At 41.5% G+C, this 51,915-nt stretch overlaps 2 protein-coding genes across 2 annotated transcripts; both read right to left on the bottom strand.

Moving 5' to 3' along the window:
• Positions 1 to 24,031: 24,031 nt before the first annotated feature.
• Positions 24,032 to 25,494, bottom strand: LOC124207655. Its single transcript, XM_046605224.1, has 2 exons — positions 24,873 to 25,494; positions 24,032 to 24,816 (listed from the first exon to the last, which is right to left on the bottom strand). Exons 1-2 carry the CDS (start codon positions 25,492 to 25,494, stop codon positions 24,032 to 24,034), a joined length of 1,407 nt encoding a protein of 468 aa, XP_046461180.1.
• A 99-nt stretch (positions 25,495 to 25,593) lies between these two features.
• Positions 25,594 to 28,362, bottom strand: LOC124207653. The gene is made up of 2 exons (XM_046605223.1): positions 26,061 to 28,362; positions 25,594 to 25,943 (listed from the first exon to the last, which is right to left on the bottom strand). Exons 1-2 carry the CDS (start codon positions 28,360 to 28,362, stop codon positions 25,594 to 25,596), a joined length of 2,652 nt encoding a protein of 883 aa, XP_046461179.1.
• Positions 28,363 to 51,915: the final 23,553 nt, after the last annotated feature.

Here is a 51,915-nt window from a genome sequence, read left to right as displayed (position 1 = left end):
TTTCTTCAATAATATAAAGCTGAACTCAACCATTTCTATTTTATATTCTTGGGTATATTTTGAAAGAAAAGAAAACAACAAAAAGTTATTATCGTCAAAACAAGCAAAATAAATTTGGTTTTCAAAAATATCTCTTAAAAAAAAAATACAAATGAAACTTGTGGTTGTGGGGGATTTTTTAAAAAGGTGACTACCTTTTTCGGAGGAGGAAGGTGGAAAATGAAACCCAGTTTGGGGTAAAAGAAAGTGGTAACAATTTTGCCATAGATTTCTTCGGGATTTCATTATTTGGCTTGCATAATTAAACATCCAAATGTACAATGAATTCCTCAAGTAAAGGAGATTGGGGCTAAAAGGCCTGGGGGCAGGTCACTCTTTTCTTATTATTTAGCTCTGTATTTAATTTAAAAAATTTAGCTTTGAACCATGTGTGCATCATTATGATGCGCAATAATATTGATAATTTTAACGAGCCGGCTACAACTCAAAGAGATCGTTTTGGGGGTTTTCGATTTTGCGGAAATCATCGCTGGGGGTCCTAAAAATACAAAAATATAGGGGGTTTTTGTGAAATGTTTCGCTAAGTCGATTGGTAAAAATCGTAATTACCTAGCTTTTTTAGTTTAGAAGACATTTGAAAAAAACTGAGAGGGGGTAGCCGAAATTTTGACTTTTTTTCGGTTTTTGTGCAGCAGTTTTCTCGTCAACTGCGGCACGTAAAAATAATCTAATTTGTTAAAAATGATGAGATAGCCCGTCTCTTCAAATCATTTTAATATTTTTTAAATACTCGGCTTAGAAGCCGAGATATTAATGATTGAAATTTTGGACAAAATTTCCCAAAATTTCTTCGTTTTTTGGCCATGCCGGACTCCATACTATAAGCCACCTAGTGCGAAGGAAGCCGATTTGGAAACTGGAATGAGCGCTCTAGTGAGTGTGTCAGCTACTACGCTCAGCTACTTTTGAGAGCATAGATGGCTCTGTTTCCAGTTTCCACTTCACAATTCTGACAGACCCCGCCCTAAACCCTCTGAAAATCGGCTTACGTTTACCCTGAAACCGGGATGGGGAAGCCAACCCAGCCATGAACCGATCTATAGCTCTGGTCCAGAGCTATACTGGACTGTGCTACCAGAGAATAGATAAATACTTCCTTCGCAAACATGAGCAATCCGTTTAAATAACTGATTTAAAAAGCATTTTTTTATAAGAAAGCAAAAAGAAACGAAAGAAAGGAATAAGTGGTTGTGAATTTAGTGATGAAATAAAAAAAACTGCGGCGTTGCGCAGGTTAACATCAGCGAATATTTGCACCATTGAAATTCATTATCGGAGTGGAAGTAATCGACTTCTAAATATACAGATTCCTACGAGTTCAACTGGGAAGTTGCATGGGGGGTGGGGTGTAGTGGACTAGAGCGTCAACGCATTGGAAAAAGGCAATGAGGCTTTGGTTTCGAACCCCAGCTGAACCCGTCATAAAACTGTAAGTAGCGCCCTTGAGGCAGCATGCATAACACAGGATTCTTGATTGCTTTCAAGGATATGACGTTAAATATACTGTGGTGTGTTCAATCACATCTAAATTGGAAACTGAAGGCGCTTTGAGCAGATAATGGAAAGGCGCCATTATCTAATACGTCAATTAATCTAATACGTCATAATCTAATCGCCATTATATAAATACGTACATTACATTACATTCCAAAAAATTGTAGGAAATATAATTTGCTCAACGTTGTAATTTGATTTGTAGAGTTGCTTGCTGTTTCAGCCAAATGATACCTTAAGTCAATTTTTGAGGCATCGGTTAAGCCATCTAAGCGGAGAATCTGATCAAATTTTTCGTGAAGCAAAGGAAATATCAGAAGACAAACAGCTGTATCCCGTAAAAAATAATTTGTGTTCGGTGTGAATCGTAAAAATGCATTTCAAATACTCCCTATTTAGAAAGCTTTGTTTGTTCATGGAGACGATTGTCGTCTGGAGTTATATAATTTTTCTCATCGATATACCAAGGTTTTGTTACCTTATAGTGTTTTGAAACCTTTCCGCACTTATATGTCTTGTATAACTAGTTTTTTTTGGGTTTAAAGGCAAATCCGCATGATTTCGGATAATATATTTTTTAGTGTCTTCAGTTTGTTACATGTGAACACAATGCAAATTGAAATAAAATCTATTATTTCTGTTTGATGAAATTTGTATTTCAAACTGTCATGCCATCTAGATTAAGGTATCATCAATGTTTGTGATGAAACAGAAACATCATTTTCATTTGAGACATTAAAAAGAAAGAAAAAAGTGAAAATGACTTTCGGAATGCAATGCTGATTACATTTAACTTGGTAATTTAGTCAGACATCACGCCTTTTTACCTTAAACGGCAAGCTCTATTACAAAGAATGAGATGTATGGATGGGAGTATAGACGATTCTTTCAATGGCATTCAAGTTGTGTGGTATCTAACATTGGTAAAGGAAGTTACTGTAGTTGCAAAGACTAGCCAATCTTGTTACATTTGAATATGCTTACACTTAATGGGATGTTCAAGTCATATAAAGTATTTGATTTGGCTTTTCAAACTTTTAAATGTTTTTTTTTTCTAAATCTCTAGGTTTTTTGTTAATATTACATAATTTTTGTATGATCCAAATTTTGGTCATATAAGTTGGGCTATGATTGGTTGCTGGATTTAGGAGTCCTCCTGTGAGTTTTCGTTTTTTTGTGAAATTTTCTTATGGATGAATTCATCACGCAAGATACTAAACGTAAAACGAACAAACCTGGCGTTTCCCTTCTCTCTGCATAACATAAAAAAGAGACAACCGATGAAAGCCACCAACGACATTTCTATACAAACACAACTTTAAATAAATAAAAAACGTTCAACTAAAAAAATACCTTAAACTTTATGTACTTTCTGTACTTCTGAAACTTCGTGCGACTGAACCCTTGTGTGATAAGGGTTATTATGAATAGGATTTTCTTATTTTGGCGTTCACTTGTTAAATGTATTGTTTTTTTAAACCAATAAGTAACGTGTTATTATGATCATTTTACTAGGTGTAGCGTTGCTATAGCATATGCACCCAATAGATATATCATGTATCCCGTAGCAATGTAATATGATATACCACCCGCTGCTATATAACACGCTGTCCCTTGTAGTCAATAGTATATTCACTGTAGTCATTCACAGTAGTGCAGTCATTCATAACATGTACCGTGCACTGTGTAGGCATTGAGAGCCTACGAGAGAATACACACGTACGAGAATATTACACTAGGGTGAAAGGAAGATAGTGAAGGGTGATAGAGGGTCCAAAGGTGATAAGAGAGAAATTAAAGTTGATATATATTGGACCTAATGGAGATAAGGGGGATGTGGTTTAGTATAAAAACATATTTTGACATTTCAATGTTTTGGAATGAAATGGTGGACGCCAGCAGAAGGTGGTGCATAAGTCCCTCCAGGCTATTAGCCGTAGCAATCAATGTCAATTGCAACTGACGAAAAGCTCTGGGTTCACTATATATGAAGACCTGTATAAATGCAATGGGTCTAATGTGAAGGCCGATATATAAGACCTTCTGCTGGCTTCCACCAGGAGCGCAGCGGACCGTACGAAAAAATGGCTGCAAGCCAGGGAGGGAAACCAGCTAAATAATCTTTTCACTAAATTAGTCATATCTCAACCAATAAAATCCGGAAAGGGAATTCCTTTTGGATTTCGGTGGTTGAGATTGCAATAAACTTAAAAAAAAATTAGTTTTTTCCCTAGCTCCCCCGCTTTTCCAAAAATTGATGTCAAAGCCCCCCCCCCCACTTTCTGACAAAATTCAAAAACCCAAACTTTAGAGCTGAATAACTCCTAAACGTGTGGGAATTTCGTCATTCTGCAAACACAGGTAAATCTGTCGTGCGAAGACGAACATGACTATATTTTTTTAAATATTTTTAATGCCTATTCTGGATTTAGATCTGGAAAGCTGCTCCGGGATTTCGGTCTACTTGAGTCGTGGATCGCTTGTTAACAATGATCTTGGTTAGAATTATCAATTTGTTCAATACTTTTGTTTCATATGATCGAAGGGAGATACAGGTTCAACTGGCGATATCGGAGTAAATGGTGAACAGGATCCAAAAGTTATAAGAGAGAAATCGGAGTTGATGTTGGACCTAAGAGAGCAAAGAGAGATAATAAGGGTTATGTTGGTGTCCAAGGTGAAATTAGAATTTGATACCTTGGACCTAAGGGTAATTAGGGAGAATATTGAAGTAAAAAATATTTTTATTTAGATTTCATGGTTCAAAATTTTAAGTCCTACGATAGAAGTACTTTTTATTGATTTTTTGCTAAATAATTTAACGAATTTTTCTTCATTATTTCATTTTATCCGTTTAAAATTTGGTATTACCTAAATATTTTACCTTGTACGAATGTATAGGAGAAACTGGTCTATCTGGAACAACCTTGATTTTCAGGCATAAAGGAAAACATTGGACAAAAGGGAGACAGGGGTCCATTGAATGAAAAAAAGGAAGATGTCGGCCCATCTCAACAGACATCAGACCTTCTAGGGAAAGAGGTCCAAAGGGATTTGTCGAACCATCGACTAATTTGATCATTTGGTTTAAACGGAGCAAAAAGGAAACAAGCTGGCACGACTGGTCTCGCTGGATCAAAAGGTGCTACAGGACAAACTGTCGCTGTAAGCCCTGCAGTCCTGACCAAAGGGGGCCGAGGTCTCAACTAAAACTATAAGAATCAGTATAATATAACAGAGTCATTTTATCTATGGATTGACATTTGGGAGGCAAAAAATGAATTATCGATATAGTATTAGGTGAACTTTTTATGTATAGGAGAAACTAGTCTATCTGGAACAACCAGATTTTCAGGCATAAAGGAAAACATTGGACAAAAAAGAGGGAGACACCATCAGAGAAAAGAGAGACAGGGGTCCATTGAATGAAAAAAAGGAAGATGTCGGCCCATCTCACCAGACATCAGACCTTCTGGAGAAACAGGTCCAAAGGGATTTGTCGAACCATCGACTAATTTGATCATTTGGTTTAAATGGAGCAAAAAGGAGCAAAAAGGAAACAAGCTGGCACGACTGGTCTCGCTGGATCAAAGGGTGCTACAGGACAAACTGTCGCTGTAAGCCCTGCAGTCCTGACCAAAGGGGGCCGAGGTCTCAACTAAAACTATAAGAATCAGTATAGTATAACAGCGTAATTTTATCTATGGATTGATATTTGGGAGGCAAAAAATGAATTATCGATAGTATAAGGTGAACTTTTTAACAATTTCAACTTAAAATAGCAAAGAAAATTTTTATCTGAAATTTATTCTGAGATAACCATTCTATTTCTTACAGTCACGCTTCGAAATTTCTTGAACAGGATTCAAAATGTAACATGTTTCAATGTATATTGGCGCAAACTATACCAGCGTAGCTCACCTGCTTGTTTTTCTTTCTCTAATTTTCCTTTCGAAGTATAAATGCTACAATAAAAATTTGATTGGAGTAAATTGACTAAATACATTCCTGAAACAGTGGTTCAAATTACTGTTTACTAGTTTTTGTTAGTGTCGAAAATCTGGTCAATGTGTCAAGGCCCAGAGGAAAAAACAGTCGAGCGATATGGAGATTGAGAGTTATCTCCATGTCATCCACGTCGTTCACTGGGAGGAAAAATAAGTTAAGTGCAAATAGTTTGGGTTTTGCGCAAATTTGTTGGTAACCATTAATTATATTTATGTTTACTCTACAGTGATAAAACACCATAGCTGCGGATGATCCTCAGCAAGACATTGGCTTATTTGACAGACATGCCACAGGCAACGTTACTGGAAGTGTAGCAAAAACGATTTGTTTGCGATCGGTAGTTTTTAAACGTTATTTAAGTTAAAATGGTTTATTGTGACAGGAAATGAGAGATAACAGCAAACAAAAATTTTGCTGAAATTTATTTTCTGCGACCGTCACCGGTTAATAAGATTTGTTTACCATCACGGTATGTATATATGAATTCTAAACTTGATTTGTGTAATTTCAGCTATTATCCATTTCTGTAGATGGGAGTTTCTTCGAGCAAGACCTTACTTCCATCATAACGCCTATTGATTCACCAAAAAAGAATTTTCCCTTTGTCAACGTAGGATCGGTACTGGCAGCTGAATCATGCAAAGAAAAGAGTAACAGACAACCACTTCATAAAATCCTAGACAAACCTAGTTTTCAGAGCAATGTCCCTTTAAAACACCCCTACTGTATTGGACAATAACTAAAGACGAGTTGAAATCTCTAGTTAAACAGACCAGTAGGAACGACTTATTTGGTTGAATCAATCAAAAACGTTAAGAGTATGGAGTCACATATTAAGTTTGTTGACGGATACCTAATATATAGGCTATTTGTAAATTGAAAATATAAAATGGAATCATTCTTGTCAAAGGAATTGTATGTATGAATAAATTGTATAGACATACACACAAGTAACAAATTACCTTTTAAATAGTTTAACAGGTTACACATTCAATGGCTTCTAGCCAGTCCCCATGAAATAGTTGGGTTGCATTGCTGCACCAAGGAAACATTCATTCTGGACATTGTGATTGTAAAACAGGGTGAGGTTCATGTTGTCGACAAAGTTTAATTGTAACGTAACATTAATTTTATTTTCATACACCATAGATTGAGTGGTACATGCTCACATGTTGGAGTAGTGTTGTGGGGACTAGTTAATCTGTCTGAGGAAACTGTGTCAAGTACTATCGTATCGTATCGTATAGTATCAGCAAGTCCAGCGATGGCATAATAAGAATGCTACCAACCATCCAGTATGTATCATTTGTAATACTCTTTTTATGTGCATGCTTTACATTTATTTTATTTGTGTGATCTACATATTATAAGTTGTTATTTCTAAAGTATCTTCCAACAGAAATTTCGAGTCTTAAAACTGCTAAGAGAGGAACAATTTTTGACCGAAAATACGATGAATAATCTGATGATACAGTGAATACTTTGTTGAAGAACCTTGACAAAGGACAAGACAACATTGCATTTCATAGATTAATATCACCATTCAATGATAACTGTGTTCGTTTTCTAGTTCATACTCTACTTTCAGCAAGATTATGTGCACTTTATGAAAAAGTTTTGCACATCTACCAATTTCTGAAATCCATGCGCTATTAGAAAATCTTCTTTCAGATTCTTCGGTAACCCCTGACCAACAACAGGTGATAGAAAAGTTGACTCGAAAACAAGTTAATTGTAAGCAATGGTACAAGGTCAGATAAGGTAATTTTACAGCTAGTAAAGTATTTGAAGTAACTAGAACCCCTTTAGACAACCCATTGAAGTCTTTGTTGCAACAAGTGGTTTACCCGAGTGATTCTACGTTCCGATCACAAGCTACTGAGTATGGTTTCTATATTGTAGAAAATGTAAAAGGAATGTTCGGCGTGTCGGGCCGTTTACTTACAGTTTTCAAAGTTGAATAAATTAGACACAGTAAACCGTGTCCTCTTCTCTCACGTATATTCTACACACTGAATATTGTACAGTAAATTGGGGGGAAATAAACAATAGGGGGTAGGGTAACAACGACTGAATTTGGGGCCACCTATCGGGGGCCCCCAAGGCAATAGTCGCGTAGGTGCGCCGGTGTTGTTGTGCGGCGTCCTGATCTCGTCGTCGTCTGTTGGAATGGAATATTCCTAACACACTCCCCACCAGAGCCCGTAGCATCCGGCTCGACATCTTCGACGACGTCGTCCGGTTCTTCGGTAGCTGGCGTAGCGTCTCCGACAGCGAGATCGATTTCTTGTTCTGGCGGAGTCGGGTTTGGATCCTCTTCCGGCTCCTGGATCGGTTCCGGATTTCCAATTTCGACGTCTTCGGCGAGGTCTTCTCGCAGCTCTATAGGGTGAAGACATTGAATGGCTCTATTAATTAAATTACCATTTGGAACCTTGAGCATGACAGAGCGGATGAGTCCGTCGCGGCTTGGAATCAGTTCCTTCACTACTCCGGTAGACCACATGAGTCGTTTGGAGTTTTCGTCGTGGATAACGACGACTTCTCCTAGGCGGATCTTCCTTCCGGATTTTCCCTTGGAGTGGAAGTTGTCTAGTTGGAGTAGATAATCGTCGACAAATCTAGCACAGATGTCAGCGACATAATCCCTCCTGTTCTTGTCCATATCTTGTAGTACGATGCTGGTCGATGTTGGAGCTAGCAAGTTAACGGCTGGCTCCGGATCGGCACGAGTAGAACGTCTGTTGTTTAGAAATTGGTTTGGAGTTATCGGAAGTGGATCGTCAGCTCCTTCCCCAATATAGCTGAGTGGGCGGGCGTTGATTACGCTCTCGATTTCTGCTAAACTCGCTTCAAGTTCCATGTAGTCAAGGCAGGCTCGACCGTTGGAGCGTCGCAGCAGATCCTTGACGCTCCTCACCATCCGTTCCCAGAATCCTCCCCACCATGGCGCTAGGCTGGCGGAAAATATCCAAAGGGTTTTTCTGGACGCGAGGAAATCTTGAATGGTTGGATCGGCATGGATAGTTCTCAGGAATCGTTCAACACATCGGAAAGTTTGCGCGTTGTCCGAATACATCACTGAGACGGGTCCTCGTCTAGCTGCGAATTTTCTGAAGGCTAGTAAGAAGGAACGTGCCGTCATATCGGGTAGTAATTCCAAGTGAACCGCTCGAGTGACTGCACACGTAAAAAGACAAACATAACTTTTAAGATGGTTCGTTTTCTTAGCTTTAGTTGTTGTTATTAAAATGTCTTGGATTTCGACATCTTCTTCGATTGAATCCTCTTCGCCTACGATTAGAGCTTCGTTTGGAGCGTCTCCTTCAGCGGGTGGCTCCTCGATTCGCTCTTCAGTTGGATCGTCTGCTGGCGTCGGATCCTGGACGCCTGGTGGAGCTTTCCTTTTCTTCCTTCGCTGTGCTGGTTTGTACAGCAGTGGTCCAGCGAAATCGACTCCTGTAACGTGAAAAGATTGTGCATGTTTGAGTCGGTTTAAAGGAAGAGGGGCTGCTAATTCCTGGAATGGTGGTGATGTCAGCTTTTTACATTCCACACAAGTAAACAAAGTCTTTTTCACTTGCTGTCGTCCCTTGACTATCCAGAATTTTTCTTTTAACTCGGATAGTGTTACTTTTGCTCCTGCATGTAGTAGTGACTCGTGTTTGTCTGTAATTAAGAAAGTGATTACTATATGTGATGCAGGAAGCAAAATTGGGGGATCGATATTTCTGTCTCTTAGGGCAAGTGATACTCTTCCATGGATTCGAACGAGACGGTCTCTGGCGTCCCAGATTGGAAAAAGTGCAGCGATTTTCTCCTTGGGCTGGATTGTGTTGTCTAACTGTAGCGATTCAAACGCCTTAGGATACCGCTCTCGTTGGAGCTGTCTGTAGATCGTTAGTTCCGCTTCATCCAGCTCCTCTCTGGATAATCTTGTAATCCGGATAACTTTTCCACTTCCTTTTCCATCTGGTCCAATTGCCTTTATCGACTCCATTCGTTCTGGACCGGGAGGTCTGAGCTTCTTTTGACTCCTGCTGAGGAATCGTGAGACCCAGGCTGTACGTCTTAACAGTCGATTCCAGGTGGAAATTTTGTCGAGATTCCAGTCGACGGAGGCTGTTGGAATTGCGATGGCTGCTGTTGTGCTGACCGTCGTACTCCTTGCTTCCGATTCCATTTCGGACTGGATTGTTTGTGGAATTTGGTCGTTAGGAGAATCTGGCCATTCCGTTTCTTCTCCTTTGAGCCAAATCGGGCCGTTCCACCAAAGAGTTGAGGTTACCAGCGTTGGCGCTGGCGCTACCCGCGAGGCAAGATCGGCCGGATTTTGGAGACCTGGACAGTGTCTCCACCACTCGGGCTGTGAAAATTTTCGTATCGTCTCCACTTGGTTTCGGACGAATGGTTTCCATTTGTTCGGCTCTCCTCTAATCCATCCTAGTGCAACTAAGGAGTCCGACCAGTAGATAGTTCTCCAATACTGGACTTGCATCGCGTTTTTTACAACTTCACCTAAACGTACAGCTAAAAGTGAGCTCAGCAATTCTAAACGCGGTAAAGTTACTTTCTTTTTAGGTAGAGGTGCAACTCTCGTCTTGCTGGCCAGTAGGATGATGAGTGGATCTTCTTGTCCTTTTTGGAGTCGGGCGTAGGCTACGGCTCCATACGCTGCTTCAGAAGCGTCTCCGAAGACGTGTATTTCGTGAGAAGTGACTTTTTCGGATAGTCCGATCCATCGTGGAATTTGTAGTTCGGTGAAATCGGCAAGACCAGTCATCACTATCTTCCAAGATTTTTGGATATCGGCTGGAGCTGCTTGGTCCCAACCTATCTCCTTTTCCCAGAGCTTCTGGTAAATAATCTTTAATAAAAGTACAGTGGGAGATAAAAATCCAATTGGATCGAAAATCCTTGCCGAGATACTAAGTATCTTCCTTTTGGTGATCTCCGCTCCCACTTCTTCCACTGCTTGGATGATGGATGCTGGGTCGAATTTGAACGAATCGGATCCGGTGTCCCACCGGATTCCTAACACCTTCTGTTGGCCGTCCAAGGCTGGGGAGAGTAGGCCTACGACTTGATTCGATAGTCCTTTCTCCTTCAGGTGTTGTTTTAGGTCTTCGTTGTTGGTTGCCCAGCTTCTCATGTTGAGTTGGGCGTCACTAAAGATCTCGTCCGTTTCGTCGACTCTTTTCTTGGCGATTGATAAATTGTTTGCTCCGCCGAGGTAATCGTCAACGTACAAACTTTCTTCCAGCTGTTGAATAGTTTCTGGAAAACGAGACTTTAGTGATTTGAAATGTTTGTTAATTGTAACACGTAGGAGAAAGGGGCTAGAACTAAGGCCAAAGGGCACTCTCTTCCACTTGTAGGCAATTAGAGGCGATCCAGCCACTGCTGGATCCCTGGGCCATAAAAACCTGATTGCTTCAGCGTCTTCCGGCTGCAGGGCGATGTTTAGAAAAGCCTTTTCTATGTCGGCAATCCAGGCAATCTCGTACTTTCTGAAGCGTAATAGCACTGATAGGAGATCGGGATTGAGATTTGGTCCGGTCTCCAACACGTCGTTCAGACTTGGTCCAAATTTCGTTTTTGCTGCTCCATCAAAGACGGGTCTGATTTTCGTCGTTGATTTGTCGCCTCTGAAGATCGGATGATGTGGGAGATAGGTGTGAAGCTCTTCGTAGTCCATGTTCGCTTCCTCGACGAATTTGCTGTCGATGAGCTTTTGGATTTCTGCGTGGTAATTCACCAAGTCTCCTGGATTTTTTCTCAATCTTGTTATTGTGCTTTCCACTCTTCCGGTGGCCAACGGGAGATTTTTCTGAAGTCTCCACTTGTCAGTTGTCCAAGGGATCGGTGTACAGTATCTTCCATCTGGCCATCTCGTTATTTTTTCGTCAAAGAAATCGAAGCGATCCTCCGACTCCACTGCATCAGCGCCTTCAAGGTTCGCGAAGTTTTCTATTTTCCAAAAAAGGGAAAGGTCGAAATTAGTAGCAACTTGTTCTTCCTTCTCAAACCATTTACTATCTGCTTCTCCGCTGGATCCGATTGGGGCATCCGAGAATGACGCTCCTATTGGCGGATTTTGGGGACTGGCCGTTCCAGTCTCCTTTTCCATTGGAATTTTGTTTGCTTGAGTTGAAAGGATTTTTCTTTTTTGGCTACTAGTTGCGAATGTTGACGTAATCTGTGGAATCGGATAACTTGACGTTAAAATTAAATTTTGAATCACTTGAGTTCCTGTGTTCGATTTTGTTTCTTGTGATGGTCCAGCAATCATTCTTCCGAGTTTCGTTTGAAACGCGCGTAATCCGCACGGACTCTGTATGGCGGCTTCATTCGACATGATTTGGAACATCTGGTCCATTCCGACTAAAATTCCAATTGGCTGCTCTTCGGTGTGTGCCATCTCGAATCTGTCGTCGGCCAATTTTTCGTTTTGGATCCAGAGGCTGCTTGCGAATTCGTTTCCTACGTACGGGCCGGTATCTGCAATATGATCTGATTCTAAAGCCATTAATGTAACTTTTGGGGCGCCTTGCCAGGTGCCCCTTACTTGCATTTCAACGTTTTTCGTCATTTCGGGCTTGCTGGGTTCCTTTTTCTTAAACACTCTTGTGCTGATGTTTTCCACCGCTACTGTCTTCATGTTAAGCTGCGATGAGAGTGATTTCAACACCCAGGAACGATGACTCCCGTCGTCTGCAAATAAAATCGCTCTTGTTTCGTTACCGTTCTGGCCGCTGATGATAACTGTTGCCGTTTTCAGCATCAATTGTCCAAAGGTGCTTGCACAGGCTGTAGTTGTTGTAGTTGGACTGCTGGCCACGATGCTTGCTGCTGTTGTTGGGTTGGAGACTCGGACGTCTCCTTTGTCGCAGAGAGAGGTGTGATGTCTTCCTCCGCACTTGTTGCAGTTCCGGGTGGATGTGCAATCCTTCAGCTCGTGCTTTGATCCAAAGCAATTGACGCACCTTTTAAGATCAAAAATTATCTTCTTCCTTTCTGCCAGTCCCTTTGGGCATTTTGTCGGCCAGTGAATTTCGCTGCAGAAGATGCAGGGCCTTTCACATACAATCCAACTTGGGTTAAATTTAACGTTTTTAGTTTTTAAGGAGGATTTAACCTGAGGAGCTGGGCTTGCCTTGGCTCCTACTGCCAGTTGTGATGCCGTTGCTGGCGGTGGATTTGCCGGTTTTGGCTGTTTAGGAGCTGGAGATGGTTTCTCCTTTTCCACTCCTTTGATCCGGTTGTACCTCTCGGCTGCATCGATTTGTTCTCCAATGAAGTTGATGACCATTTCGATGTCTGTGGTTTTGTTCGTTGCCGATTTCGCCCACTCTAGCTGGAGCCTTGAAGGAATTAATTTGATTAATCTTGATCCGAGGAGTCCGCCAAAGGATGTTGTGGGGACTCCTAACGTTTCCAACGCGCTGATGTGCGATTGGAGATTCAGCTGGAAGCTCCTCAGAGCTGGAACGTCGTTCCCGTCCTTTACGGGCTGCAAGGCATCCAGTTTCGCAAAGTGCGCGTCGATTAGGACGTCCGTCTTCCCGTACATCCTTTTCAATTCGTCGATGGCGACTTGATAATTCGCATCTGTTAATTCAAGATTGTTAACTAAGAGATACGCTTCACCTTTCAAATACTCCTTGAGGTAGTCGAATTTTTGCACGTTCGATAGAGATGAAGAGTGGACAGCTGCGTTAAATGATTCCCAGAATTGGGTCCATTCCAGTACGTCCCCTCTGAAATGCTTAATTTGTCGCTGCGGCAATCTTGTCGACTGTACGGCTGGAGCTGGAGCTGGCGCTGCCGTCACGTTGATTACTGGTGCAGGAGGTGCCGGAATGGCCGCCATGATTTGGGCAATGATTTGCGCCATCTGTGCTTGACTAGTTGCTTGATTGGCTGCTTGATTGCCTGCTAGATTGGACGCTTGATTTGTTGCCTGGAAGAGCGTTAACAGTCGTCTGTCTCTTTCATCATCCAACCATTCTTGTTTCTTCTGCTTGATGATTGCTCTCGCTCCAAGTACTTCATCTTGAGTTTGGAGCGTGATGGTCTGCTCCTCATCAAGCTCCTCCTGCGTCGCCTTGCTCGCTCTTAATTTCTCCAAAATATCTCTTGATGCGATCACGTAAGTCTCGTAGAGACCTTTCAATTTTCCTTCTAGGACCTCTAGACTGTTTGCCTCTTGTTGGTTCATCACTTTGTTGGCGTATCCGTTGATCAGGCCTATTGATCTTGTCATGTGGCCTTTAGTTCCTGACCTTGAAGCCTTCAGTTGCTGAACCATTCTTCCTGGTTGTGTAGCTCTTCAAGAGCTGTTGACTGGGATAAATGGATGAAATAGAGAATTAGTTTGATTTTTTGTACACTTATTGACTGATTTGCCCGCCTCCTTTTCCTATTTTCCTTGGGGGTTCGTGGAACGGACGTGTTCCGTTTTGTTTCCACTTGTTTGAAATCCCTTGGATATATCTGAAAAAAAGAAGAATCGGTTTGAATTTGGAGCTAGGGTAATACCCAGGCTCCTCCAAAAATTCCGGGCTGGTCAACTCAATTAAGCGAACTGGTTTGTTTTGTTGTTGGTGGCGCCACTCACGGCTTTCCACTACACTGAGCGAGAGAGGAAATAGAGTTTTTTTTTTTGTTGGTGGCGCCCCTTGCGGCGTGCCACTACACTGAGCGAGAAAGGAAATAGAATATTTTTTTTTGTTGGTGGCGCCCCTTGCGGCGTGCCACTACACTGAGCGTGAGCGGGTAGAGAGTTTTTTTTTTTTTTTGGTGGCGCCCCTTGCGGCGTGCCACTACAGTGAGCGTGATAGAGAGAAGAAGGTGTTTTTTTTTTTCGTTTGGATGCACCGATTTCTCGGGATCCTTATGTAAGAGGGTTTTTTTTTTTTTTTTTAGAGAAGGACAGATAAGCAGAGAATATTCATTCAATAATTGTATTTAGCGGTTGGAGCCGCCATGTTCAAGAATACAATTAGATTTACTTAATTGGTTGGGTTCCTCTGCTCCCTTCCTCTGGTATTTCTTCTTGTGTAGAGGTGGCCCGGACGGGTGTTGAAACGGCCTCGCTCTCTCCTTGCTGTTTCGCTCCTCTCGTACGCTCTTCTCAGAGCCGGATTGGCCTCCAATTCTCTTTCAAAATGGCGCCTGTCTTCGTCCGTTGACTCTTCTGACGAGCTGTCGTCCGTTGACGAGCTTTCGTGGCACAGCTGGATCTCGTCTTCCTCCGACTCACTTCCTTGTTGCTGGTGTGGGGCTGCAGCAGCGGCTGCTTCCTCCTCCGACTCGCTTTCCGACTGCTGGTTTGGGGCTGCAGCAGCGGCTGCTTCCTCCTCCGACTCGCTTTCCGACTGCTGGTTTGGGGCTGCAGCAGCGGCTGCTTCCTCCTGTCTCACTGGAAGGAAGACTACTCGGCGAAGTAGACCCCTTCCAACGTGCTGCTCGCGATATCGTACTTGGCGTTGTTGAATGTCGGGCGGAGGTGCCTGGATCGGCTCCTGATCAGCTTCCGGTTCTTCAATCACGACCGGCAGTAAATCTTGAGCCGGTGGTGGAACCGGTTGTGGGGCCGGTTCCTCTTCTGGCCGGTAGCGTATGTCGCCCCAAAATCTCGGGCGGAGAGCGTCGGCAAGTTCTTCCACGTTGAGGTGCCTCCTAGCAATTTCCAAAAACGGTGCTAGCTGAGGCACTAGGGCACCTGGTGGTAGCTGCTCGAGCGGGATCGGCTCCCTTGGTGGTGGACGTGGTGGCGGTTCCACCCACGCTGGTAGCAGCCCCGCTTTGCGCAACTGCGCCCTCTTGATCCTCTGCGAACGTTTTCCTATTTTGCTGGATGTTTTGGAGACCTTTCGGCTCCTCTATAAATGTTGAGAGAGAAAGAAAAAATGTTATTTCTGACTCGGGACAATAAGCAACTGAGAATCGGTTACGGGAGGACAGCACGTGAATAAATCAGAGAAGAGACGAGTGCCCAATAGATTAGCCCAGGCCGATCTGTGGGCCAGAGGTTGGGTCGGCGTGTTCAATGGCCGCCCCCTCAGGCTAGCCCGACAACGAAAGGCACAAAAAAGTCGAGAAAAAATGGAATTTTTGGGCATAGGTTCCCCCCCTTTGGCCGTCTTTTTGTTTTTACAATTTAGAAGTTTGATTTGGGCAAATTTTTACCCACACAACAACCACAAAAAAAAAAAGAGAACAAAAATAACGTTTGGGGGGTCTAGAATTGTGTAGCCCCAACCGGCTTCACAATTTTGAGTTTGAGTGAGTTGAATTGAGAGGGAGGACACGTTAGTTCACTTAAACGGTTTCGAAGGACCATGTAGAAAATGTAAAAGGAATGTTCGGCGTGTCGGGCCGTTTACTTACAGTTTTCAAAGTTGAATAAATTAGACACAGTAAACCGTGTCCTCTTCTCTCACGTATATTCTACACACTGAATATTGTACAGTAAATTGGGGGGAAATAAACAATAGGGGGTAGGGTAACAACGACTGAATTTGGGGCCACCTATCGGGGGCCCCCAAGGCAATAGTCGCGTAGGTGCGCCGGTGTTGTTGTGCGGCGTCCTGATCTCGTCGTCGTCTGTTGGAATGGAATATTCCTAACATATATTATGCATGATGATATATTATGATGATTGCATGTTTCTATCACACACGGATAACTTGTTGCAACGCCAGATGGTATTTTCGTGTGTTCTTGTCACGGGAAAGCTGTGATTGAAGTCCACTGTCCTTTTTCTCACAAACATGATACTTTGGGAGAAGCTGCCACAAACGACAAAAATTTCTGTCTCATTTTAGATAAGGACGGAATACTTCACCTTAATCGATCTCATCCTTACTTCTACCAGGTTTCATAATGTTTTGTTTATCTCAATATATTATCTTGTTAAATTCTTTCTGTTTTTTATTGTCTCGACAGGTTCAACTACAAATGTTTGTCTGCGTCTACACTTCTAAGGGTTTTGGTTGCTTCTGTATTGATTTTCATGAGACATTCGTTAATGAACACATTATACCCAAATCAAAATTGTACGTAGTGCAGGTTGTGTTCCCAGAAATACTATCAAAGTATTGGAGTGAAACCCGTTACAAAATTGCTCCAATGGATGAAAATGAAATTGTTAATATTCAAGTACAGGAATCAACAATGGATAACAATGGAAAAGAAATTAGCTCTATTCAAGTTACATGTTCACAGATGAGCCACTGTAACGGTCTAGTCAAAATACCAGATGATAATAATGTTGTCTCGTACATTGCGCTAATGAAAACAGTCGTGCTCACGTGTATCATAAGTTTTGTTTAGATGCCATAGGTAAGAAGCGCATCAATTCAAAGTGGGAATGCGATTCATACAAGCAGATGAAAAAAGGCAGCCAAATTGCTAAATAACACATTGCCTAATACCAGAATATCTCTGTGAGAAATAAATTTGTAAATAACTTTCAGTGATACAAGTAAGCCAAAAGTTATCGATGCGATACGGAAAATGTGTAATAAACACGACTTCGAAAAATTGCGTTAGTTGCCACATATCAATCCAGAGGAATAACACTATGTAAAAGGTTAGTAAAAATGCAACACACTTTACAATTTTATCAACAAAAGAATGCGAATTATCTACAGTATTCAAAAAACTAATATTGATTGGCCCCTTCAGAATTTTGAAACGCGTACGAGTAACTCCGATGACTCTTTCAACATGTATGCGAACAAAGGCAATGCGCCTCGTTTTATCCGTTTCTATTTCATTTAGCTGTTTTTTTTCTTTCATGAAAGCAGACTTTAAACCTTGCTCTTCTAGATGCTACAAATTCTTCAAGTGGAAAGCCTCTATCAGCCAGAATTAAATAACCATGTTTTAAATTCTATAGAATCCCACTTTCAATTACTACTTGTTTGTCACTAACCCTACCGCAAAATCCATTTGATACAAAGTTAACAGTACCTTTAACAAACTGGTCCCCCTTTTCAAGATGGCAGCTCCAAATATTGGCCAATGCCACCTTTAGTGCCAATTCAGTCTTTGGCGAACTGCTTTTTCATCGTCTTGGTTACCCGTTCCTCAAGTGGGCGGGCTATTCCGCCTCATCTTTTCCGAAATTTGCGCCAAAGCCATGTATAAATCCATCGGGAGAGAGATGGAGTAAAAATGGCTTTTCCAAACTAGAAGGGTAGCCAAAAGCATAGCTCAAGAGATCCATCATCATGATCGGGGAGAAAGAGAGTCAAGAGGGGAAAGGTTTATTTCTCTCACTCTCTCCCTTGACCCTTTAATGATTCACGTCACCTCCAATCATCTGTCAAAACAGATTCTTAGGCAAACATGGCAGTGCAAATAATTTATTTCTTTTTACAGGAAAATCAGAAATTACCTGAAGGAGAAGACGGGCATCGACTACGAAATTCATATAATTTCTGAAGCGGCAGCCAACGGCTCTATTTTGAGTTTAGAAAGCGACATGATCTTACACGACCGTTCTGATGAAACCAACGATCTTCACCTACCTATGGCCAATGTATCTGATTTGTTTAAATATCACTATACATGCCTTATTCTAAGGTTGGGTACATGGTGAACTACCCTAGCGATCTCAGTGAAGAGTTGGGCAATTTTGTAATTTTTTTTTTCATTCGTCCTTCCCTCTCCCAACATTTGAAAATAACCTTCCAAAAAATTTGCTGTCTGTCACACTCCCCCAGTAACGGCCTTGACCAATTTGGTGTGGCATGTGTGATGCCAGAAATGGCTATTGTCATTCGTGTGTCAGGAGGTTTGCATGCATGTAGACTAATTAGAGTGAGAAATTAACCACCAAGAAAAGGCATATTGTACTGTAGTGAACACAACATTTGGTTGGCTTTGCTGGCGAGCGTGACAACTTGATTGCTAATTCGTCCACTATTTTTTTCTTGGAAGAGAAATCGGCTATGCAACAATAGAATTGGTTGTGTGAAAAGCGATATGTGCTTGAATTTCTCATGTACAGAAGAGCTCAAACGATAATGGCGGTGACATTTTTCCGCCTCCTCGAGCTTTCCGATACTCGTCTATGTTCATCACCAGCATTCCTCAAATTTGTGCGTTTTTTTAAGGCTCACACTTTGAAAGATCTCGAGATATCGGGCATAAAACCAAGTGAAGTCATTTATATGGCTTACGGTATCGAAATTATTGCAGCAACACCGGAAAATGAAGGTGGTGTCAAATCCAATTTTACAATGTGTAACGGTGATGAATTGCTCACCGAATTGCTCTCAGGTGTTATGGAGATAAATATTTTGTCAGTCGGGCGTTGTTTGTTATACGAAAAAGACCCAGCCTGATCACCAGGAGTATATGTTGTATCAGTTTCGATTTCGAAACAATCCCAAATTGCAGTGGTGTTCATAAATTCACCAGTCCGAAAACACATAGGCATAGTTTTTAAACGTAATTCTTTTGAAGGCCATAGTATTATCTTAGAAAAAAAACCTATCATGCACAATTCCAATTTATTTATGGAAATTGTCAGTCGTTTAAGCGAGAAATGTTAAATCTAATTGCTATGTCCCTTATTCCAAAGTTGTGCGGAAGTTTCAACAATGTAATGAAGAATTTACGACGCAAATCACATGCAAAATTATTGTTTTCTTTAATTTGTAACAAATCTTCAAAAATGGACTCAAAAGCGTGTTTACTGAATCTGGTATATTATACCTTCAAATCGTCATTCTCCATACAATAAGAATAAAGGTTCAAAGACAATTCTTCGTGCCTGCTATTTATTTCTTTCAGCTTACTCTTAAGTTCTTCGATTGTTGAGTTAGCTACTTGTAGTTTTCGTTCCAGATCAATATTACGCTGAAGCAAGTCGTCGTTTCGTTCACTTACATTGTCCACACGAATGAATGTGATAGATGTGTTGTCAAACAACATGGACACCCAGAGATAAGGAGATGAGTTACTCTGTGTAAAGTCCAGCAGTCGACATTGTACCCCCTCCCCCTCCTCAGATGACGAATTCTACTGCGCTGCTCCTTTCGTTGACCTCCGGAAGCTTTGCCTTACTTGGCGGTTGGGCCGGTCCTGAAGGGGGAGAACTACTGGAAAATACTGGAAATTTTCGGTTGCCAACACGTCATTCTAATAGCAAAAAAATACCACTAGAAGGAATCTTTTAGTAATTTTTTGAAAAATACTACCCTTTGATTATCTTCTTCAAAAGGCATGCCAACAATCGAACAGGTTGACAACGCCAAAATTAACAATTTCAAATTTACCAAAGAGGTGCTTTTCATGTTAGAAAAGTTTAGTGTTATTGACACTACAGTAGATTTATGATGCGTTGCCATTTTCACAATTGACAGAAATTTTTTGAAATTTCTTACTCACGGACGTCTGATGGCCCCAAGGCCCAAGATTATGACGTCTGTCTGTCGGAAATTAAATAAAGTTTATATTCATCTATTTTTTAAGATATAGTAGATTTTCTAAACAAAGTGGATTTTTTTACCGTTCCCGCCGACCCCGGGATCGCGTCACGCTTGAACGCCCCGGCCGCCAGTCGACAGACGTGCCTTTCGTGTGTGTCATACTTTCCCAAATCATATTTTAGCCTCAAATCTTTTGCTAAATCATTGTCATTTTTTTGTCGCCCAGCTCCCAGACTATTACTGGTAATTCCAATATCGTGGAATATTCCCGGTGACTTGATGCACAGAACATCCCCGGAATTAACCACTCTTGTGAATCTCAAATCTCTCGGACTTACCCCTTAACCCATATTCTATCATGACCACTAGATGCCATGATATGTTTTAATTTTTATTTTTTATACCAGCCGAAAGAGGGTTGAGGTTGAGGCAGGGAAACTCGCCAAGTAAAGCAAAGTTCCCATTTATTTCCAATTCGCCAAGCTGAGAGGGTATCTGAGAGCTAACTGAAAGCAAACCTCCAACTATAAAAAAAGCTAGCTATCTCTTGCGAGAATTTTTAGTGTAAATAATTTTTTTTTTGGCATTTATCAAAATTTGGACACTTTAACATGTTCAGATGCCACTTACATAACAAATTCAGGTGCTTCCGCAATAATTGTGTAATTAAAGGAAAAGATGTCCAGACAAAGGAGGGAAAATAAAAGAAGGTTCGCCCTGTTTTTTTTCTCTCTCTGTTCAAAAGAAACCTTTCGCTGTTATGCGGAAGAGGATTTCTTGTGTTCGTTGGCAACTAGGTTTTCCAGGTGCACCCTCGGAGTCTGCGTATTCAGCAACTCAACAGCATGCCCATATATATAGCACACTGACGTCCTAACTAATATAAAACTAAACTTCCCCAACTTTTGCAGGGCGAACGTACGTTTACTGGCCGTAACTTACGTAGGCTATGCAAGATTTACATCATTGCGTAAGAACGTTCGATCTTCTTCTTATATTTTTAAATTAAATAATAACCCTAGGTAGAAACTATTCGATGGTTCTGTCTTTTCAACGCTTTTCAAGATAAAGGCCCTATTGGCAATGAGATTTTCGAGGGGAAAATCATATCCGACTTGAATAAAAGACGACGAACCGACGGAAGAAAACCTTGGATATTGGGAATCCTCCTAGTCCTGGTGGACGGAACGATGATGCATCCCCATGCTGAGTCGCACCTGACATATCTAATAGGCTGCCGTTCGTGTCACCACGACAGGAACACCCGGACAAAATTGGAAAACTTCGGCAGAGCAGGAACTGACGACACATACGTCTTAACTCTCTTTAACGAGTGTATGCACTGTTTTAGATGTCCGACGGCCTTTTCTAAAGTGACGCAACAGCTTTAGCGATGACGACATGTGAACGTTGGCATCGGTAAGCCTCTTATGAATAAACAACATCCAATTCCGGATATGGTTCTCATTGACGTCAATGGATTACAAGTGGGGTGGGTGGATAGATAGACGTTCTTAAAATTCGAATAAATATGGTAATGTAATTTTCGGTTTACATCTTTCTTCCCAATTTGAGAACAAAAAAACCAAGGAAGAAATTGGCGATTCTCGTATATTAAGTACGGGTATCGAATATAAGTTCATGAGAAACACGATTGAATAAAATCGGCTCTGCTGTGCTCTGCTGGCGGAGATTGTGCCGACATGGCAGTTTTTGGAATCTGTTATCGATTGATATAGTCCGTCCTTAAACAATTTACTACATGCTACAGCAGGAGGCGGTCATTTTGTTCCATTATCCAAGTGGTGGGGAGTTCATTCGAAAGGTTTTCCATGTTTCACCAGACAAGCTTCTTACTGTGGAAACTGATTGTTCGGCAGGGAAGTGTGTCAAAGTTCTCTTACCGAATCTTAGATGAAATAAATTAGAGATGACACAGAATTGAGATTGTTCACCTGACTTTTATTGAGACTGACTCGATTGATGGATAGATTAAGACAGAGAGGGCCCGACCCCCTCTGGAACATTACATTGACACCAGGGGGGAAGGGCACAAAGAATAAATGCAGTCAGGCGGGTGACAAGGGGCCACCTATCGGGGGCCCCGAAGATCGAATTCTCGTAGGTGAGCTGGAATCCGGGTCGTCCGGCCGTTGGGGATGCCTTTCGTTCCCAACATACTCCCCACCAGAGCCCATGCCTTGGGACTCGACCTCGCCGACGTCAGTTGCGGCCGGATTGGCCACATGATTATCTTCTTCGACGTCAGCTGGATCGATCGGGAGCAATGGGAGTGGAGCCAGATCGGGTGGGTTTGGAATTTGCGGAGCAGTTGCTTCAGCTGGCTCCGGATTCAACGCACCGTCTGCGATCTCCACATCTTCCGGTTGATCTTCTCTCAGTTCTACGGGATATAAACATTGAATGGCTCGGGTTAATAATTTACCGTTTGGGAATTTAACTATTGCGGATCGGACTAGGCCGTCGCAGCTGGGGAGTAATTCTTTAACTACTCCCGTCTCCCACATGAGCCGTTTGGAAAGTTTGTCGTGGATTACGACGACTTCTCCGACGCGGATTTTTCTGCCTGACGATCCTTTTGCGTGAAAATTATCCAGCTGCATCAGGTAATCGGAGACGAACCGCGAGCACAAGTCACTAACGTAATCACGCCTGTTCTGATCCATTTTCTTGAGTAGTTCACTTGTTGAATCGGGAGCCAATAGATTGACTGCTGGCTCCGGCGTAGCACAAGTTGAACGACGATTATTGAGAAACTGATTCGGAGTGATCGGGAGCGGATCGTCCGCTCCTTCTCCAATGTAGTTCAACGGTCTCGCGTTAATCACACTTTCTGTTTCGATTAAACTCACTTCCAGTTCGTCATACGCGAGACATGCACGCCCGTTGGATCGTCTCAAGAGATCTTTCGTGATCCTCACCATTCTCTCCCAAAATCCGCCCCACCATGGAGCGAGGCTAACGGAGAAGATCCAGCTGGTTCTTCTCATGGCGAGGAGGTCGTGAACGGATGGGTCGGATCGAATGTTTTTAAGAAATCGAGACACACAGCGGAATGTTTGGGCGTTGTCACTGTACATCACTGACACTGGGCCTCTTCTGGTGGAGAATCGACGGAAAGCTAATAGAAAGGAGCGAGCCGTCATGTCTTCGGTCAGCTCCAGATGAATCGCTCTCGTCACGGCACAAGTAAAGATGCACACGTAACTTTTCGGTTGCTTTTTGTTGACTGGTTGCGTTGGATCCGGTTGGTCGCCATCGTCTTCTTCTTCGGGAGCTTCTTCGGTGGGAAGCTCCGCTGCATCCGGGTTCTCTTCTTCTGGTGGAGGTTCCGGAATGACTTGTTCGACGGATGGCGCCGACTTGGATTTCCTTTTCGGAGTCGCGTTCTTGTAGTACAGCGGGCCAGCGAAATCGGTTCCGGTTATTTCAAATGCCTTGGCATCGCGGAGTCGGTTGGCTGGTAGCGGCGCTGCTATTTGTCGGAAAGGAGGTGAAGTCAGCTTCTGGCATTTCACACAGGCGTACCAAACGTTTCTCACTTGTTGGCGTCCTTTCACGATCCAGTATTTCTCTTTTAGTTCTGGCAGTGTTGTTTTTACTCCTGTGTGTGAATTGAATACATGTTTGTTAGTTATCAACATAGTTACGACCGGGTGATTTGCTGGGAGAAGGATCGGTGGTTGAATGTCTCGATCCCTGAGGGCGAGCGCTACTCTTCCAGTGACTCGGATGAGTCGATCTCGATTGTCCCAGACCGGTCGGAGCGATGCGATTTTCTCCTTTGGGTGAATCTCCAGTCCGCGCTGGAGTGTCCAAAAGGCCTTGGGATAGCGTTCGACTTGGAGCTGTCTGCAGATGGCTAGCTCCGCTTCGTTCAGCTCTTCGGTGACTATCTTGTCGATTGTAATTTCTTCTCCGGCGACTATGATGATTTCTTTTAGTTCGAGTCCTGGGCCGCGCGTTCTTTTCTTCATACGGTTGAGCGCTCTGTTGATTCAGGCTGTTCTGAAAAGTAGTTTTGTCCATGTAGAGATTTTTTCGAGGTGCCATTCAATTGGTTGAGCGGTTTCGATCGCTGCAAAGGAGACGGTTGCCGTTTTCCTCGTCTCCTCTTCCTCGATTTTCTCTTGAGTTTCGGTGGAATGGTTTTCTGGAGAATTCGGCCATTCGCTTTCTTCTTCTGTTAGCCAGGCTGGTCCGTGCCACCAAAGTTTCGAATCCACCAGCGCATGCGCTGGCGCTCCCCGCGAAGCGAGATCGGCTGGATTCTCCAATCCGGGGCAATGTCTCCACCACTCCGCGTTTGAAAATTTTCTGATTGTTTCTACTTGATTTCGTACGAACGGTCTCCAACGGTAAGGATCTCCTCTAATCCATCCAAGTGTGACGAGGGAATCTGTCCAGTAAATCGTTTTCCACGACTCGGTGTGAAGGGAGGTTCGAATTTTCTCTCCTAAACGGATTGCTAATAAAGAGCTTAGTAGTTCGAGTCTGGGTAACGTTACTTTCTTTTTTGGAAGAGGCGCCACTCTCGTTTTGCTGGCTAGGAGGATGGTGTAAGGAGTTCCGTTCTCCAGTTGGAGCCGTGCGTAGGCTACTGCTCCGTAGGCTGCCTCTGATGCATCGCCGAACACGTGAATTTCTGCGGAGACGATGGAAGGTTTTGAATAGCCGATCCATCGTGGGATCTCCAAATTATGTAGATCCTTCAGTCCTTTCATGATGCTGCTCCAGGTGTTCTTCACTTCGGGTGTGGCGTCATCGTCCCAACCTATGTCTCCTTCCCAAATTTTTTATAGATTATTTTTAAAAGTAAAACTGTGGGAGCTAGAAAACCAATTGGGTCGAATATCCTTGCTGAGATGCTCAGAATTTTTCTTTTGGTGATTTTTTCTCCAATCTCCACGGCTGCTTCCATTATAGATGTAGGGTCAAATTTAAATGAATCGGAGCTCGTGTCCCATCTAAGACCCAGTGCCTTGTGCTGGCCGTCAATTGTGGGCGAAAGGATTCCGACTATCTGGTTCGACATTTCTTTTTCGGTGAGAAAGTCACGGAGCTCTTTGTTGTTTGTTGCCCAGCTCCTCATGTTGAGTTGGGCCTCTGAAAATAACGTGACGGTTTCTTCCACTGTGGTTATTGCTGTTGGTACGATGTCTGCTCCTCCAAGGTAATCATCCACGTAAAGTTGCTCTTCTATTTGTTCGACTGTCTTCTGGAATCTGGGTTTGACTGAGAGCAAATGTTTATTAATGGTGACTCTTAAAAGAAATGGACTTGAACTTAGCCCAAATGGAACTCGCTTCCATTTGTACGCGATGAAATCGGAGTCGGGATTTTTCGGCTCCTTCGGCCATAAAAATCTGACTGCTTCTGCGTCTTCGGGCTGCAGCGCGATGTTAAGAAAGGCTTTTTCAATATCCGCAATCCAGGCAATCCGGTTCATCCGGAAGCGCATTAGGACCGAGAGGAGATCAGGATTTAGATTCGGTCCGGTCTCCAAAACATCGTTGAGGCTCGGCCCATATTTGGATCTTGCGGCGCCGTCGAAAACTGGTCAAATTTTTGTTGTGGCCTTGTCCGTCCGGTAGACTGGATGATGCGGTAGATAAGTGTGGAGGCCATCGTAATTGAAATCAGCCTCTTCTACGAATCCGTTTGTTATCAGTTGATTGATTTCTTTGGTGTAGTTGGCCAAGTCGACTGGAGATTTGCGTAGTTTGGACAGCATGCTTCTCAATCTTGTAGCTGCCATCTGGTGGTTGATTTCCAGTCTCCATCTGTCTGTCGTCCACGGGATTGGCGTGCAATACCTGCCGTCTTCGAATCGTGTGATTTCGTTGCAGAAGGAGCGGAATTGATCGTCCTTCTCCACAGCAACACAGTCGTTCAGATTGGCAAAATTCTCTAGACGCCAAAATAATGAGAGATCAAAATTCAATTTCTCCATTTCAAACCTTTTGTTTTCTTTTGTTGTGTCGTAAAAGCAGATCTGTTCAGAATTTTCTGGTAGTGAAAGGAGACTGGAATTTCCTGTCTCCCTGCTTTCCGACTTGTTTGATTGGATGGATTTCGATGGCTGTGAAGTGATCTGTGGTAGAGAGCGATTTGAATTGATTAGAAGTTGACTGACAATTGTTTGATTTTGTTTCGATGATTTTTCTTGCGATGGACCGCCGATGACTTTCCCAAGTTTGGACGTGTAGGCTCTGAGTCCGCACGGGCTGATAGTTGCTGGTTCGTTGAACATGATGTTAAACATTTGGTCCATTCCAACAAGAATTCCAACGTCCTCGTCTCCACCTTCACGTTCGAATCGGTCGTCTGCCAAATTTTCATTTTCCAGCCACAGCTTTCTTGCAAATTCTGTGGTTTGGTACGGGCCGGTGCTTCCAACTTTGTCGGTTGCTTCTAGAGCTTCAATACGCACCGTTGGGGCTCCTGGCCAGGTGCCCCGCACCGTCATCTCGACCACATTGTGAGTTTCTGCTGGAGGGGCTTCTGTCTGCCGGAAGGCCCTGGTCGCGATCTGTTCCACTTGGATGATTTTCAGTTGAAGTTCTTTCGAAATCTGCCTTTTAATCCATGTCCTATGGCTGCCATCGTCGAGGAAGAGAATCGCTCGGATTTGTTTTCCATTCGTGCCTGTAATGTAAACGGTTGCTGTTTTTAGGATAACTTCACCAAAGGAGCTTGCACACGCTGTTGTCGAGCTGCTCCCAGCGACCGGTTTGCTTGGAATTATAGTTGAGGATCCGAATCTGGTGTCTTTCTCGGCACACAAGGATGTGTGGTGCTTGGCTCGGCATCGTTGGCACCTGTGTGGATTAAAACAAACAGTGGTCTCGTGATGACCAAAACAATTAGAGCATCTTTTTTCGTTTGTGATGACTGCTTTTTTCTCTTTCAGCTCCATTGGGCAATAGATAGCCCAATGCATCTCCTTGCAGAACAAGCATGGCAGCATTGGCTTTCTTGGAGATGATGCTGTCGCTTCTCTCCTTGGTGGTGGACTGCCATTTCTTCTTGTTTTGCTTGAATGTTTTGATTGTGGAGTCGGCTTGCTGCTGACTCCGAGCTGAGAGGCTGTCGGTGTAGTAGGTGGTGTTGATTTGGCCGGCTGTTGAGAATTTTGGGCTGGCTTTTGTGTTGAAGCTCTCAGACGGCTGAGTCGCTCTGCGACTTCAACTTGCTCTTCGATAAAATTTAGTACTTGATCAATGTCAGTTACCTTGTTCGTTGCTGATTTGGCCCACTCTGCTTGGAGTTTGAGTGGGATCGAGCGCAAAATTCTTGATCCAAGGAGACACCCATGGCTGGCTCTTGCTACTCCCAGTGTCTCCAACGCATTGATGTGTGACTGGATAGTCAGCTGGAAGCACCTGAGTGCTGCGGTATCAGCTACGTCTTTTGCTGGTTGCAGCGTGTCCAATTTCTGTGTGTGGGCCTCGATTAGGACGTCCGTTTTGCCATATCTTGCCTTCAGGAGGGTGATTGCGACGGTGTAGTTGGCGTCTGTCAGCTCCAGGTTCTCCACGCACAGTTGTGCTTCGCCTTTCAAGTAATCTTTAAGGTATCCAAATTTTTGAACCGCCGGAATGGCCGATTCGTGGACGGCTGCGTTGTAACCTTCCCAGAAGGCTGTCCATTCGAGCACGTCCCCTTTGAACGGCTTGATTTGACGTTTTGGCAGTTTAGTTGACGCAACTGCGGCTGCGGCTGCCGGCGCTCCTGGTGCAGCTGCTGCCGGAATGGCAGCAATCAGTTGCCGGAACAAGTCCTGTTGATCTAGATTTTCTTGTTGCCGGATTGCTCTTTCTTGTGCTCTTGCAGCGTCTTCGTCGATTTTTTCTTGGGCCCTGGCAGCGTCTTGATCGGCCTTTTCCTGGGCCCTGGCTGCATCTTGATCGGCTTTTTCCTGGGCCCTGGTGGCATCCGCTGCTGCTTGTTGCGTCTGGAGCATGAGCTGTAGCGTCTGATCATGCCGTTTTCTTTCTTCAGCGTCTTGCATTTCTTTGAATTCTTCTCTTTTCCGTTTTGCGATCATGAGTGCGTCACCGACATCCTCTTCAACTTGGATTTGGCTGTCGATTTCCGCTTGAAATTGTTCTTGGGTCGCTCCTGCTTGCTCCATGTCTCTGGCGACCCCCTCTGAGAGTCGCTTGTATTTGCTGTACATGTTGCGTAAGTTGGATTCAGCTCCCAGCACTAGGTTGAGGATTGTGCGATCCATCTGTACGTTGTCGTACTGCTGGATGTTATTGATCCAGCGAGTGACATGTCCTTTCATGCCTCTCCGTGACGCTTCGTTTGTCGGAGTAGTCATCTTGTTTGTTTTTGAAAGAGAAAGGGATTTAGATTAGTTTGTTTTTGTTTAATTATTAATTGTTGAGCCTGTTTGTTTGTTTGTTTGCTTGAGGTGTCTGCTTCAAGTTTGACTGCAGCGCCTCTTGCGGTGTTGTTGGAGAGTGAAAGTTTTTCGTCTCTCCTTCCTCTCAATAGATGGCGTGACGAGCGGCGGGTCGGCTAAGTTTTGGCTCGACCCTCGTTCACCTAATCACCTTTGGAATGCTGCGTTCCTGTTTGTTGAGAGGAAAAGAAAAAAAGTTTTTATTATGGAGGTCGGCCTTTGGCTTGTCTCCCGTTTGATGTAAGAATGTTTTTTTTTTTGAAATAGAAAAGGTTAGAGTGAGATAATTGAAGAGTGGTGCATCCTGTATTTATCGACAATTCGACATCCCTAAGAATACAGTGATGGGAAATTTAATTTCTTATTGCTTTTCTAGTTTTCTGATCCAGGCGATCCTGGATTTGGATCGCTCCCTTGGTCTCTCCTTGAAGGCTTCTTCGAGACTCTCCCGCGTGTACATTAGCAGCCCCCTCCCTCTTGAGCGGCCTTGCTCTGCTTGTATTGGTGTTGGCGGGATAGGGGCTGGTGTCTGCTCTTCTAGTGACAGGCTGTCGCAGAGCACCTGCAGAGTGTCGTCGTCGCTGAAATCACCTCCAAATTTTTCTTCTTCTGTTTCCTCTGTTCCGCCAACGGCTCCCTCCTCTTCCACTTCGGCGGCTGCTTGGGCTGGCTCGATCGTCCGATGCTGTCTGGGGCCGGTAAACAGCCCCTTTGTGATACGGAAGTCTTGAACGGGCTTTTCTGTTAGTTTTTTCTTGATTTCATCCCACTCGGCCGGCGTCGGGACGTTTTCTGGAATAGGGGCGGTAGCGTCTAATCGCTCAAGAACCCGGCGTCGATTGGCTTCTTCTTGTTCCGGTGATTCTATGATGAATGGGCCAAGGAAAGGCACGACGGGTCTTTGCGGGACGATAGGCCGATTCCGGTACTCCTCTCGTCGACCTTCTCTTGTGTTTTTATAAAGCGGTTCTTGAATCGGGCCCGTCCATGGGGGAAGCTTCCCTTCCAGGCGGAGCTGGTTCCGCTTTCGTTTCTGCTCGGGCCTAATTTTGATGGAAAAAGGAGCCCGCTTTTGGAGCTCCGCTAAAGTGGAGCGTTGAAAGAAAAGACGAGAGAGGTTAAGTTGTGAAAAATAAATGTGGGAAAAAGTAGAGCCAGAGACAAAAAAAAAAGAAGGAAAAATTTATCAACGCAAGAAGAGCAGGGAGATTAATTATTCTACGATCTGATTTTAATTTTAATTTAAGAGGAAAAAAGAGTTTCAAATGTTTTTGCTTTTAGAATAATCAAAAAAAAGAAAGGAAGAGAGTGAGTTAATTAATATCAATGCTTTTACGATCTAAGAAAATTCAAAAAGGAAGAGTGAAATGCTTTTACTTTGAGAAAAATCAAAAAGAAGAGAGTGGAATGCTTTTACTTTTAAGAAATGAGAAGGATTTTACTGTTGAGTGTGTGTGTGTGTGTGTGTGAGGCGCTCAGATTTTCTGACGCCTCAGGCCGCCACGCGGTTTCTCAAAAAAACGGCGATGACGGCTAGACGAAATGTTGGAATTCACACACACATACACACTTAACTAAATTGATTGAAATTTTACTAGATAGGGACAGATTGAATTGATAGGGAAGCACAGTTTGTAGATGAGAGAGAGTCAGTGGGTCTTTTGTTGCCAAAGAGACCCGAACACTTTGCTGGGAAGCGTTCTCGTTTAGTCAGTTTCACAAAAAAATTTTTTGGTTCAGAAAGTTAGGTTACGAAGGACCATGTTCGGCAGGGAAGTGTGTCAAAGTTCTCTTACCGAATCTTAGATGAAATAAATTAGAGATGACACAGAATTGAGATTGTTCACCTGACTTTTATTGAGACTGACTCGATTGATGGATAGATTAAGACAGAGAGGGCCCGACCCCCTCTGGAACATTACATTGACACCAGGGGGGGAAGGGCACAAAGAATAAATGCAGTCAGGCGGGTGACAAGGGGCCACCTATCGGGGGCCCCGAAGATCGAATTCTCGTAGGTGAGCTGGAATCCGGGTCGTCCGGCCGGATCTCGTCGTCGGCCGTTGGGGATGCCTTTCGTTCCCAACACTGATGCAGTTGGTTGGCGGTTGGCAGTGACAAACAACAAACTTCGGCTTGCGAAAATTCGTGAAGATTATACCAGTGGGGCAATGTTGACTGGCGAAATTAAAGCTGAACTAATTGCTGTGCTTACACCGATCGTTACCAGTCATCAAGAAAGTAGGAGAAATATAACTGATGAAATTGTAAAACAATTTATGACTCCGCGTCCAATACACGGTTGAGGGCTCGTCGTCCGTAACGGGATACTAGGGGAAGAATCAAGATGGTAGCCTACGTCGGATTAGAAGCGATGATGGGCGTGGAACGATGGTAGTGCGTTGTCATCATTCGCTGTGGATTACATATGTTTCCTTGGATTTGACAAGTTTTGCACGGAGTCTCTATGATGGACGGTTGGCGTGTGAGAGGCGCGGGGTTTTGATAATGGCCAAACGAGCAATGATTCCTTTCGTTCTTGAAACTGCATTACATGGTGTTCATAGCTCACTCTCATTTTCTACCTAGATTTAACTAAAAATACTTGATTTCAAACATTTCAACACAATTATGGCGATTCCGTTTTCTTTGGGCTCGTTGCCAGCGAATTTGAAAAAAATGGAACACTATCTGGATATTGCTTCCGACTATGAATCGATAGCCTGTGCTGTTAGCTTCTGCCGTATGCATTTTGAAAGCATGGTATTTCTTCCGGCGTTAATATCCATCTTGTTTTCCCTCTTTAGGTCGATTGTACGCTCTTCAACAAGGTTTTATCCTTCAAAAAGGAAAAGAAGACCTAGATTATTTGCTTGATCTCATGGAGTGGCTTGGGTTGAAAAAAGAAGAGCTGAAATCCCTGAAGGTAACAAGATTTTAAGGTGAATTGGTGAAAATTAAGAATTGGTGAAAACTAAGAATTTAACTAATTAAAACTAATTATCAAGGAATTTAATATTAAACGGAAAGTTGAGTACCTTAAACAAAGCACATTTATCCTTGGCAGAACACGAAAATCATTCAGTCGTACTGTGCTTAACACACACATCTCAGACGGTCGTTGCAAGTTAAACGTCTCGAAAAAAAAAGACAGTATACAGTCATAGCTTCAAGAAGGCCACGTCACCGTGAGCACTTTCAACGGCCCTTCTAGACTTTCGCTGCAATGATGCAAACGGTATAGAAAGAAAGAAAGAAAAGTTCTTCTTTTTCTATTTTTTATACCGTCTCCTCCTACTTCTTGTCGTCCGTTTTCTCTCCGCAGACTCTCTACGGAAATGTTATTGCCGACTTGTAGAGTTTTTTCTTATATTTCGGTCGAGTCTTGTTTCTCTACCAAGAGAAGAGAATTAAGGGCCAGCAGCCCATCAACTCCTCCCCCGCTCCTTCCAATAGGCATAATGTTCCCCAAGCTAATGATAATGAAGCAGTAAACCTATTAAAAAAAGAAGACTAAAACACTTAGTGGAACATGGCATGGCTTCCAACGACCCTTCGAACAGCAAATGGACATAAAATAGTAACAAACAGACGCTGGAAAGACAATCCAGCCGTCAACATAATGTGCACGTTTTTCTGATTATTATTTATCCTATTCATTTTTCACCTTTTCTAATATAAAAACAAATTGAAATAAGGCCAATGAAATCCGAGCTAAAGTCCAGCCAGAAATCAAATCAGCTGGCGGCAGTCGGAGCGGAACGGGCGCATTGGCATCTTCACTGCCATCCGACGATGAGCAAATCAACGACATCAAACTGGATTCATTTGGTAATGCAGTCAAAGTAGCGGCGGGGCAGAGCGACAACGACTCCGGCCTCCTCTCGGATGAAGACGACGATGACGTGTTCTCCTTATATTAATCATGTCTGTAACATGATGATGTTCCAGCACGAAATAGGCCTACATCAAGACGCCATCACACCAGCGGCATGCATCGCCTAAAACAATTTTTGGTTAAATATTCGCGTGGTTTTGTAATTCTTTATTCTCCAAGACGACACAGTTGATAGTTTATTATTTCAAATTTCTTTTTTCGTCTTTTTATTACTTGTAATTGTTTTGATTTAGCTGCACAATTCCGGTTACAATCATAGTTAAGTGCTAAAAACTCTGGCCAAGTGTCCCGTACCTAAGATTTTTTTTTATTCTCCCGCTTTTCATCCAGAACCTAAAAAATGTTTCAAAACATTCAATCTCTGGTCGTGGTTAAATTACATTTATTATTTCCAGATCAATAGAAAAAGAGAGAAAGAAATAGAAAGAGACACAGCAAATTTTTGACATTTCTGAAATTATTTTTTCGACTTTTTATAATTTTCTTTTGGCATTCAAATTTTGCTCCATTGACATTCTAATCGCCATCCTCGTCGATGCTACAATCGGAGAAAGCATTCGAAAGGTCGCTATCTTCGTCCCAGGTGTTGTTGTTCCTCGCCTCCAAAGCCAACTTGGTCTTTTTGGCTTTCTTAGTTCGATGACTCGTTTGTGTTCTCGTTCAACTGTTTTTTTTGTAAAAATTTTCATTGTTACTAACTAATGTTTTATTTATGATAACTTACTTTCAGAATCTCCAGTATCAACACTCTTATCGCTACCAGAACCAGATGCAGGGACTCCATAAGAATCATCAGACTCGGCTTCAGAGGATTCAACTACGGGTTCCAAATCTTCTTCACCAGATGCTTCATCATCTGAGGCTGTAAGTTTCACAATTAATCTTTATAGTTATAAATGAATGAATGAATGAATCACTTACTTTCTTGGTATTTCAAGTTATTCTCATAAATTGTGGTAAAGCTGAAATGGTTTGTCTGACACCTTTAGAAATTAGAAGTAAAAAGACAAATTAAAGAACAATACCTCACAAACTTAAATAATTAAGACACTATTAACTGGGAGCAGAACACCATTTTCCTGGAACCTGGAAAGAAAGCAATACATATCAGCCTCAAAAACTAAATTGTGGCAAAAGTATTTTTATTTTACCTGTTCATGTTTTAAAGCAAGTTAATTATAAAGTTACAATTCTAGAGTTACAAATAAAGGAAACATTAACTCATTACTTTAGTTTGCCCTTCCTTTCGTTGTCTGTGGGGCATGGCGGATGGCGTTCTTCGTAAGTTTGATGACGTCATAATTGTTGGTATAAGAACTCAGTTGTTCGATGACGCCTGTAATTATGAAACAAAATAAACGTTATAATACAGGTAATGGATAAAGTACGGTAAAAGAGTCTACCGAATACAGCCTTTTTCATATTCGTACTCTCCAGTCCCCTTTTTGTTTCTTTCCCAGCACGTGGATTCCCTAGCCAATTAAATTTGGCTCTTAGATAAATGGAAATTACAAAATGCCAGGCCGTGATCACGGCGTCTTTCAAATCCTTTCCTCCGAGTTTTTTATTTCTTTCCCCTATTAAAATATAAATTTTAGGCACTTTTGAATTATTATGTTTGTTATTTTAACTTACAAACGCTATTTTGAAAGATAAATCCTTCAGCTTGGCTTCAAGAAAGTCGAATGCTGCCATGTCTTGCACTGTAAAATCAGGCAGTGTGATGTCATCTACACTTTCAGTGTTAATTTCACTCTATTCTAGCTTTGATAGGCGAGTGTTGACATTTTTTAGCTGCTGCAACATTTCTTCGGATAAAACAGTCAATTTGGTCAGTCCTTTAATAACAATTTCAAACTCCTTACTGGAAATGAAACCTATTAAGAACAATCAGTAAAGATTAGAGATGAGTACTTTTTGAAAGGAAATATAACTGTATACTTACTACTGTTATTGTGAGATTTGGGGGTGTCAAGATTGAAGTATGTTTTTGGACTCCCTTGATTCCCTTCCCTTACACCAGGACAAACAATATTGGTAGTGTGAGAATCTGTCAAGAAAATTAAGATGTTACTCAAGAGAAGAAATTAAAAACAAAAAACACAAATTACGATGTGTTTGAGAATCTGCACAACTAGTAATTGATGCACTTGGTCCAAAGTTCAAATCTGAAAACAACAACATTTAGTTTTAAAAAAGGAAGCCAATAAATCAATAACTATTACCAGTCGGTGGGAAGTGAGAAGTAGAGGCAGTATAGTTGATGGGTATTGGGCAGCAGTACTTTGTGCACTGGTTCCAATATAGTTTAAATCTGAAAACAACAATATTTAGTTTAAAGAAAAGAAAACAATAAATTACTGTGTTCTTTTTTCATCGATTTTTTTCTCCCTTTATGTAATGTAAATAATTCGATTACGCATAGTAGGTATTCAACTCATCTTTTTATTTCCAATTAAAAAATAGGCCCGTGTGTCGTCTTTTTTTAGGCCCGTGTGTCGCATGAAAAAAAAAGAGGGCCCGTATGTCGGGGCCCGTATGGTGGGGCCCGTATGTCGCACACCCCTTTGTGCACTGGTTCCAATATAGTTTAAATCTGAAAACAACAATATTTAGTTTAAAGAAAAGAAAACAATAAATAAATAACTATTACCAGTCAGTGAGAAGTGGGAAGTAGAGGCAGTAGTTGGGTATGCAGAAGACTTGTTAGTACTATACCAGCCATAACCTATACCAGGGTGAGACCCTAAATTTAACACAAAAATTTTACTCTTAAGAATTTTTCCTTACAAAATACAACACTTATATGTGTTTGGAAAGTGGGCAGCAGTCTGACAATTAGTTGTTGAACTTGCACTATTCCCGTAAGAATCTGAAAACATAAATAAATTATTATTATATTTTTAACAAATAACACCCAAAATATGCATATATACGAAGTAATTTGGGGCTCTTGCAACAGAGTTGGGAAGGTTCATTGTATTGCCAACGAATAATAGCAATCGATAAATACACCAGTTGCACAAATATTAAAACAGAAAGTATTGCAATCGCGTTTCACAACGGGAAAGTTCTTCTCGGGAAGAGTACGAGGGCATTGAGCATTCGCTACTGTAATCAAAAACTCTTACATTGTTCAAATCTTAATAGATAAGAAAAAACGACCAAGAAGCGACGGATAGTCATCCAACGAAACCTGGAACAACATCATCGACTGAAATATTGCGTAACTTACGTGCTGCCGTAACTCCTGAACAGGAGATCACCCTAAGCCAGTGCATCAGCAACCTCAAATTTAAATTCATCTTAATTTAAAATTTTGCTAAAAAAAAAAAAAAAAAAAAAAAAAAAAAAACCAGGATTAGAAGAAAAATGGAATGATGGCATTTGAGGTAAAATTAAATTTGAAATGATTAAATGTATTGCTATTTTTTTGTTTAAAGTCAAGATAGAAAACAATCGTTTTGATTTGCGAAAACTGAAAGTAAACACAAAATTTCATTTTTGTTTGCTTTTAGGTATCAAAGTTAAAGTGTTAAACATATTGAAATTAAAATCAGTTGAAAATCATTTGATAATCTAAGTTGTGGAACTATAAAGATATATGTCACATCTTCATATCATTAGGAAACGTGTAACATAAAATCATCGTATTTTCATAACAGGATTTCTTGAACAGTTTCACGCTTGGTATTGTCGTTTCAACGTTTACTTTTTTGCATAAGTTTTTCTGATATTCACAGGATAGACCAACAAACGTACGCGCGTACAAACGAATCTCGAGAGTGAATAAGGCGCTTTTTTTAAATGGTTATTTTAGTTGATTAGGTAGTGAATGAGTAATCTAAACTTTTCTTTACGTCTTACAGTTCCTGTTAACTGAACAATTGAGGCCCCATCGAGGTTTGTCTTTTCTCCTTGTCTTCCCCGCTGTGATATTGACTACGGGTATTGGATTGTTGAGGGGACGTGGATAATTTGTATTTGAATTGTTAATCTAATCGTTTCTTTCTGTCTTTTAGTTGCTGTTAACTGAAGTTCTGAGGCCTTTTTCGAGTAAGTCTCTCTTCATGTCTCCCTCGTTGTGTCATTGAGTGGAGGTTTTGGAATGTTGAAGGAAGGGTGATGATTCTTGTTCAAATTGTTAATCTAATCCTTTCTTTTCTTCTTCTAGTTCCTTTAACTGAAGCCTTGGGGTCTTATCCCAGGCAACAACTAATATTGCCCAATGTGAAGCCTATATGTTAATTTTGGGTCGGTTCACATTGGTTAATCCATATAAATAAATTGAGATTGGGCCATGGCTGGAAAAATAATGGGATTTCGTTTTCGAAAAGCCAAGTCAATATTAAATTTGGACCAAGTTTAGAAAATCAGTTTTAACAATGTAAATACCCCTATACCAACCAATGTCAATGCAACTTTGAGTTTTCAATGTTTTATACGTCGCGTATGACTAATGCGCAACCATCATATCATTTCTAATGAAAGAGTTCAAAGAAAGGTTAAGAATAGGAACAAGTTTAGAAATTCAGCAAAAATTACAAGTCTCTTATAGGTTAACCAACATTCTATCGGCACTGATTCTCTCAGCCTAAAACACAACTAAAATGGAGAGATTGGTAAGTCATTTGGTCAAGCTTGTCAATCCAATACAAAAATACCAGTCGAAGCCAATGGTCTGCCAACATTACACAACTGAAAATAATTCAGTGGTTGAATGCCAACATGAGTTTAACATATTAGGGCACAGCTTTAAAAGTAACCAGTGAAATATCAGGTTTACATCGGTAAACCAACATCCTGCGAATGCTGAAATTTCCAATGAAAACCTGCAATAATGACAACCTAGGTACAATATTATGCAAAACTCTGAAATCTAACTGTGGAAATGTGAGTCCTACATCGGAAAGCTAACGATCATATGTTGATATTGGTGTTTATTGGTTTTTCCTGTCTGAAAGGGTTGTTTTGCAAGAATATTAGTTTACCAACGCAACGATAAACTATGATTCTGATGACTCGTAACTTTTTGTATTATTGCAATAGTTTGGCCCAATGTTTAGTATTGGCCTTGTAGTTTAAATACACATTTCCGAATAGAAAATGAATGTTAGTAAAATCTTAATTTTCCGTTTTATAAGACTTGTGTATTTGTTATCGGTTAACCGGTATTTTGGTAGATTTTGCAAAAAAACTCCAGACATTCTTCTTGAATCGGCAATTCTTTGTTTGAAACGCCCAATTCTCTCAGACGGCACCATTTTTCTTCAGTGCCCTGCTAGCAATTTTACGTCGCCAGGACGGACTGTGTGTGTCCTTTCCGGACGATGGGATATCCCATCGGTCCGTCCTGAGTCCGTACGCGGGACATCCAAATGTCGCGCCCAAGGATGTCCCACCGTGGACAGTCAATGGACGTCAACAAAGGACATAGTAGGGAAAGAAAATTTTGGGGATTGAAGAAAAGAAATTGGCGCGGGTGAGTCGGGTCACCCATCCAACTACTTCTTTCACCGATGCTGCTGCATTTTTATTTCTTTGCCACGTCTTCATCTGATGTGGCATATTTCCTTATATTAATTGTACAACGAATAGAATAATAACCTAGTTCTTATATTTGCACTTAGTAATAAAGTTTTAGATTGAATTATTGCAACAATATTTTAAGGAGGAGAGAATATTAAATATGGAATAAAGCGAAGATTTTATTTCAATTTAATATTTACAAAAATTAATGTATTTTTTATAATTACAAAGAAATCATATCGTAGATTTACAGATAATTAAGTTAAAATAATGTTTTATTACACCGCTCATCTCCAATATGATATTTATAGACTTTATCATGTATGGATTATATACGGTGGGAACTGGGAAGGTAGATGGATGTCAACAGGACATTCAATATTTATTGTCCTAAATGCGTCCAACTTTTCCATCCTTCGGACGTAAAAATTGGACGTCTATTTGACGACCAAAAAAAATTATCCTATGGATATCCCTAGTTGTTCCCAAAAGGGCGAGACGTCCCTTGGATGAAGGGACTAACATAGGATATCCTATGGATATCTTGTGCTAGCAGGGTGAGGGATCTCAATAAGTCCTTGTCACCTTTAAACATGTATGAACAAATCAATACACATAACGATGGTAAACGATGAAGCCACTTACTCCCTGTTAACAAAACTCTTCCGTAGAATGTACGAATTATTTCAGTGTCTTCGTATCCTTTTTGCTCGTAAACAGAGACAGAAATGAGACTGTAAATGTCTGGATTGGTCAACATATTAAGATTGAGAATGTGATCAAAATCGATACAGGTGTAAGGAGTTGGTTCAGGATTTCTCCACAAGACAACCGCATAAGTATCGCAGAACGTATCGCCAAGTTTGTCGTCGTATTTGAACACTACACCTCTTATTTGACTTTTCCACTGAAATGCCATGTTCGACAGTTGTTGCACAGTTTCAAATATCGTCTGCAAACCTCAGTACATATTCACAATGATTTCTGCGCTAGATCCAATCCTGAACCAATCACGGGTGGTTTGATATATAGTGGACTAGTCTTGATATGACGTTGGTTCTCAATTGTTTTCAGTGCCACTTTTCTGAAAGTCGAAAACAAGCAGAAGGATTTTCAAAAACTGCTTGCTGCAACTGATTGTGAAATAACTGAGTTTCTTTTTGTTTAAAAAAAATGAAACGACGTTCAAGATTTTCAATAAGAAGGGCTGTTAGTCGTGAACTGTTAGAGTTAATAGAATGGAGTTATTGACCGACCTTTCCACCCACTCCAATATTTCCAGCCATTCCAGATATTCCTGAACCACCTGTGATTCCAGAAGGCATGTAAGGGACATCATGGTGTAACACAATTATGTAAAATATTACCATTTCATTTCTTTACAGAGATGCGGAAGTAATTGTTAATACTTCTAACGCTGTTCCCCCGATTGCATCTCTTCCAATAGTTTATGCTGTGATAGGGATTTCTTTGGTGACTAACAACGATACTTCTAATAATTCCCTGGGATTGCTAGTCAACAAGGATGATATTGTGAAAGAACCTGCACTGCTATATGGAAGAAAGAAACTTTTTCTTAGTGGCCTAGGAGAAGTAGCAAAACTTATAAAAAAGTTAGGGCACGACATACCAACCTCTCCAATAACTATTCTTAAAACCAATAATACTCCTATACGAATAATAATTTCCATCACTTCTCATTAAAAAAAAAAGGTCTTCTGGCCAAATTAAAAAAAGGAATGATAAACAAGGAATCAAGAGTCATATAAAAATACAAATCAACATTGATGGAACTCCTTAGACTTATGGCCCATTCTAGTTAGAGTAACAAATTCACTTGATGCCCGGCCATTTGTTGTCAGCCTTTTTATTGGTAAGGGAAAGCCACCAAACCTCAAAGATTATCTGAAACCATTTCTAGAAGAACTGATAGCTTTACAAAGTGAAGGCCTTCAATTCGAAGATATTTGTTATTCCATTGAGGTATCTTCCTTCGTGTGTAATGCTCCTGTTAGAGCATACATTTCTTAAAGTTATCACTGGTCATACTGGATATTTTGGCTGTGAGTGATGCAATCAGAAATAAGGCGTTTACGACTTGGTGTATCGTTGCACTACATATCCCGAATTGACTGATTATTTATTTAGAGCTGACGCCTCTTTCCGAGCCAAGTTACACCGACAACATCATAAAGGTTAAGCCCATTACTAGATTTGAAAATGTGACATGATATCTTGTTTTCCTCTGGACTATATGCATCTGGTTCTTCTTGGAGTTTTTAAGCGGCTTCTCACAACTTGGACAGGTCACTGGAGTAAGAAGCACATCAAGGATAAACTAGGACTGTGGGAAAAAACACAATTGGAGAAAAGGCTTCATCGGATTCGTTTATCCTACCCACAAGAATTCCATCGTGTGATAGTATCGTTTAAATACGCCAATACCTTAAAAGCGGTTGAATTGCGAGCACTTCTTCTCTATATTAGACCAGTAATTTTTAAAGGGATTCTTTCAGATGAACAGTACAACCATTTCCTGTATCTACACTTAGCAATCAGAATTCTGTGCTCTCCAACGATGTGCAAAACGTATTCACATGTAGCAAGACAATGTTTGCATCACATCACATCTTAAACTCGATCTTCAACCCTGAAAATCCTGCGGCCAGTGTGAGAACACTGAGGAAACATTTGAAAGCCAACACCATAAAGGACTCGTACCATCTTTGTCAAAATTGGACGGCTGTGAAAATTGTTGGTTTGTTCAATACTCACCCAGATAGGAATTCTTGTCCCAAGGCGGGACCAAAGCCGTGCGGCTGGTGCGGTGGGCACAGGGGAATCTCTAAGATGTCCCATTGCGAGCCCTCATTTAAATACGTTACTCATTTTTCATCTTGTCGGATACGTCATTTTTTACTCCCTCTCGTAGAAGTCTCTGATGCGTCCCGTTTTTATTTTTTGGCTCCTTCTCGACACTTAGAAAATTTCGGAGAAACTGTCTTTGTCTTTTCGCGGCAAAGTTTGATTCTAAAATTCCATTATTAGCTTTATCTTCTAACCTCAGATATGATTTCGTGGCCCATCTGTAGAGTACTGGCTTCTCACCACGGAGATCCGGGTTCGATCCCCGGGTCAGGTTCCATATTTCTTCAACTATGATGGTTATATGCAGTCGAATTATGATGTGTGCCTGGTAACCCTTTGCATACTCTGACAAATAAACTTTGTCCGGATATCCGGATCATCGTTCGTGAAAAAATGTCGTCACAGCAAACACTCATAAGAAAAAGAAGAGTAAAGAAAAAAGGAACGAAATTCAGAGTCCAGAAAAAGATTTATTATTAATGACTTCTTGAGATCCTTTTTCCGTCCCAAGTACGTCTAAAGTCCATCCAATGGGACAGGATAAGGACCGCTATGAGATCTCGGCGAAGCGGACATTGGCCATACGTAAAAGACGTCCTAGGAATGTAAACTTGGGAATCTGCTATGTGCCAAGTACATCCCAGACGTCTCAAAGTGACGTGTTTTGGGCGTCTATGGGACTGCAGTGTGCTATCTGGGCATGTGTCATTCCGATGTTTCAGAAATCCAAGAAATCTGTACAAAGAGCCAATGAAATCAAAAAATCTCGATATATTCCGGTCTGATGGCTTGAAAGTTAAACAAAATAATCTGGCAATAAGTGAATTGAAACTTGTTGGTAAATGTTGGGTTATATCTATTAGTAGAGGTTACTGCGTCTTACCATTTCTTCATCAAGCATGATCATCAGGTACAATAATTTGTTTATTACCATAGTGCTGACTTTGTAATTGAAAGAGAGTTTTTCTACAGTTACTACCTAGTACGTGATGGTTCAACATTTATCTGAGGCGCTTAAATGTATTTTTCTATTATCGCAGCTTCTCCATCACCAGCTTCAAATACAAAAACAATGTATTGTTACAATTCTGCTTTCTAAAAGAAATCTTGTACTTGCTATTTGATTTGCAAACCTGCTGCGCAAATCTCAGTCGTTTCATAATTGAATTCATTTATTAGAACCATTGTTGGATGATTGCCTATTATCCCTAAGAAAATGTATTTCTAGGACCTCATCTGATTTCGTTGTCGACTTTTCAGTATTGCAATAAGTAGAGAATATCAATGTTGGTAGAGTATCGGTTTGGAGGTTGAATTACCAAGACAGGTCTTAATCTGTTTTGGTTTCGAGTTGACTACTGAAATTTCCTGATAGGGATTCTATAGTACGAGACCATGTTAGAACTTAAACATGAACTTTTACTTTTTAAAAAGGTTAAAACTACTTAAATGCTTCATAAGTAGTAGAAACTATTTATTGGCTGTAGTTTAAGTTTTACAATAATGAGTATCAAAACTTAAATTAAGTAGCCTAGTCATCTTTAAACTTGTTATTGGAAAGATGGTTTTTATTTATGTAAACTAATTATTTTTCAAAAAATATATTTATGAAAAAAATTGGTAAAAGTAGTGAAAATCAGTTTTTGTTGTAATGCAGCAAATGTTGAGACAGTAACTAAATGTCGGTAGAATCTTACTTTGTCAGCATAAGACCTATTATGCGGATGACTTTCTATGCTTGGTGTTGGGCTTTTCCAGTTTCGTTGATTGATTACTGAAAGTAGTGCAACAGTTATTGATGTTGGGTTTCTGGTTTGCCGATTGAGAACTTAGTGAATTTCTGTACGATTTGCCAATTTTATCAATAGGCTGTATTGGGCTTGGCGTTTTAACATAGATTTCCAAATACCAAATAGATGTTGGTAGAATCACAATTTGCCGAAAAAAGACTTGCAATGCAGTGCATGAAGCGGGGTGAAAACGAATAAATTTCTAATATTGGTTCAATGCTGATTCAGTCTGTCTGTTACTATTGAAATCAGTCAAAAATTCATTATTGCTAGCATATTGGTTTGCCGACAAATTACTGTAGTAAATTTCGGTAGGCATTTCCATGTTTTCTCCTATAGAGTCAATAGAAAACTAAATTCTCTATTTTACTATAACTTTGGATCAAGTTTCAAAGCCTTTTTTCTTTGTTCTTATGCTGGAAATTCGGGAATATTTATTCTAAAATTCTGAAATGCTGTTGCCGAACCTAGTCACTTAACTACTGAGATAAGTTGAAAAAGTCATTGATGTTGGAATATTGGTATGCCAATGTGTATTTGATTTGGCGATGGTGTATTTGTGAGGCTGACCCATGCAAAACATTAACCTACGTGTTGCGTCAGCTATCAATCATCGGCTCAACATCACTTCATTGTTCAAATATTAGTTCTGCATTACGATGAGTTCCCAACCCTCAACCTCAACTTTAGCCACCTACAGGAAAAGGTGGAATCTTCCAGCTGCTCATTATGTAGAATCTTCATCATCTTCGAAGCAGAAAACCTCAAGAAAGTGTCGTGAAGACACAAGTGTAGTGGAAAAACCTGATTTATCTAGTGGTTAGTATATTGCATTATAAGTTCCAAGAAAATTGGGTGATAATAATGTTCTTTTATAAAATTTGGTTTTAGTTCGACCAAATAGAGTTCTACAAGATGAAATGCTTAAGGTTACAAAGAATCCTTCAATGAAAGGCAAACAGCACAGCAGTATGTGGAAAGATTAGATGTATAGTTCATTGCAAATAATTTTATCTGTTTCGTCTTATAACCTTAGCCTAGGCCTCCAACTCCTGAACCAAGCAGTGATGAGGATAGCCAATCTAGTTCACCAAGAGAATCAGATGACACAGAAGATGAGGCTGGAAAGGCAACAAAGTCGAGAGTGGAAGGTGTGTTAGCAGAAGAATATATAGAAGAAGAGGATGGAGTGGAGTGGACAATGCCTCACAGAAAAATGACCAAGACGATGACCAAATAGATGGTAGTGGCGAGGAGCAAAGGGTGGATTCTAGTATTGGAACTGCGAAAGAGAATGATGAAACTATAAATTGCTTTGATCCCTTGGCAACAGCTGTGCTTGTACCAGATATAATGTTGAGGCTGAAATAGTATATACAATATCAGAAGCAGAACTGACAGGTACCACTTTTTAAATTTTCATCTGTCATGGTCTTTGGTTCTTTTGTCTAATATGTCTTTTTTTAGAAGCCATTGCGACAAGGGACGGGTTGACTGCGACGGTGTCCGTCGCTCGCCTCCTTCTTCAACTGAAACAAGAGAATCTTGAACTGAAGCTAATCGTGCAAACTCTTCTTGAGAGAGTGGGAGCGTCTGCTACAGCAAGAAACGCAGAATGGAATGGCCTTGCTAGTGCAAGTGCAAGTGCAAGTGCCTTGGACGAGCTTGGGCTTAAGTTCCCACTTAGAACGCCAGAAGACGTAATTACATTAAACACTGAACTGGAGAAAGGCAACACAGCCGTTAAACATCAAATGCAAAATGCTCGATCTCTTTTTGGTGGTAAGGATCTAAAAGAGATTGTGAAGACGATTCTGAGAGGTCTGATGGACAAGAAGCTACGCGTGAGATATGTTGCCTTGAACTCGACAAGAGGCAAGCTTGTTTCAAAAAAACGTGTGACACTTTTTAAGTTCGTAGTTGGTAAGTCCCATAACTTGTTTCATTATTATTTGTAGAATCTCATGCGAATCACTGTAAACTTATTTTCCTTATCATTTCCCCTTTCAGATTTGATAAGACGCTGCTGCGCAAGGGAGTTTTTGAATGCACTGACAGAAAAGGAAATACTACAATGCTTATAGGGCTGACTTTTACTTACTCGGCTGACGAAGATGGTGGGGTAGTGATCCGAAAACAACATGCGGCGTTGAAAGAAGCCATTCTTAAGAAGCATATGCCGAAAAATAAGCAAGCAAATGCTAATAACAGTGGTAGCAGTGCCGAAAGCGATGACAACGGCGACATATGATTTGATAAAGTGTGGATATATTAATGGTTGCTTTATAAAAATATTGTCTTAATGTAGTATTATATTACACACGTTTTCCATATGAAATTTCCATTATGTTTTTAATCGTAATAACATCAATAAATAATGGGTGGTAGCATACCAATATAGGGATGAAATAAGACAAAACAACATTGAGCCAACGTGAATAATTTGACATTTAACCTATACATAAAGGTACCACATTGGCAAGACAATATCTGCACCAAATACGAAAAGCGATTCAAATTTCCTATCGTTGTCCAATAGAGGCTTGCCAATGTAGTGATAATAAAGAATTGCTGACATTATTCTCTTATAACGGTTAGGTATCTGTTTGTCGATGTAGCTAGTACCTTAACATAAAGGTGAAATGTAAGATATTACGTTGGCACAACGTTGTTGCCGATCCAGAATTTGACACTGGCTACATGTCGGTTTCGCACAACGGTTAGGTCCAATTCCAACTTGATGTTTCATTCTCTCTCCATTTATCGAATGCCAGTATTGATAACGTGTTTTGACACAACAACGGCAAACGATGTTCTCCCGGCATTGGTTTACCAATGTTGCTAAATCAGAACTGGAGAAAGAATTAAAAAATCAAGTTGGAATGGGACCTAACCGATGTGCGAAACCGACATGTAGCCAGTGTCAAATTCTGGATCGGCAACAATATTGAACCAGGCCAAAGTTTTTACCCGGGTATTATGGTTGGTCTCCCTTGCTTGTGTCCTCCGCTGTGACTTTGACGTCTTTATAGATTCTATTGATAGAAGGGTCATTGAAATGGAACAAAGATCAAGTGCGTCCAAACAACCCCCCACCCACCCCCCACCCCCCACCCCCCCCCCCCCCAAAAAAAAAAAGACACAAGTTAAATTCCCTACTTGCTGATATTGAAAATTAGAACTTCGAATCTCTTAAGATTTCAGTGGAAGATGTGCTAATGTAAAATATTTCGGCAATTTTCATTGGAAAAAGGACGATAAAACAACTCGGGACTATAAAGAGGTTCAATGTCTCTTTACCTACCATACTTAGTGACAAGCCAGATGTGATTGAATTCTTAGCCAGATACTACCCTCATTTTGATGTGTCGGAGAAAAATTTTGACAAAGGTCTCATATCTTTCGTAATCAAATCAATGCCACCAAGGTACACCTCAAAAAGACATCATTTGAAGAAATTGTCTTTAAACAAGAAAGAGAAGTCACGGCCAACATCGATTTAATGGATATTGAAGGCAAAAGCAGCGTCTATCTATGGAATTTACAAGCACTCATAATCGCGAAAAGAGTGTCGACGGAACATGGCTCTTTCCCAAATAACTTTTACGTCCACAACTTGTTCAATATGTGTTTACAAAACTGGAAAATCGTTAAGTTTTCCAAAAAAAAGGACATTTCAAAGCGTTTGTCCCAACTATCACGCGCCTTTTTTGCCGGCAATTACCTATTGGAACTCTTCGAGACTGAATGTTATTTTTGGGTCATTAAATCTGATCCCGTTCCGTCTTTCGAAGTCATCACATTGACATATAGAAAGTTTCTTGAAGTTTTAATGAATCCGCATTTGGGAACAACTTTGAATACTTTTTCTGCTGATCAAGAAACAAGTAAGGCTTGAAATCGGTGAATTTTGAAAACCTGTTATTCGCGCTGCGATTTTGCGCCAATTTCAAATTGAAACTTCAAGACTATTTCCAAACTTCTGTTCAGAAGATACAAATTCATAATGTGATTTATGATTTGATTTTGGCGCTTCTTGTTTTGTTGATGTCACTTCCCAAACAACTCTCAACGAAACAGCAAAGAAATTAACTCAAGAGTATCATGGAGACACATGCTGAGATGGAGCGACAACTGGAAGAAAAACCTAAACTTTTAACAAACGTGTGTTATATTCAAGGAAATTTGAAGACACCAATTCACTTAAAAATTGTAAACCTTCTCTTCAAAACTAGTTCATCCGTTTGGGGATTCAAAGAACTAAAAAAGTAGATTGCTAAGGAATGTAAGTAAGCTCTTTTCCTCCAAATAAAACTGGCTGATACCTTTTCAGTTTTCTTTCATAGCGAAAAGCGAAAGATGGCGAAAAGAAAAGAATAGATTAACAATTTGAAGATAAGGCCCCCCCCCACACAGTCGAATACCCCTAGTCAATGACACGAAGAGGACAAGCAGGGGGGACCAAACCAAACAATGCCTCACGGCTTTCGTTATCAGAAACAGCTCCATCTTCCACTAAAACCTTCGGAGATTCTCAATTTTTCGCACAAGATTTGCCTCACTTAATCGTTTCCGTTTACATCACTCCATTGCAATTTTTAATCCTGAACTTCTTCCAAATCTAAAACACGATCACGAAATCACGAAAACAATCTATAAAAACAGAAACAGATTGAGGAAACGATTGACCAACAACCCTTAGAACCAACAAACCGATCCCTTGTCACAAAGATGTACAACTGGGTTACGATGTAACTTGGTTACATCACTTCTTGACAATAATCAATCTCTTCTTACTTCTACACTAACTAATCCACTTACTAATCCATTTCTCATCCAAAAAATAAGCAAATAAAAAACACAAATGGAACATCCCAACACACAAACACACAGACAGCCCAGCCCAGCTCAAAAGCTCAGTTTATTTAGAAAACAGCACAACAAAAAAACAAATCCAAAGCAAAGAAAAAGGGAAAAAAGGGAAAAATTTTGTTATTGATTTGCCGTAATCTTTATTCTGTTCCAAGATATAAAAAGTTCCAACCCAGATAGCACAGTGCAGTCCCATAGACGTCCAAAATACGTCACTTTGAGACGTCTGAGATGTACTTGGCACATAGCAGATTCCCAAGTTTACATTCCAAGGACGTCTTTTACGTATGGCCAATGTCCGCTTCGCCGAGATCTCATAGCGGTCCTTATCCCGTCCCATTGGATGGACTTTAGACGTACTTGGGACGGAAAAAGGATCTCAAGATGTCATAAATAATAAATCTTTTTCTGGACTCTGAATTTCGTTCTTTTTTCTTTCCTCTTCTTTTTCTTATGAGTGTTTACTGTGCTGACAATTTTTCACGAACGCTGATCCGGATATCCGGACGACAAGTTTATTTGTCAAAGTATGCAAAGGGTTACCGGAAACACTACATAAATCGACAGCGTACTAACAGCATTGATGAAGAGATTTGCAACCCGAACCGGGGATCGAACCCGGATCGTCGTGGTGAGAAGCCAGTACTATACAGATGGGCCACGAATTCTTGTACACAATTTCGAAGATAAAGGTAATAATAAGATTTTAGAATCAAACTTTGCCGCGAAAAGACAAAGACAGTTTCTCCGAAATTTTCTAAGTGTCGAGAAGGAGCCAAAAAATAAAAACGGGACGCATCAGAGACTTCTACGAGAGGGAGTAAAAAATGACGTATCCGACAAGATGAAAAATGAGTAACGTATTCAAATGAGGGCTCGCAATGGGACATCTTAGAGATTCCCCTGTGCCCACCGCACCAGCCGCACGGCTTTGGTCCCGCCTTGGGACAAAAATTCCTATCTGGGAAATTAATGCAGTAAAAAACTTTTAATAATTTTCAATTCCGGAAAAAAAATCAAAATTCCCAAATAAACATTATTTAGTCTCTCCATGGCGGTTCGGTTCTGACGTAAGGGAGATCTATTCCTGGGAAACACCAGCCTACCACTAGCTATGTAAAGTGCAGTTTCTGCAGCTGACAAACAAGACAGGTTGCTGGATGCTTGAATAAATTGCATATAAGTCGTGTTGGTTTCTGTGGAGGGGTAGTAAATGGAAATTAGCTATGGTATAAAAATTAGCACCGTAAATTTCGATCGTGTATATCAAGTTGAAATTCGCGAATGAAAGTTATTGATTCAAACGGTGGAACATTTGCTTTTGTCGATATTAAAGAAATGCTGAACAAGGTGTAGATATCAATGTTATTTTGGAAAAATTTCCATTTCATCAACATTCTTTTCGTGATTAAGAAAGCTTGCCGAGTGATTAAGAAAGCCGTTTTGGTGTTTAAGTTTCCTTTTCTTTCTTTAAGCTCTTTTCTCGACGATTTATTATATTCGACTAGTGACAGGGTATGGTTTTTATTGCAGAATAATATACAGCATTGCCAATTATAATTTTTAATGCTAAGTTAATGCCATCTAATGGAACGAAATAAATCTTTTGGGCTGACGCGCAGCCCAAGCCGACCAAAAAAAGGGTCGAGTGGGGGGGGGGGGGGTTGTGGTCGCAAGTACCCATGGGAGAGGGGTCAGTGAAGGGGGGGGGGGTTATACCTGGGCCATACTATAGGATCCCATGTTTCCCTCGTATTGCTATGGTTCTGGTGGGCTAATGGTCAGCATCCCGGGCCGACATGTCGAAAGATTGAGGTTCGAATTTCGGCCAATAAGAAATAGATAATTCAAAACAATTGAAATGTTGAAATATAAAATAACAATAACTCACTAATAGATAGCTACCATTCGGACCCATGCTTTCCCATCTGCTCACATGTTGGCTGTGGTGCAGTGAGGTTCGAATATCAATAAAGTCGATAAGGAAAACTGAGTTTGAATTTTTGAAAAAATGAATTGTTAAAACCCAACCGAATAATGTTGGGTTTACTATGTGCTAGATCAAAAACTTCTGAATTACCTTGGAAAATGTGGTCAAATTTTCCAGTGACATCTACATACGCACAATTAACCATTATTTTAAAAATTTCTATTTCATAAAAACCTTAAATTACCTGACAATTCTTTGGCGAAATTCAATTTACTTTCTTCTAAATCTTTCTTTAATTCTAAAAAATTTTGAAATGATTTCCTGTTAATTTGTTTTTGGTCGTTTTATAAGTGAAATTATTTAAACTTTGGACCTTTCACTTGTATTGACAAATCTTCCTGAGATGTTGCTTCTTTATCAATAAAAGAAGTATTTAGAAATGCGAGACAAATTTGTAAATAAAAAAAAATCATTTTGAATACATAGGTTTGTGTCGACAAATCTTCTTGGGATATTCCAAATCCATCATTGAAACAAGTATCTAGAAATGGAATTTGAATTTGAATTATTTTGTGAATCTGTTCCCGCTCGCTCAGCTTGACAGACATTTGCAAATATTGAGTTTCGACCTCCCTTCCCTAGGTGTCGTATTGATTGAGTAACTCCCCCCCCCCTACCCACCCTCCCTCTCGCTACGACAAGTAGCTTTAGGCCTAATAATGGCGACTTCGAGAGGGTGTGTAGACTGCTTTGGCAGACAGCTTAGAACTCCCGATAGTGGACGACGATTTGAGCTACTCTCCCCTATTTTTCTCTCATGTTTAAGTGTTTATTGTCCCTAAACTTGCGTGTCAATTGATTTCTTTGAGTAAAATAAAATTGTTGAACTCTGAAAGTAAGTGATATCATATTCATCCTCTCGCGAGAATGAACATGGTGCATCGACCGGGAAAACGGCTCGGCAAGCCTCTCCTAGTGATCACTCCTCTTTCATCCAAGTCCCGCGTGGCAAGACCCAAGTAAATGGTAATTAGTGCCCGTTAGTGTCGTGCAATTGCCATTTATGTTCTTTGTGTGGTACTATTGTCGATTGTTTCATCGGCTACATTAACTCATTCGTGTCGGTCTCCCACCTCGTGTGGCCCGTTCCGTGTAACTCTGCCCGGTCTCCCACCTTGTGTGGCCCGTCCCGTGTAACTTTGCCGGTCTCCCACCTCGTGTGGCCCACCTTTTGTGAATCTCTGTCCGGTTTCCCACCTCGCGTGGCCCGTCCCGTGTGCAATCGCCGGTATCCTACCTCGTGTGGCCCGTCCCGTGTGCAATTGCCGGTCTCCCACCTCGTGTGGCCCGTCGTGTGTTTAACTCTGTCCTTCTCCCACCTCGTGTCGCCTATCGTGTGTTTATTGGCCGCGCGGCCATTATCGGTTCATAGTCGGCCGACCTCATCACCGTGAATGACGCCGCCATTTCTCCACCGACGTTCCCCCATCACGGCCGAACAAATGGTTGACGACGAAGAAGAGTCGTACACAGAAGACCCGAAAACATTAACAATACTCCGAGCCGACGCTAAACGACGGTTCGTGAACTCGATAAGGCTCGTTCTAAAATTGATGACCGATTATGGCAGTCGGAAATCAATACGGAACAGAATGGAATATCTTGTCGTCGCCTACCAGGAATGCGACTACTACAAAGATTGTTACATCGCAATCTGCCCCGACGATGGATCGAGTGCCGCCTGCCGCCTGGATTACTGCGGTCGAGACGGAGCTCAACTTTTGCCTCAACACTATTGAAGAATACCTGATTGGCAGAGCAGACCAGTCAATTTCGAGCCAGCCACCAGTCAGTCCAAAAATCTTCAGAGCGGCTACTTATTCAGCTAGCCATCCGGCTAATCTTCCGGCTACCTTGTCAGCTAGCCTTCCGATTTGCGCTTCTGCCAGCAACCCAACCTTTGCTGCTGCCAGCCCTACGCTTATCGTCGCTGCCAGCCATCCGGCTACGTTTTCACCTAGCCATCCGGCGGCCGTCGATGCCAGCCGTCCGCCTAACGCCGTTGCCAGCCGTCCGCCTAGCGCCGCTGCCAGCCATCCGGCTACATTTGCTGCCAGCTTTCCGGCTACGTCTCCACCTAGCCTTCTGCCTACCGCTGCTGCCAGCATTCCGGTGACCGTTCCAGCTGAACACTCAGCTAGCCATCCGGCTACTTATGTAGTCAGCCATCCGGCTACCGATCCAGCTTAACATCCGGCTACGCTTTCAGCCAGCCATCCGGCCACGGATTCATCTAGCCATCCGGCTACGTTTCCAGCCAGCTTTCCGGCTACGTTTCCACCTAGCCTGCCGTTGATCATCGCTGCCAGCAATCCAAATACTTCTTCATCTAGCTATTCGGTCATCATCGCTGCTGCCCATCCGGCTACGTTTTCACCTAACCATCCGGCCATCATCGTTGCTTCCCAACCGGCTACGTTTCCACCTAGCCTTCCGACTTCATTTCCAGCTACGCTTCCGTCAACCATCGCAGCCAGCATTTCGTCTACCGTTGCAGCTGACCTTCCGGCTACTTATTTAGC

Source organism: Daphnia pulex, chromosome 11, assembly GCF_021134715.1.
Source record: "Daphnia pulex isolate KAP4 chromosome 11, ASM2113471v1".
In the NCBI taxonomy this organism is placed as follows: domain Eukaryota; kingdom Metazoa; phylum Arthropoda; class Branchiopoda; order Diplostraca; family Daphniidae; genus Daphnia; species Daphnia pulex.
This window is presented reverse-complemented; position numbering and strand designations above follow the sequence as displayed.

Excerpts from the sequence above, each read along its gene's own strand:
- LOC124207653 (XM_046605223.1), bottom strand. The coding sequence starts at position 28,362 with ATGACTACTCCGACAAACGAAGCGTCACGGAGAGGCATGAAAGGACAT. Across the intron at positions 25,944-26,060 it reads CAGGGAGACAGGAAATTCCA|AGAATTTTGCCAATCTGAAC; the intron begins GTCTCCTTTCAC and ends TTTGGCGTCTAG.
- LOC124207655 (XM_046605224.1), bottom strand. The coding sequence starts at position 25,494 with ATGCGCTTCCGGATGAACCGGATTGCCTGGATTGCGGATATTGAAAAA. Across the intron at positions 24,817-24,872 it reads AAGGATATTCGACCCAATTG|GAGACATAGGTTGGGACGAT; the intron begins GTTTTCTAGCTC and ends AAATTTGGGAAG.